Source organism: Papaver somniferum, chromosome 8, assembly GCF_003573695.1.
Source record: "Papaver somniferum cultivar HN1 chromosome 8, ASM357369v1, whole genome shotgun sequence".
Classification (NCBI taxonomy): domain Eukaryota; kingdom Viridiplantae; phylum Streptophyta; class Magnoliopsida; order Ranunculales; family Papaveraceae; genus Papaver; species Papaver somniferum.
Genome location: NC_039365.1, coordinates 758548 through 830636, shown reverse-complemented (window position 1 = coordinate 830636; position 72089 = coordinate 758548). Strand labels below are relative to the sequence as shown.

General features: G+C 34.4%; 4 protein-coding genes and 2 long non-coding RNA genes across 8 annotated transcripts; 5 read left to right on the top strand and 1 right to left on the bottom strand.

Annotated features, from left to right (window-relative positions):
* Positions 1-2088: 2088 nt before the first annotated feature.
* Positions 2089-4047, top strand: LOC113301436. Its single transcript, XR_003336316.1, has 3 exons — positions 2089-2167; positions 2325-2414; positions 2492-4047. It is a non-coding gene; the product is annotated as an uncharacterized LOC113301436 (long non-coding RNA).
* A 10079-nt stretch (positions 4048-14126) lies between these two features.
* LOC113306873 (heavy metal-associated isoprenylated plant protein 39-like) lies at positions 14127-15519 on the top strand. Its single transcript, XM_026555798.1, has 2 exons — positions 14127-14418; positions 14892-15519. The coding sequence occupies exons 1-2, from the start codon at positions 14413-14415 to the stop codon at positions 15240-15242; spliced, it is 357 nt and encodes a 118-aa protein (XP_026411583.1). The 5' UTR covers positions 14127-14412; the 3' UTR covers positions 15243-15519.
* A 6317-nt stretch (positions 15520-21836) lies between these two features.
* LOC113304126 lies at positions 21837-22952 on the bottom strand. Its single transcript, XM_026553192.1, has one exon. The coding sequence runs from the start codon at positions 22950-22952 to the stop codon at positions 21837-21839; it is 1116 nt and encodes a 371-aa protein (XP_026408977.1).
* Positions 22953-23257: 305 nt separating this feature from the next.
* LOC113304205 lies at positions 23258-40827 on the top strand. 3 transcript variants are annotated; one of them, XR_003338078.1, is made up of 4 exons: positions 23258-23268; positions 24214-24215; positions 40211-40386; positions 40792-40827. It is a non-coding gene; the product is annotated as an uncharacterized LOC113304205 (long non-coding RNA). The 3 variants fall into 3 exon arrangements; XR_003338079.1 differs by lacking the exon at positions 24214-24215 and having other exon boundaries at positions 40259-40386; XR_003338080.1 differs by lacking the exon at positions 24214-24215 and having other exon boundaries at positions 40255-40386.
* LOC113304203 (heavy metal-associated isoprenylated plant protein 39-like) lies at positions 25449-26109 on the top strand. Its single transcript, XM_026553261.1, has one exon. It carries the CDS (start codon positions 25659-25661, stop codon positions 26022-26024), a length of 366 nt encoding a protein of 121 aa, XP_026409046.1. The 5' UTR covers positions 25449-25658; the 3' UTR covers positions 26025-26109.
* Positions 40828-46832: 6005 nt separating the features above from the next.
* Positions 46833-48378, top strand: LOC113304202. Its single transcript, XM_026553260.1, has 3 exons — positions 46833-46974; positions 47089-47179; positions 47295-48378. The coding sequence occupies exons 1-3, from the start codon at positions 46969-46971 to the stop codon at positions 48197-48199; spliced, it is 1002 nt and encodes a 333-aa protein (XP_026409045.1). The 5' UTR covers positions 46833-46968; the 3' UTR covers positions 48200-48378.
* Positions 48379-72089: the final 23711 nt, after the last annotated feature.

The following is a 72089-nucleotide window of genomic DNA, read 5'->3' as shown; positions in this document are numbered from 1 at the left end:
TCACACGGTATATATTCCGAGAGAGTATGTTAGGTGTGATGGTGGTAAAAGTATGTCAGATTGGTGATGGCTTTGAGAATCGCTTAAAGGATTAAGCCTGTTAATCACAGTGGAGATATCTGATGGTTTGTTTCAGATACACGGTGATCATGACATGTGAAGGAGTTTGATATTAAAGCTAATTCTTTCTTTCTTGTTTAGAGTTCAATATTGTTAGCTTACTGGTTAGGTGATGGTTTTCTTGGTGACCAACGGTGGAGTCTATGCAAATGATTCGTTGATAGTGATTAAAGATTTTAACGGTGTTTGTGAAACATGATCAATTTCACTAGTATTCCTCATGTAGAAGATGGTTTGAAGACTTCAATCAAATTCATCGTATTAATTTTGGTTGAAGAGATGGTTCTATGAAGATGGAAGTTCGGTGTGAGCTTCAAAGGTAATTCTATGGATATACGGAGATGGTGAACAACTCTCGTGGAATATGAAGGTGATTTTCTTTGATCATGCTTGATAGCATGATCTGAGGTGGAGATTATTAGAAAAAGAAGTCGATTTCCTATTTTGGTCCATTTACACCTTGAGATGGGTTTCCTAATCTAGGCTTGATAAAGTTTAGGAAAGAGTTTGGTTTCTTAATATATAAGAGGCTAATGCTTGGTGGTCAAGTGTGTGTTCTCTATATATATAACAATTATAGATATCCAACCTAGAAGAGTGTTAAATCTTTGTGCTTAGGATTTTGGGCACTTTGGTAGGGAGGGTCGTGTGCTACCGTGAAGATCAATATCGGTGTGAGAGAAAAACTTGTAGAGAAAGGATTTTGGTGTTCTAGTGATTAGAGTGGGGATTTTTCCTAAACCTAGTTTTTAGTGTTTCAGTGTTTCCATGTTTCTCCTCTGTTACTAACAGCTCTGAAGACATGTAGAAGAGAAGACATGAGGTTGGTTTGAGGAATGGTTAGAGAATTGGTTTTTATGATTTCTTCAATGGTGTACTCGGGTATGTCTTGTTAACTCTTTGGATCTTGTACTGGGTTGCGGAAAGAGCATGTAATGGTCTTTCATGTTAATGGAAGTTGTTTGGTAGTGTTGGCGGTGGATGTATCCTGTAACGTATATCTTGTGTTATGGTTTGTGTGCTTGTTTATCTTCTCTCTCTTTATTATTTCTCCTTATTTGGTTCAAATCCCCAATTTCCCTTTGTTATCCTGTATCCCGATGTGCTTGGGGTGCCATTTTCCCAACAAAAACTATGACATATTTTATTTCAATCACAAATAAAACAACAAAACAAGACATCTTTTTCATCTCCATCATCGACACTGCCATAAGAACGAATTTCTTTCCAATTCGTAGCTCCTCTAAGGAAGCCATCCCTAGGGTGCATTTTTTTATCATCTTCTTTCTTTTTCTGCTTTTCTTTCCTTTTTCTTTTTGCCTCGGCCTCTTTCATCAATCTGGTCGCACTTACTTCTGGATAAAGCTCTTCTAGATCTTTCTTTACCTGTTCTTTCTTTTTCTTCACCTCTTCTTTCGTTTTTCTATCTGCCTCAGTTGCCTCGGCTGGCCTCGTTTATCAGTCTCGTCGCACTTCTTCTTTACCTGGTTCCGACACTTTTTGGATCCACTCTCCAACATAACCAACAACATTCCAAATTATTTTTTTTTTGGATCAACATCTCCGATCATTGGTGCCATCGTGTAAATAACTTTAGTTATTGAATGAAGTTTCAGAGAACAACTTGAGTGTGTGGAAAAACAAGAGAGAAATGTAGATATCAGAGAGAGCTCGAGTGGTTGAAGGTAAGTAGAGCTCGAGAGGCTTTAAATAAGTAAAAGAAAGAGTCACCTCATAATTAATAATCATAGTAACTTGGAGTCTTCTAATAACCCAGATTAGGAGTTTTCATAACGACCCTTTAAATTATGCACCATACGCGTCTCAACAGTTTATAAAATTATGAAATGGTTAATTCTTAGAAACCAAGTCCAAATTAAAAAAATATAACTTTGTTGACTACACTTTCTTTTTGCTCATATAAAGTTCCTTCATTGTATTCAATATCTGCTCACCTTCAACTAGCTAGTTCATCCATCTTTCTCTAAAATTTCCTCTGGTTCCTCTATCGTACTCGATTTGGTTTCTCTAAAATTTCCTAATGCAGGTAAAAATTAAGTATCTGGTTTTTTACGTGGGTTTGCTTGTCATTTGCCTGGGTTTTTCATACTTTGTCTCATCTTGGTGTGCAAATGATCACTGCTGGTAATTTTTTATTCAAATTTATTATCACGATTCTAATTTGCTTAGATTTTTGTTAATAGAAACTGGTTGTCTTTCTGGCGTTGAATCTAAGCGATGATGAATGCAAAAAAAGAGTCATTGAAGCTGCTTCTCTTTCTGCGCGTTATTAGGTAACTTTTCATAATCCCCCAATTATTTTCTATATCCTAAGCTTGATTACTGAAAAATGTTCTAAATTTGCTTATAGAGGGTCTTGACATAACGGTGGACTCGGAAAAACTCTGATTAACAATAACCGGAAAAGTTGTTAATCATGAATAGGCAGATTAAACTTGGTTTGTACTGCAGCAGTAGTTTCATTTGAGCCAGGACCGGAACCAGCTGAAGCAAGGAAAAACCCTACAGATCATGTAGTTGACCTATATCAGGCTTATGGTCAACCGGCAGCGAACATGGTGGGTAATCTTTGTAGGACTTTAGGTCCACCGGCAGCGAACATGGCAGGTAATCTTTGTAAGACTTATGGTCCACCGGCAGCGAACAGGGCGATCCAGTTAGGACAGATTTGCTATTCAACAGTTGTTCGAGACAAGAAACCAATACCTAAACACGAAGGATTACGTACAAAAGTTAATAAGCACCATCGCGAAAATCCAGATAAAGCGAAATGGTTCACGTGCCCACAAGGAGCAGCAAGAATATTTGAGCCAGAAAATAATAAAAGGGTGTTTCAGCTTCCAGTTTTTTTTTTGGTTAATTAGCTTGAATTTGAATTATTGGATTTATAAAACCTAAAAATACTGTTTAAATAATTGTAACTGACAAGCGTACCCTCTCTATTCATTCTATTTCTTTTTGTTCTTTTATTGGCTTATTGCTACTCTCTCCTTGTGCACGCCCCCTTTCAATGGATATGATGGTGATACAAAGAAGAAGAAAGAAGAAACGATTCCGAACCAACACAAAGAAAACTCTTCATTGGAGAAAAAATTGAAGTAAATGATTGATTGATTGATTTTCTTGGGGAAAAGTTTGATTCAAAACAGTAATTTTCAATTCTAGGGTTGGATAGAACAACATCAGCAGATTAATGGGACGATTTATGTCGACAAGGAAGCTGCTCTAGCTCTTGAATTAGCGATTGAGAAATGAATTTGGGAAGTGGAATCAAAGTCTGTAAGATTGCTAGAATGGATTCAATTTAGGTAGGGATCGTTAATGGATTTAATTAATTAAGAAATGGGGTTCCTTGTTATGGATCTAGTCTGGATTTAATTAAGAAATGAAGAAGGTGCAAGGCTGAATTGATTCAAAGTAGGGTTTGATGTTTGAGAAATTGTCTCCATAACTAACTGTAGAGAGAAGATGAGTTTGAAGTGATTTATATTTCTCAATTAAGAAAAACACAGCAAATTATTGATTTGTAAGTATGACTTTTTTTTTAGTTTTGGTGAATGCGATCATAATGAGACAGGTGAATCAAAGATGGCTAAGGAGGTCAAATTCATGGAGACAAAGTTGCATGGTAAGAAGCTGAAGGACCCATTTGTTACCACTGCACGAGATGAGGAAAAATCTAACCAACAACTGCTACTGCGTGAAGCTGCCGTATCTCTAATTCATGTAAATTTTGAAGGAATTAATTATTTTTTGTTTCTGGATTGCAGGGCACAAAAGATAACCCCCATGTTCCTGGATTGAAACCAGAGTCTCGTATATCTCAAGTAGCAGTACAGGCAACGATGGAAATCAACAATCAAAGAGTCGTCCTTTGGGTGCGTTTAGGTCAAAAAAAAAAAAAAAGCAACATAAAGATTGCTCACATTAGTTTGGTATTGGTGATTGTTTGAGATCTTGGATTAAGAATTTTAGTTTGTGGATGATAAATTGTAGGTGATCACTATGTTAAACCTAGATTTAACCACGAAAGACACAAGATGCAAGTGAGTGCATAATGTATATTTTGACAGAAAAATAAGTTTTAGTCTAGATGTACCTGTTGGTTAAACTTCAACATAGAAGTCACTAACAAGCTGGTTAGGACAAGATTAGAAAATTGATGTAATCCTAAGGGAATTAGAAGTCATCTAGTTCTAAGAAAAGGAAAGACATGTAATAAGGTAATAGGACTAGGAAAAGGAATTCATAGTTCTATATATATATGACCACCAAAGTTGTGGTTGATCATATGAGCAAGATTAGAGCTTGTGTTTAGTTTTGAGAGATTTTCTAAACATCAATAAAGAGAGTTGTCTTTATATAAACTAAGTTTCATCTTGCAGTTGCCATTAATTGGTATCAAAGCTTGTTTCTGAGCCATGGAAAACGAAACCACCATTGTGGGTGCAAAACAGTTCACGCCACCATCAATACAAGTTCCAATCCTCAACGCCACAAACTACACAGTATGGGCCATGAGAATGAAGGTACTGATGAAAATCTACAAAGTTTGGGAAACAATTGATCCTGGTACATTGGACCCAGACAAAAACAATGTTGCCATTGGATTACTCTTTCAAGCAATACCAGAATGTTTTGTTCTACAAGTTGGTGAACATGAAACTTCAAAGAAAATTTGGGATGCAATAAAGGCACGTAATCTCAGAGCTGATCGAGTTAAAGAAGCTCGTCTGCAAATCTTAATGTCTGAATTTGAAAGAATAAAGATGAAAGACACTGATACCATTGATATATTTGCAGGAAAGCTATCATAGATAGCCTCAAAAGCTGCGTTACTTGGACAATCCATTGATGAAGATAAACTGGTAAAGAAGTTTCTCAATAGTTTACCAAGATCCAAGTATATTCATATCATAGCTTCTCTCGAACAAGTCTTAGATTTAAAGAAGACTAGCTATGAAGATATAATTAGAATATTGAAAGCATATCAAGAGAGAATCCTTGATGAAGAAAACAATGGAGAAACTCAAGGAAAACTCTTGTACACAAACTCTTACCAACAAAACGCTGCGACAAGAGGAAGAGGTCGTGGAAGAGGTGGTAGAGTAAACAGAGGCCGAGGAAGGGGAGGAAGGTTTAACTCACAAGATAGAACAACAAGTCAGAATGATCAAAACCAAGGGAAAGAAAAGAAGGATAGATCAAACATTATTTGTTACAGATGTGATAAACCAGGAAACTTCTCCTTTGTATGCCCTGAAAGAATACAAAAGATAGAAGAAGCAAACAAGAATGAAACAAGGGAAGCAGATACAGCTCTTTTCATGCACAAAGTTGTATTCTTAAACCAAGGGAAACTAATACCAAAGAACTACGAATCAAATGATGGAGAAGAAGGAATCTGGTATTTAGATAATGGAGCCAGCAATCACATGACTGGTAAGAGACACTACTTTTTTGAACTCAATGAGAAAATCAAAGGACAAGTGAAGTTTGGGGATGGATCTTCTGTATAAATTGAAGGGAAAGGACCAATTCTATTCAGAGCAAGACTGGAGAACAGAATCTTGTCACAAACATCTACTTCATCCCAAACTTACAAAGCAACATTCTATGTTTAGGACAAGCTACAGAAGTTGGATGTGATGTTAGAATGCGACAAGATTATATAACAGTTCATGACCCAAGTGGAAGACTTTTAGTTAGAGTCCCACGCTCACAGAACAGACTCTACAAGATAAGTCTCATGATTGGAAGGCCATTGTGTCTGAATATGAGACTGGAAGATCAGACAAGGAAGTGGCACGCAAGGTTAGGACACACAACCTTTAGAACTTTAAAGGTAATGTCTCAAAACAAGATGGTTCGAGGACTACCACAAATAAATGATGAAGCAAAAATCTGTGAATCATGTTTAGTTGGGAAACAAACTCGTCAAGCCATTAGAGCTTCTTCATGCTGATTTATGTGGTCCTATTACACCACAAACCCTTGCAAATAACAAATACATATTTTTTATTATATATGACTTCTCAAGATATATGTGGTCTATTCTTATGGAAGAAAAGAGTGAAGCATTTGACAGATTCAAAGCTTTCAGAAATCTGATAGAAAAAGAGTTAAAAGAGGAGGTCAAAATGCTTAGAACTGATAGAGGAGGAGAGTTCACTTCCTTAGAGTTCAACAAGTTCTGTGAGTCAAATGGAATCAAAAGGAAACTCACAGCACCATATACACCACAACAAAACGGAGTGGTTGAGAGGAGAAACAGGACTCTAATGGAGATGACAAGAAGTTCTTTAAAGGATATGCAGGTACCTAATTATCTATGGGGAGAATCTGTACGACACTCCACATACCTAATAAACAGGATACCTACGAAAGCTCTGAAAGACATGACTCCATATGAAAGTTTGCGAAAGAGAAAACCAAACATAGATCATTTAAGAGTGTTTGGTTGCAAAGCATACGCAAAAGTTGATTCTGCAACTCTTAAGAAATTGGATGATCGATCTCAGACTCTTGTGAATTTAGGAATTGAGCCTGGATCCAAAGCTTACAGATTATTCAATCCAACAACGAAAAGAGTAATAGTGAGTCGAGATGTGGTATTCGATGAAAAAGCAAATTGGAACTGGAAAGAAACTAATGATGGACCAAGTAGGGATCCAGGAAAGTTTCACATGAGATGGGGTCAAGTAATTGATGAAGGCAAAGGACCCATAATCATCAATACCAATGGAAACAATGATGTTAATCAAGAAGAAGAAGAGAATAATGAAAACACTGAGAATAACGAAGAAGTAGAAGAAGAAGAAGAAGAGGAGATCGATGAAATAACTCAACCCATTCCACTGCGAAAATCAACAAGACAGATACAAAAGCCACAGTATCTGGAGGATTATGTTCTTCAAGCTGCAGAAGAATGTGAGATTATGCTATTTTCTGTTAATGATGAACCAAAGAATTTTCAGGAAGCAAAGGTCTCGACTAAATGGATACAAGCATGTAGAGAAGAAATTATTTCAATCAACAGAAACAAGACTTGGTTTCTAGTTGATAAGCCAGGCGGGGTAAAAGTGATTGGTCTTAAGTGGATCTTCAAAATAAAACGGAATGCTGATGGTACTGTCAATAAATACGAAGCAAGGCTTGTAGCTAAAGGATATGTACAAGAATCAGGCATAGATTTTGATGAAGTTTTTGCACCAGTTGTTAGAATTGATACAATACGCTTATTAATTGCAGAGGCATCATCAAACTCATGGGAAATTCACCACTTAGACGTTAAGACAACATTCTTACATGGTGAATTGCGAGAAGATGTGTATGTTGAACAACCAGAAGGTTTTGTAGTAAAAAGACAAGAGCATAAGGTTTATAAGTTATCAAAAGCTCTATATGGTCTAAGACAAGCTCCTCGAGCTTGGAATACAAAGTTAGATCAAATCTTAAGAGAAATCAGATTTGTTAAGTGCTCTAAAGAAACATCAGTATACATAAGAGAAGAAAAGGGAACGCTTCTTGTGATTGCAGTCTATGTAGATGATCTATTTTTGACTGGCAACTCCCTTAAGGTGATCAATGATTTCAAGATAGAAATGTCATCAAAGTTTGAGATGTCAGACCTCGGAAAACTCACTTATTATCTTGGCATAAAAGTCCATCAAGGAGTAGATGGGATTCAGATTAAACAAGAAACTTATGCAAGGAGAATTCTTAAAGAAGCAGGACTTGAAACTTGTAATACAACTAAGATACCAACGGAATTTGGACTTAAAGTTTCAAAGGCACAAGAAGAAGCAGAGATTGATTCAACGAGTTATAGAAGAAATGTTGGATGCCTAAGATACTTATTACACACAAGACCATATTTGGCTTTCTCTGTGGGAGTAGCAAGCCGTTATATGCAGAGTCCACACAAGTCTCATGGTGATGTAATAAAGCAGATATTGAGATATCTAAGAGGAACAATCAGCTGTGGAATGAAGTATGGTCGAGGAGGATCAAGAGGAATTGTTGGGTATAGTGACAACAGTCATAATATTGACCAAGATGATGGAAAAGGTACAATTGGTCATATATTTTATCTAGGTGAAGCACCTATTACATGGTGTTCACAGAAGCAAGACACTGTAGCCCTCTCATCCTGTGAAGCTGAGTTTATGGCTGCAACAGAATCATCTAAACAATCAATATGACTTCAAGAACTGTTGGGTGAAATCAAAGGAAGAGAACCTGAAAATTTTCTCATCAAGATTGATAATAAGTCTGCAATTGCACTCACTAAAAATCCAGTGTTTCATGGGAAGACGAAACACATTCACAAAAGGTATCATTTCATACGAGAATGTATCGAGAAGGAGATCATCAACGTTGAACACATACCAGGAACTGAGCAGAAAGCAGATATATTGACAAAGACATTAGCTCGGATCAAGTTTGAAGAAATGAGACAATTGATTGGAGTACAAGATATGTCACGGGTAAGGTTGAAGCTTAACAGGGACAATGTTGGTTAAACTTCAACATAGAAGTCACTAACAAGCTGGTTAGGACAAGATTAGGAAATTGATGTAATCCTAAGGGAATTAGAAGTCATCTAGTTCTAAGAAAAGGAAAGACATGTAATAAGGTAATAGGACTAGGAAAAGGAATTCATAGTTCTATATATATATATAATCACCAAAGTTGTGGTTGATCATATGAGCAAGATTAGAGCTTGTGTTTAGTTTTGAGAGATTTTCTAAACATCAATAAAGAGAGTTGTCTTTGTATAAGCTAAGTTTCATCTTGCAGTTGCCATTAGTACCTGAGTGCATAATGTATTCTTTTTTTTTTGTTCCTCATATTTTTATTTTTGGTCGATGTTTTAATGGTGAATATAATGGTAATGGTGCTGGATTTATTTTTTTGAGATCATGAACTAATGATTTTTGTTGTGTTACGGGTGATTAGTAGGAAAAACCCTAGATTTATCCATGAAGTACATAAGATGCACCTGGGTGCATAAAGCATATTCTTATAGAAATTAATTTTTGGTCAGGCTGCACCTAGGTGCATAATGTATATAATTATAGGAAATAAATTTTGACCAAGTTGCACCTGCGTGCATAATGCATATTTTTATAGGAAATAACTTTTGGCCAGATTGCACCTGGGTGCATAGTGTATTATCGGTTGGGTTTAAGTTTTTTTTTTCGAATTTCATATCAACAATGGATCTTGTTTTGTACAGATTTTCGAGCCCTTTCTCGCGATTAGTTTTAATTAGAAAGGGAGAAAATAATTAGGAAAGAGAAAAAGATAAGATAAAGAATAAAGTTTAATATAAAAGGTATATATGACTAATATTTTTTATGTCTTTTTCACCCAGACCTACATTTTACAAGTCCATTACTTTCATATTTTATGGGCTTGATCATATGACCCATTTTCCGCTTCCGCTTCCAACCTATGTGTGCAACCAGATGTTAGAGACTGGTTCCAGCAGTACTGTCGGTGGAGGTACCACTACAACCGCCGGCACCAGTACCGGAACCAACCGAGGTACCAATACAACCTCCAGCAACAGTACAGGGACAATTAGAGGAACCAGTAGAGATACCATTACCGGAACTCGTACGGTGAAAAAGAAAAAAAAAAAAGAAGATCGGCTATCAAAATGAAACCTAAAACCAATTGATGAGAAAGATTTATCTTCTCTTTTGGTTAGTAAGGCCGTAAGGGAATGAAGATGCTACTATTATGCAAGTACTTGCACCTCCGTAAAATTATTTATTTTATGCAACACCTTTGTACGGACTATGATTAAAGTACTTGGCGCCTTCTTATATGTGCAGAAGACCCTACATTTATCTTGCTTTTTTTCTTTAATAAACTTAAATTCGTCAAAAACAAGTTAATTATCCCTGCGAAATTGGGGTATACCCAAATTAATTGGGATATACTCATTTTATTCCTATCTAAATTAGTGTGTTAAGGGGTGTCTAAAAGGTGTTAATAGACCAAATTCCCCATACTAAAAAACCATGCCGACCAAAACATATAAAAAAAAAACAAAATATTTCTTCTACACTCTAACTATACATGTGAAATAATAAAAAATAAAAAAAATGAAGAATCAAAACGAACCAAAGGTCGGCAGGGTATTTTTTGTCGACCTTGCCGACCAAAATATAGTCGGAAGCTTCCTAGGTTGAATATCGTGCCGACTTTTCATCTTTGAAATTAGCGTTTTAGAGGGTCGGCATAGTATTCATCCTTGTACCTTTCCGACTATAGTTTAGTCAGTAAGGTTATGAAATTAAAACCTTGCCGACTAATTATGCATTTGTAACACCTTTCTGTGTATGTCAAAAATCCTATAGTCGGCAAGGTATATTTTGTCGACCTTGCCGACTATAAGGTAGCCGACAAGGTAAAATATCAATAAGATGCCGACTAGCGAAACATTTACAACAGTCTCCTGTGTGTCAAAAATAATAAAGTCGGCATCTTCTTCATTCACCGACCTTGCCGGACGGATATGGTCGGCATGTTATTCATCCGTAGACCTTGCCGGCCAGATATAGTCGGCATGGTCTTCATTCGTCGACCTTGCCGACTTTTCATAGTTTCAGAACTGAAAGTGTTGATTTTTTCTTTAATTTTGAGTATGATTTCACACATCAGCTTTGCAATCCCCTTTTTAGAAGTGCTTGGCTAGTATGTTTTCATTTCCGTTGCAAAATTTTTTTTTCTCAAAACTAATTTTTTTTCAACAAAATCTTCCCACATGAATTCAATCAAAAATAAAATTTGATAACTTAAATTCATAAGTTTTAATCTACTTAATTAACCTAATCAGAATTTTTAGTGTTAATTAAACAAGAACATATTAACCATTTAGAAAATATTTGGTTAAGGGGCTTTTTTTTATTTCAAAATGACCTTATTTCGTCTCATTTGGTATACCCCAATTAATATGGATATACCCTAATCTAGCCAGGTTAATTATTGATCGAGTATATATCATCAATTAAAATAAAAGTACACACTGAACTAGTGCAAAACCTAGTATAAGAGTGGTTACACCGGAAACATCACTTCATAAAAGTATGCAAAGAAGCAATAAATCAGAAAGTAATGGTTTGTGAGATCATTGTCCAATCATTTTGATAATTTATTCTGATAATTCTAATATTGTTAATGGAAAACGTAATGATGATTTAAAAACTAGTAATCTGGCTTATTAGAAGATTCGAGTTTATTGCTCCATCCGTTTCACTATTAGTTGGCTTATTTGTCTCATTAATAGTTGATTTCATATCATTTGATACTCATGTTTATATTTTTTATGTAGATGTTTTAAAATGCTTTTCAATAATATAAAATTTATGATTATCCATGATATAATTTGAGAGATAAATCATTTCTAAATATACTACTAAATCAATTAATAATGGGACAAAGATAGTATGATTTCCTACATGTCCTCAAAATCATGAATTATGAGGAAGTTCCTTCTACGAAAGAAACCAAACCAAAAGTAGAAAATCACCACAAATTTTCAAAAGTTCATCTTTAGCCTTTAGGTTGCACACACTTTCTTATAAATTTTTAGTCCTAATCCATGGCCATGGCACCTTAATTTACTAATTCTTCGAAGCTCCTAGCATGATAGTCGATCCCTAACATATACTGCACCCTAAACAAGTAACTTATTACAGGGGCGGCATGATTTATTAGAGGGGCGGCAGTGTGATAGTAATGTCTCTCTAGTTGGTTAGGGGATATCTTATAGGGGGTGTAAATTAATTAGATTACCCTCTCCATTTTTTAACCTAAATCAAAGCTAAATTGAAAATTTGTTTTCTTTCTTCTTCTCTTCTCCTCCTCCCATCAACCGTAACTTCCATTAAAACTCAAAATTTCATCGTCTTTGATTAATCGACGATTTGAAAATTAATCAAGTGTAGTGTAATGACTTATATGAGGTATGTTTTGAAAACCCAGTTACGATTTGGTTTATTTTGTACGATTTAAGTTTAATTTCTATCAAAAATTAGGGTTTTAGATGAAAATTGAAATTGAAATTTCTGGGCTTATGTGAGTTACGGTTGATTTTAACTCAATTACGAACCGTAACTGGATATTTTGATGTTGTTACGGTTGGTAATAGTTCAATTACCAACCGTATGTTTTTATATCTGGGAATTTTCTTTAGTCACGGTTGGTAACTATTTTAGTTACGAACCGTAACTCAGCTACGGTTGGTATCGAGAATTTGGTTACCAACCGTAACTCAGTTACGGTTGGTATCGAGCATTTAGTTACCAACCGTAACTGGTTTTACGATTGGGTTTTCTTCAAATTTAACCAGTTACGGTTGGTAGTTCATTTTTTACGAACCGTAACTTCGATTTTACGGTTGGTTATGAGCAAAATTCCAACCGTAATTAGCTCTGAAAATGTTAAAAAAATTGAATTTTTTTCGTACTTTAGATAACTTTGAACAACAAAAAGCTAGTTGAGACTAATTTAGATGTATACCCGGTCATTTTCAGGTCATGGTTCTTCATTTTGTTGGTTAATTTCTTCAATTAATTGAGATTGACCTTCTCCTCTAAAGTTTTTTTTTTAACTCTAAAAATCTGATTTTGGTTTTGATTTTGAGTTAATACAAGTGAAATTAATCATTAACACTAAACTTGATTATCATCACCAAACTAGGTTATCAATTATGAGAATTAATATGTCATTTTCAGTATTTTTTTTATAAAGCACACCTTGAATGATCATATAATGACCTTTTTTGTTCTATTAGAATGCCGCACCTCTAATAAACCATGTCGCCCCCTTATAACGGGTTACCTAAACAACCGTGAGATGAATTTCGACATAGCATCCTAAATAATTGTCAGATTAAGTTTTATTTTCTTTTATCATTGTATCATATATGAGCATGCATGAGCACAACTTTGATATAAGTGATGATAGATTGGCGGCAGGATCAATTTTGTGGTCTATCTCGATTGAGAGAGTCACTGTGAGTGTCCATCGCTTCCCAGACCATGGATAAAAATGGGGTGCCTTTGTGTATAGATCCCGCTCACCAAGTGAGCCGGTGCAGACCGCCGGATATAAAACAACACCGAGTGAGTAAGTATTATCTTAATGAGATCATCAAGTCACATGAATTTACGGAAACGAGGTTATCAATATTTTACTTAGAAAATTAACTAGTTCATCAATCATCAAGTTGGATTTACACGACGATAACTACTAGAACTAAAAAATAAGATGGCGGCTCAGTTACTGGAAAAGTTATTGTTCATGTGGCTCAGGTGGGATTGCTTCTTTTCCACAGAAAAATAAGATGAGTTTAGTGTGGCTGTTAATATTGCTCACGTAATTTTAGTAATTTCTAAAGCTTAAAACTTAATCAAATGCGCGTGGAGAAAGGACCACCAACATGCACTAACATTAGACAGGACAGGAGTAGTTCAATAAACAAATAAATGACCTTGACTCGAGGCTTATCTGCATGTTACGGTGTAAGTATTGGCGTATGAGTTGTGTGTGAACACGATTTGTTAGTCCTAATTAGACGCCCAACACCCTAAGGCTAGGGTCTAGATCCTAGAACAAGGAATAACAAAAAAGGAACACCAGTGACCAACTATTTCGGTATTACGCGGTTAATCAAATGTTTATGAACATTCTAGAAATGACTATACATTTTTTGTTTTGTTTTTCTGCTTCATTTTTGGAGTTTGAATGATCTTTTGGAAGTTCAAAATTGTTGTTGCTTCTTGTTTTCTATCGTTTGTCTCCGTTGAATTTCACGGTGTAAAGGTGGTTGGTTGATAGAATTATTTGAAAATTCAAATGGCATCTCTCTTTCAATTCGGGTACAGTCCGAGAATAATATTGGTTGGTCTGAGGTCAAGTATAGAGATGACGCGAGTACACTATTGGAGTCCACAAAAAGAAAAATGTAGTCCAAGTCAGAGACTCGTCTTGAATGAATCTCCTCCTGCATTGTCCACCCACTTGATAATTGATATACGACTGTTCCTTCTTCGAAACAGTACTTTAATCAAACTTCACTGGTGCACTTTACAAATCTGTATATAAACTCCGTTCGATCTATTTCATTTGACATCATTCAATCCAACCTCCTTCGCCTTTTTCATTACAATTATCTCTTGAGTTGCTCTCTTTTTACAGTCCACACTACTTTATCAATACTACTAAACAAAAGTTTTAGTGTACTTATCAGTAATGCAGGTAAGGATATACTCTAATTTACTTATCAATCATTTCATTTCATTTCATTTAATTGGATCCGAATTTTGCTGGGTTTCGTTGGCCTACTTTTGTTTGTGTTTCGCCTTAGCGAATTTGCAAAGTTTTTATGTTTTGTAGAACTGATTCTTGATGGTCAGTGTGTCTTGGGTAGTCTTTTTAGTCGCCCAGTTTGTATCGCCCAGGCGTCTCTCATCTTTTTTCTTTTTTATTTTAACAGTCAAAAAAAAAAAAATATTGCTGGGTTTCTTCTAAATGTAAATATTCTTAGTGACTAGCTGCTCATTTGAATTTTGATGAATTATGATTTACTTTTGAAGAACTTGAAAACATGATTCTTCATAGGTTTTTATTTATTAAGTTCTCAGAATCTCAGCTCTTCATGGTGAATCGGTGATCCATTTCCCCCGTACTTACAGAAAAGCTAATTGGGCTCTGTTTTCTCTTTGTAACAGAAAATTATAGTTTCCCTGGATCTACACGACGACCGATCCAAACAGAAGGCCAGGAAATCAGTTTCTGGACTTTCAGGGGTGAATTCAGTATCAACAGATATGAAAGACAAGAAGTTAACAGTAATTGGAGATGTTGATGCAATACTCATTGTGAGTAAACTAACAAGACACGGTCATACAACAATTGTTTCAGTTGGGCCAGCCAAAGAACCAGAGAAGAAGAAAGAGGAACCAGCGAAAACTCCTACAATAGTTGATCCTTCTTATGCTTATAGACACTATAATCCTCAAATGAACACACATTATTACCCGATTGTTGATGAAAATCCTAATGCTTGTGTTATTTGTTAACTTTTTTTTCTTCTTGATAGGTTAATTGTAGTTCCTAAATTGGTTTGATTGATGATTTAAACTTTTGGGTACACATCAAAAATACATGGGCTTTGGTTTTCAAGGATTCTCACCAGATTCTTCGATAAAATCTTTACGGTGTATAGAAATGAACCGACCAATATGCAGTTGGTTTGGAGAATATTGCCATCGGTAGTTTCATGATGTTCATTATCTACCGGTTGTGATAGCAGTCTCAAATATAATTTTTTCAAAACTTACAAAACTCTTAATTTATTTATTGTAAGAATCGGTAGTTTCCTGATATTCATTATGGATTATGCTAGTTGCCCAAAATATCATTTTTCAAAACTGATAAAATTCGAATTTTTGTGTTTTCACAATTGGTAGAACCTGATGTTCTTTATCTACTGATTGTGATATTAACTCCAAATACAAACAAAAATATATTTTGCTGAACTTATAAAACTTCGAATTTTTTTACTTTCAGAATTGGTAGTTTGAGAAATTCGATATCCACCGATTATGTCTGAATTTGGGTACATAAATTGAAAATACGAAACATAATTGTTAGATAAGTATCAACAATTATTCTTGAGGTGTGAAAAACAAAAATATGCAACTACCGATCTGGACCTGTTACCAAAAAACTCTTGATTTGTTTTTTGGCCAAACTCCATTGAAGTGATAAAAACTCAAAAATTGGTAGAATCTGAACTTGTTGGTGCACTTTGAGATTGGAAGATATTTATATTATCAAAAATTATATTCGAAATAGACAATTTGGTTTTAGTATCCCCATTAAAGACGATGACTTCGTTTTGGAAATAATATGAGGGAATTTTTTTTGTTTGTCTCCAATCCATAATCCTTAGAGGAGGAAGGAAAGTATTTAAAACACCCCCTCCCCCCTAGCCACTTTCATTGGATGGGTATAAAATAGTGGTCCCAAATTCTTTTTGAGTAGCTCTCAAAAGCGTTAGGTTTTTTATTGCAACAAAAAAAGGAGAACTGAACAAGTTGATTATAAATTAAGATGAAACTTGAACCAGCTAGGAGATGAAGATGAAAATTATGGTATTCATTTACGAGAGAAGTCGATGAGTTTGCTACCGCATGCTTGACACTTTTATGACAGTGTTATTTCATTTATTTGAATTCCAAATTGACGTGTTATTTTTTTATTTTTTGAAATCCAAACTCCATGAAAACTAATAAGAAAACATGATTATAAAAGACAAGTTGTACTGTTGGATGCCCTTATTTCATCCGGCATGATTGAAATTTTAGAACTCCCAAAAGATTTTGGTCCTTCGATATCCCAACGTTTAACATCAGAATTTAAGTTCATCATATCTGTTAAAAGAACTGAAAAATAGTAGTTTGACACATCCATCATTGCTCTTTATAGCAGATCCATTTTCTTGCCTCTTTAGCCACCATATCATCTGGCTGATTATTTATCGTATGATTAAACATAAACCCAAAAAAGTTCTTACATGATTCCAATATCTTCACACCTTTATTGATAATTGCTTGCTTCCTTAATTGTATCATGTTGTTTCTTCCTGACAGAATTTGTAGTGCAGGTAAGATTGTATACATTGATCTGAGAAATAGAACATATTGTTCTACTTATAGGAACAACTTGACTAAAAGATAAGACCTAAACTAGTGACTCAAAGATAAAGATAACGCTAACACTCCTAATACACCAGATAGTAAAAGATAAAAGAAGTAAAGACACACTGATACTTCTAACACTCCCTCTCAAACTGAAGTAGGGAGTAAGTACATCAGATTGCCTAAAGTGAAAACAAAAGTAAATAAAATCTTGTAAATAAAAAGTTTTCATTCTTCTAGATGCAAGTTGTATGAGAATATTAAATTTGCTCTTCATTTAAAATTAACGTAACCAAACTTCGCATGTAGAAAACTCCCTCCATATTCTTCATCTGAACTTATAATATCAAGTTTGATGTGAGCATCGGAAACGAAAAAGTGAGATTAAATTCAATACCAAAGTTGATATGAGAACTAGTACTGGACATAGAATATTAATGTTGAAAGTTGTTGGTGTTCCTAATACTCCCCCTCAAATTGATGCCCATTTCCAATACAAAGCGATCAATTCGCACATAGGAATTAAAACAAAAAATATCATTCATTCTTCCATTTCTCACTCCAGTAGTAAAAGAAAGTTGGTGTTTCTATTCAAATGGTGGGAGCTTTGTTGATAATAAATAAAATATGATGGTATTCTGTGTTGGATGACATATAAAGTGTGATGGTGTTCAGTGTTGGTTAACTGATAAAATGTAATGTTCAGTGTTGGTTAACCGATAAAATGTGGAATTTGTGTTGCTTAAAAGATAAAATGTAGTAATTTTCAGTGTTGGTTAACCGATAAAATATGGAATATGTGTTGGTTAACATATGAAATGTCTAAGTGAAGGTGAATAATGTTGAATCAAATTTGAATATAGGTATTGAAATTTTGTAAACTGTTTCAAAATGGTGTAATAAGGTTTTGAGGAAAATTGTTGAATAGTTTTCATGAGATAGTGATTAGAATCATTTAGCAAAAACTATTTCATGGAAATCAATTGAGAAGAGACTTGTTACCCTGTGGAACTAACTTCAAAGTTCAGACCTAGTAGTTCTTCAAGAATATTGTCTATCACATACATTACCATATTTGAGAATCTTGTATACAATAACTTGCAAAGAAAATGCATTCGTGTAAAATCCAAGTGTTTTTGTCCTGTAAGGTACCACACATCATTCACAAAAGACTTGAAAGCATTAGATTCAAGTGTGGATTTTCCTTGCTAGTTCCCTTTGTTGATCTTGTAATTTATTTTTGAGAAGTAATAGCAATAATAAAAGCAATCAATTCAATAAAGTAAGAAGTATTCACGCAGATCATGGGAACCAACAACAGGTGATTCAAAAGATGAACTAAGAGAACTAAATTCTTCTAGAGTAATAAAACCATCACCATATGAAACAATTAACTTAAATGCTTCAACTAATTCAAAATGAGTTTCTACTGACCACAATTCCTCTACCACACCTGATTTTGATTGAACAAGAAATAGACTGTTCACCGGAAGCACACTTGTTGGAGTACCGGAAGATGAACATTATTTTAAGTTTATTGATGATGACGATGAGGCTAATGATGAACCAATATTTGATAAATCTTGGATCATCCGTTCTTGATACTGAAGACGATTTACTCTTTGGAGATCTTTCTATGAAACTTCATATGATGGAAGAACTTTAAACGAGAAACCAATATTTGTAGCAGTCAAAAGGTGATTCAGCGGAAGCACTATGTATGAGAGGCATTATTTTAAATGATCCCTGATACAAGGTGGATTTCAAATCTGAATATGAAGTTCCAGATCTGGCAAAGTCGGTGTAAAATCAAAAAAGAAAGACTGATATTTGGAATTTGTAAGAGAATTCATAGATATGAACTTTGGTGTTGGGTAAAAGGTTTTTAGGTTAAAGAGAGGTTTAATTGTTGTTGTTGAACAACAGATTTAGTCGCCGGAAAGGAAATAACAGCGAGATATGAATTCAATTGACAGTACCGTAAAAATTGGAAACATGTTGAGATATGTGAGGATTTGATGCATAAATAAATTAGGGTTGATTTGAGATAGGTCGCAGGATCGGAGAAATGGCTAGGGTTTCTCCGTGGCTCTTGATGCTACGACGAAATTCTTAGTGAAGGTAAGATTGTATTCATTGATCTAAGAAATAGAACATATTGTCTACTTATAGGAACAACTTGACTAAAAGATAAGACCTAACCTAGTGACTCAAAGATAATAAAGATAAAGCTAACACTACTCCTAATACAACAGATAGTAAAGTAAAAGATACAAGAAGTAAAGACACACTTATACTTCTAACACTTCCTGCGCAAGATGCATAATTCTCCGACAATCTCCTTCCATTCAGAAATCTTAAAGCTTCTTCAAGGAGAGCTAGAGCTTCTGCCTCTTCAGAGTTGGCTACAGTGAAGGTCCCAGATTTAGTTGTAATAGCTTTATTTCTAATATTACGAAAAATTAGACCATAACCTAAATTGATCAGTTTACTTATCCATGATGCATTAAAATTCTTTAAAATTGGTCTGTAGGAGATGTTGTCCATCGCTATAGGTGGTTGAAGTTACAATTATAATTTCTAGCATTGAGTAGTTTCAATGTTACAGGATCTGAATAATATATCATGGAGACTAAATGTTTAACATATCTATCTGTGTATAGCTAATGGAGTTTGGAGATTATTGTTGGCTTTATTCTAGAATATTCTACTGCATCTCTCGTTCTAGATAAACCAACACTTTCTAGTTGTTACATCAATATCTATATTATGTGCGGATCCACTCTCACTTGCACCTCGAATCCAATTTAAATATAGTTTCAAGTAGTAGGAATCTGTATCCAAAATTGCGTGTTAGAGCAAGTCTTATGGTGGAATCCAAGCCATTCCAAGCGTGGGAAAACCATGGAATGTCAAGTCTAATGGCTTCCAAGTTGGGGTATTTCACAGAAAATCCAAGCATTGTTTCATGATTTCGTGGGACGGTCCGTGGAATCCATGGTAGCGCTAATCAGATTAGCGTAAAACGCTATTCAGAATAGCGCACTAGAAGACGGAAAACGCCAATCAGAATAACGCTCAACGCTAATCAGAATAGCGCCTAACGGTAATCAGAATAACACAAAACGTTATTCAGAATAGCGCTATATCCGTAGATTTAAAATGAGTCATTGAAAATCTAATGGCTTAGAAAAAAGCGCTAATCTGAATAGCGTTTTGTGATATTCTGATTAGTATTTTTTAGCGCTATTCTGATTAGCGCTCAATGCTATTAAGATTAGCATTTTTGTTGTTCCACCACTACACTTTCGCTTCCATCCACGATTCCAAATGCTGAGGTGACGTGAAAGATAGAAGATGAAACTCTTCCACCGTATAAGACTTCCTCTTACAAACAGGAATGTAAACTCTTTTCGTATTGTACTAATTTCCTTCTACGTGCCTTTAATATAATAATATTAGATTTAGTCGAGTACCTTTTTCCTTTTGCCACCTTCTTATTGTAATGGAAGTGGACAATGAGTTCATTTGATTAGCTCAAGTAATTTACTAATTCCTAATTAGAGCTTTAAACATTGATTAATCATGCAAATACGCATGGAGTAGGGACCACCAACGCATTAACATTAAGAACGGAAAATGGGTCATTTGTCCAAATATTTTTAAAACATTGTTCAAATGCAAGAGTAAACATTAGTATGGGTGAAATAGAAACTAAAAAAATAGCAAGGATGAAACTGGATTCATCCTGACTCATACTTAAAAAATAGTAAGGATGAAACTGGATGCATCCTGATGTAAATTAAAAATAAGAAAACATATTTGAAAATGGGTAGGATGAAACTGTTTACCTCCTGGCTATTTTTACATTTTTGTCCATTTAAACAATATCAAAATCTAAATGTCCTTTTCACTCAGGAATTGTTGATTTTGATCTTTTTAACCAATTTTGTGCATTAAGAAGGACTTTGGATTAGTTAAATAAATGACTCGAGGCTCTTACGTGCATGTTACGGAGTAAATTTGCTGTTATGTGTGAACATGATTAATTAGTCGTAGTTAATGATTAGCCATTAGGATCTAGAGTCTACAAAAACAAAAAAAGTAAGAAGGTGCACTGACTCACAAAAAATATCTGTGTTACGCGTTTAACTGTACTGAATATTCTAGAAACGGCTTTACATTTTCAACTAGCACACCCTGAAAATTTGATTTTTGTTAAAGGGAGAGCAAAAAGCGATCCGAGGAGAGCGAAAATCGTGGTCGACTCGGTAACTAGACCGATTCGTATGCTCAATTTTTAATTCGACTGAAATACCCTTTACATGCTTAGTCCCCACGTACTCTTAACCCAACCCAGTTGAACTCGCCAATTTTAAAAAGAGTAACTTCAACGATTTTTCGGAATCAGGTCTTCTGAATTCGCATCTTAGAGGCTATACATACTATCACGTAATTAATTGGTCATACATAATATGTTCATTCATAAAAGATTTTTTTTCTGAGGGAAATGCTATATTGAAAAGGAAAAGAAGTTGGTCTAGCCAACAGAGTGCAAAATGCAGTTAACAACTCTCAACAAACTGAGAATGTGCTTCAAAAAAAAAAGAAAAAAGAAGCTGAGAATGTAACTAGCAATAAAAACGTAGAGACCTAATTTCTGCACCAAAACAAACTGGGACGCAGACCAAAACAACTAAACACAGCAGGGTTAACCAACTCTTAACAGTTTGAAGCCCGCAACACACAGCAGATCCAGCTATCCAATGACTGCAGTACACTGCAGTTCAATGCCGTGCCTTTTACTGCAATTCCGTGACTGCATTCCATGGAAAAGAATGTAGTACAGACCTCCTTGCTCTTTCCATCAATAAAATCTTATGCACTAATCTTCATCTAAACAAACAATTTTCATTTCTTCAGTTCCACCATTTCTTCATATTTCTTAATCCTTTTCATGTATGGTTCCGATCAGTTATTGGAGAAATTGTTCTTATTCTTTTGTTTCTCCCAATAAGAAAATCTTGGAAGTGAAGGCAATGGAGAACTACGTTTCAATTTCAATCCGATGTAGTGATTGCTGTTGACGAAGCCGATAACCACCATATTTTTTCTTATCTTCGGGTTAGCATCCTTGGTAATAGGAACAAAAGTTATGCTTTGTTCTTCACTCAGATATACAACCGTTGTGGTGAAAGCCTCAGCAATAATAAAACCACTCTCTGGCATTTTCATCCACTCATTTCCATGTATGCCGTCTTTCAACTGTTTTAACAAATCGACACCCCACATTTCCTCATACATGGTCCGGTGGCATTCTATATTACCTATCATTACTTCTCGCAGATACCTACAAGGGTTGTGATGCTTTACTTTGATAGCCAACTGCTTCAACAACACATGATAACCGCTGTTTCCATCTTTTGACATCTCTTGTGTAGCAGCGATGAATTTTCGCATTATCAAAGGCAGATGAGTCAAGTACCTTGGATTAACTAAGATAATATCTTTCTTTTGTGCTGCTAGCATTTCTCGGTTCCTTTTTTCTCCCAATTTCGCCAAAATATTAACAGTTTTGTCGATATGCTCATAGAAAGATGGCTCCCGTACAGTGGATCTATCTTTAATTAGTTGCTTCTTGGACTTACGGCCCATGTATATTTCCGATACGTCTGGATCTAAGAGGGTGATAATGCCTGGAAATGCAATTGGTTGCAGCTGGGCTAGTATTCTTACTTGTTTATTTTCTGTCACTCGTTCCCACCTATTCCGAATTGCAAAGAACTCTGGTGTCTCTTCAAATGGTAGCGTAATCTGGATTGAAGACGGGGGTGAACTACTCAACTGCCTCCAAAAAGGATCAATAATATTAAGCGGTATGACCTTGCCTTCTTTCTTCAACGCGCTTAATTCGCATGCACATGGAAGACCATTAACTGTACGAGCCAAACAATTGCATATCATATTAACATCCATCGACTCCATGTCACCATTTTTAGGTATCTCATCATATACGATGTTCAAAGCTCTAATGGACACAAAATTGAGGATTTCTTGAAATAAGTTTTCTGCTCTATGATCATGCATTTGTATAGTTTTGCTTTTCTCAAACTCCGCATCAACATGAACATGTTCATTTTCATAAGAACAATGAGCACACAGAAAGCAAGTAACAAAATTACCAAGTGAGTTACCTAAGTATAATTTCAACTTGGCGTGTGCACTCTCAACTCTACTTGTTGCGACGTTGTCAAAATGTTTAATTTTTTCAGTCCAAGCCGAGACAAACTTCTCCTTGTATGGATCTAACCAAGTTTTAGTCACATACCTCACAGCATCCTTGTGTGTCGGTTCCCATGTACTGATAAATTTATTAAATTTGCTTGGTAATCCTCTTCCGATCGTGACGTAATAACATCCTTCCATGCCTCGTACCATTTTTTGAGTTCCTTCTTTTTTTTTTCGTCTTGCTTCTCCTTTTGTTTCCCTTTTTTTCTCTTTTTGGGTTATGACAGTATCAATCTTCTTCGGTTTTTCTTTGTCATCAGCAGTTGTAGGCTTGAGCTTGAAGAATTTTTGACCGTGTGCATACACATTTTTTCCTATATGCCATGCACAAAGAAGATGAGATGAATGGGGAAAACATAATCAATTGCTTTAATTAAACCAACTTCACAATCAGTGACGAAAACAGATGGAATCTCATTTCCTCTATAAAGTCGCTTAACACACTCTAAAGCACATATGTAGTTTGCTTCTTTTTCTCGACTCATAAAGGCCACCGCAACTGTGAATGTTGCTCCCGTTGAGGTATGAGACACAATGTGGAATAACGGTAATCTATACTTGTTAGTTTTATATGTGCAATCCAATAGGAGAAATTCATGAAAACACTGTGCCAACTTCACTGAAACCGGATGAGCAAAAAAGAGATCTGTTACCTTCTTTGTCATGGGATCATACTTATATTCAACTGTGTAATGGTGCTCTAGTGCTAACTTGTAGAAATGCTGCATCATTGATCTGCCTTGCATTGCACAAATTTTAAATTTGCGCCTTGCATTATAAATGGTTCTCATGGTAGAACAGTTTTTCGGGTTATCGATTTTGATATTGGTAAGAATTTCCCAAGGTCGAGAACCACTGCTTGTCAATTTTTCAACTTCTAACTTTTCTTTTTCCTCCAATCTTCCAGCATAACCATGTCCAACTAATGTGGTTGACAGTGGGTTATTGTGGTAACCACATCCAACTCTAAGTTTCCATTTCCCATACTTGTCACAACTTCCATTTAGACGAAATGGACAATTACATTTGACACTGCCGCATTTTCTCTTTTTTGTCGTAGTGGTCTTTGGCACATAGCTTTTCGCTCTGTGACTAGTGTGCTTGCCACTTCTTTCACAACACAATTGTACCCGAGATCCTTGACCATTACCTAAAGTGTCTTTCATTTGTGATGACTTACAGATAATCTGAAAATTGTGTGCTTTACCAATAGACACGCACCACGCCTGTAATTCTTCTCTAGTACCAAATCCCTCCCGTTTTAGAAAATGTTGTGTAAAATCTGGTTGTTCCGATGACACCAAAAGTTCGGGGATGGGATTAGGTTCTTCATTGCAAGGGAGAGATGTGGATTTAAAAACCTGAGCATTAAAGAAGTTCTATAAGTAAACAAAAAAAAAGAAACCAAAGCCTGAATATTTCAACTCTATATAGACGATGAATACAAAAATTAGTTCAAAACATATGTGAAAACACACACAACTCAATAGTAATGGCGTGATGATAAGTAACAGTGAAAACATATCTTCAAGTTCAGTGCATGAACGAACCAAGTTTTTTTTTCTTTTTTTCCAGAGAGACGTATATATGAGGTGGTGTTATAATGTTTTACGTACCTGGGATTCTTGGTTCCCAGTAACATCAAGTATATTTGATTCCTGGTTTCCACGATAAGTCATGACTTGATTTAGGGTTTAACGGTGTTTAGGTTTTTGGTGATAATAAGAAGAAAATTCTGATTTTATTTCCTTGAGCTTTCGTTTCTATAACTATATATTAGGTTAACTTACATAGGTTAGGTTCATAACCGCAGTTAGGTTTAAGGGCATTTGGGAAAAAAAAAAACTTAAAACTTGACTCATTATACGAATCAGCCTAGTTACCGACTCGACCACGATTTTCGCTCTCCTCGGATCGCTTTTTGCTCTCCCTTTAACAAAAATCGAAAATTTTGTTGTTACCTTTTTTAATTTTTGTATCCCTTGAATTTTCAGTGCGGAAATAGTTGAGAAAAATTACTTGCAAGTTCGTATACAGTTTTTGTTTTAGTTTTTGTTTGTCCCGTTGTCCACTTGCAATAATATCCACAGTTGATCAAGAATTATTGAAATAAGAAATAAAATTATCTTCTCACAATTGGGATAAGTCAGAGACACTATGTATGGTGGTGAGGTCAAGTATAGAGATGACGTGATGTGATGGTGGTACAATTGGAGTCAACAAAAAGAAAAATGAAAAATAATAGTCCAAGTCAGAAACTCGTCTTGAACGAGTCTCCTGCATCGTTGTCCACCCACTTGATAATTGATATACGATCTTACAAGGCTGTATATAAACTCCTTTCTGTCCATCTCATTGAGCATCCATTCATCGATCAAACCTTCACCTCACTCATTTTTCTCTTACTCTGTTTACAATTCATTCACCCTCAATTTGTTCTCTAAAACTTTATTTAGTACTACAGTATTGGTGTAAGATCTTACTTGATCAATAATTTTCAGAAGAATGATGCAGAAAATTATAGTTTCCCTCGATTTACACGATGACAGATGCAAACAGAAGGCCATGAAATCAGTTTCTGGAATTTCAGGGGTTGATTCAGTATCAATAGATATGAAAGAGAAGAAGTTGACAGTAATTGGAGATGTTGATGCAATCCTCATTGTAAGCAAACTAAGAAGACACTGCCATACAACAATTGTTTCAATTGGGTCGGCAAAAGAACCAGAAAAGAAGAAAGAAGAACCAAAGAAAGAGGCTATTAGTCCAATAGTTGATCTTGCTTATGCTTACAGAGGCTATAATCCTCATATGAATACACATTATTACCACAGTGTAGAAGAAAATCGTAATGCTTGTGTTATTTGTTGATTTCGTTTTTATTCCTTAGTTAGTTAATAGGTTAATTGTAGTTCCTAAATTGGTTTAATTGCTGATTTAATTAAAATCTTGGGATTACATCAAATATACATTGGCATCGGTTTTCAAGAACCTCCCTGAGATGTTTGAATATCATCTTTACAGTGTAAAGTTCGATAAAACTCACATCAGATGACCGGCTTCTACATCGTTCTCAGAGCATCTCCATTAGAAGGTGCAAAATATCCTAATTGCATCGTTTATTGGGGCTGGGATGGGAAATTTGGGGTTTTATAGGGTCACGAAAATGTAATAGTAAATGAAGTTATCCCTTATCATATTATTTTTCTAATGTCTATTATACCCTTAGCTAAATTTCACTATTCATAAAAGAAAAAAACAGAAAAAAAATCTTAAATCTGTAATCTATTTCTATGATTTCATTGACAAATCATGATGAAGATGATGATCAGGATTTCATCATGATGAAGATCATAAAAAAAAAACACTAAATTTATTATCTTCTCCCATCCTCCTCTTCTCATTCATAAATTATGATGAAGAAGATGAACATAATTTCATCATGATGAGGATCATGATCATAAAGAAAACCAGAAACTATTATATTTTCCTTCTTCGTCTCATTCAAAGATCATAATATATAAGATGGTTATCATAAAAGAAAAAACTAAAAACACCCACCATTATTTTTTGTTTTGAATGGTTAAAAAATACAATTCGATGAATTTCTGATAAAAAAAAGAGTTTCTGAAGATGTTTGTGGCTGGGAGTTTTTAGATTCCCAACCATGAATCAAGATTCTGACTGGGATAGTTTGTCGACCCAACCGAGAGTCCATGTTTCGGCTTGGTTTCCCCAACCGAAAGATTTTTCGATTTTTTTTTTGGTTATCAGAACCAGTTACGGCTAGGTTTTCCCAGCCGTAACTGCACTTACGTAAATAACAAATACGTCTTGGAACACCATCAGTTCCCAATCGTTTTTTGGTTTTACGGTTGGGTCGACAAACTATCACATCCGTACTCTTGATTCACAGTTGGCAATCTAGGAAATTCCAGCCGTAAACATCTTCATAAATTGTTTTCTTTTTTACCCGAAATTCATCGAATTGGGTTTTTTAACCATTCAAAACCAAATAAATGGTGATTTTTCTTAGTTTTTCTTTCTATGATGATCATCATATTTATCATGATCTTTGATTTATAAGGAGAAGGAGAAGAAAACTGTTTTGGATTTTCTTTATGATCATTATCCTCGTCATGATGAAATTATGCTCATCATCTTCATCATAATAATTTATGAATGAGAAGGGAAGGATGGGAGAGAAGATGATAGATTTAGTTTTTTTTTATGAACTTCATCAGGATGATATCATGATCATCATCTTCATCATGAATTGTCAATCAGAAAAGAAGGGGAAGGAGAAGATAGTTGATTTGATTTTTTTCTAGTGAATAGTTTGATTTTGGTTTAGTTATGTGTAAGGATAAATTGGATTGTGTTCCCCCTATCCATAGTTTGGTTTCTATTATCATTTTAATCCCCCAAAAGTCAGCCCGCTACTACCCAAAAAAAAAGACTTCTTTTAATTTAATTATTTTATTTATGGGGTCCACACATAGAGATTTTTTTTTTGAAGCATAATAATAATAAAAGAAGTTAGATTATAATTTTTCTTGGGTATGTGGTACCCACAGAATCATAAAATAGAATTTGACTTCCATCTGCTGCATGATTGGCTAGCCCGTCTGCGGCTTGATTGCCTTCCCTGTAGTTGTGTTAAATAACAGCCTGTGGGATTTGTCGAAATCTGACTTTCATTTCCTCTATCATTCCTGATATGTGCCAAATTGGTGGGGCAGAGGAGGTGATAAATCGTAGAAGGTTTTCTGAATCAGTTTCAAAGTGAACTCTTGGCCATTGTCTTTCCACTGCTGTTCTTGATGCCAATAGCAGATCCCAGGTTTCCGCAGTTAAGTAAGTCGTGATTCCTAGGAGTTGAGCTAGAGCCATTAAAGTTCGTTCTTCAGAATCTCTGCATATGAATCCTGCTCCCGTAAATCCTGGGTGACCTCTGGCTGCTCCATCTGTGTTAATTTTAATCCAATTGATATGCGGGATGGATCATCCTACCAATGTTGTTGGTATCCTTTTCTCTCTCGTTGGGTGGTTAAATAATGGTGCAACTCCTGGTACGACTGGTGGTGAAGAGTGTAATGCTCCATAGGATTCTAGTTGCAGTCTTTGTACCCATGCTAGGATTTCTTCCGAAGTTGTTTGCTTTTGTTGGTATATTAGGTTAATCCTTGCTAGACATAAGGTCCAGAATAGAAAACAAAAAGAGGATATTATAGAAGTTGACGCCGGTTGTTGCAGAATTTGTGAAATGGTTGTCTGAGGCGTAATGGTGAAGGTTGGGTGGGGATGGTTGGAGTTTGATGTAATGGATAGTTGTGTGAGTAATGTGTTCCAGGAGGTAGTTGCCGTTGGACAGTGAATTAGTAGGTAACTTCTAGTTCTGGTTTTGTGTTGCATCTGGGAAAAATGTTTGAGTTGGTCAAATGGATGTGATGTAAGAGTGAGAAGGTTGATAATCCTTCATTAATGGCTTTCCACAAGAAAAGCCGAATTTTTGGTGGACATTGTAAAGTCCATAAGAATTTGGTGGGTGGTAGAGGAGTGTGAGTTGGTTAATTTTGGGTTGGACATTTGTATCCCGATGAGGTAGTGTATTTTCCAGATTTAGAGCGTGGCCAGATAATTTTGTCCTGAGGGCTATTTTGGGGAAGGTAAATGTTTATGATTTTTTGGGTTATGGAATTGGGTAGGGAGTTTAATTTTTCATGATTCCAGGAGTGGGAGATTGGGTCGATGATATCTGATACCATTAGGATTGGGTGGTGTTGTGATGGGTTTAGGTTTGTTGAGTGCGGAATCCAATTTGCTTCTATGGGAGTTGATAATCCGTTTCCAATACGTTGGAAAATCAAGTGTTGTATGGTAGGGACAATTGCTGCCAGTTGTCTCCATTGAGGACTGTAGGAGGGAATTGAGTTAATACCCTGAAGAATTGGTTGTTGATTGAAATCTTTTTCACTGAAGAGGCTTCCGCAAATAGAGTTAGGTTGTTCATGCAAATTCCAGATTCTCTTCATGAGAAGTGCCTTATTATGATCACTGCTCTTCTTTATTCCTAATCCTTCTTCGGATGTTAGTTTTGTTACTTTATCTCATCCTATAGAGTAAATATATGACCTTATATCTAAAATACCATCTCCAACAGAAGGTGCAAAATATCCTAATTGCATCGTATTATTGGGACTGGGATGGGAAATTTTGGGCTTTATAGGGTCATGAAAATGAAATAGTAAATGAAGTTATCCCTTATTACATTATATTCCTAATGCCTATTATACCCTTAGCTAAATTTCACTATTCATAAAAAAAATAAAATAAAATAAAATCCTAAATCTATAATCTATTTTTATGATCTCATTGACAAATCATGATGAAGATGATGATCAGGATTTCATCATGATGAAGATCATAAAAAAAAACCAAATCTATTATCTTCTCCCATCCTCCTATTCTCATTCATAAATTATGATGAAGAAGATGAACATAATTTCGTCATGATTATGATCATGATCATAAAGAAAACCAAAAACTATTTTTTTCTCCTTCTTCTTCTCATTCAAAGATCATAATAAATAAGATGATTATCATATAATAAAAACTAAGAAAATCCACCATTATTTTTGTTTTGAATGGTTAAAAAATACAATTCGATGAATTTCTGGTAAAATAAAGAGTTTCTGAAGATATTTACGGCTGGGAGTTCTTAGATTCCCAACCACGAATAAAGATTCTGACTGGGATAGTTTGCCGACCCAACCGAGAGTCTATCTTTCGGCTTGGTTTTGCCAACCGAAAGATTTTTTGATTTTTTTTTTGGTTTTCAGAACCAGTTATGGTTATGTTTTCTCATCCATAACTGTACTTACGGCTGGGAAAACCTAGCCGTAACTGATTCTGAAAACCAAAAAAAAAAATTTGAAAAAATCTTTCGGCTGTGAGTTCTTTATATCCCGACCGTAAGTAACAAATACGTCTCAGAACACCATCAGTTCCCAACCGTTTTTGGGTTCTACGTTTGGGTCGACAAACTATCCCAGCCGTAATCTTGATTCATAGTTGGCAATCTAGGAAATTCCAGCCGTAAACATCTTCAGAAACTATTTTCTTTTTTACCCGAAATTCATCGAATTGGGTTTTTTAACCATTCAAAACAAAATAAATGGTGGGTTTTCTTAGTTTTTCTTTCTATGATGATCATCATCTTTATCATGATCTTTGAATTAGAAGGAGAATGAGAAGAAAGCAGTTTTGGATTTTCTTTATGATCATCATCCTCATCATGATGAAATTATGCTCATCATCTTCATCATAATAATTTTTGAATGAGAAGAGAAGGATGAGAGAAGATGATAGATTTAGTTTTTTTTATGATCTTCATCAGGATGAAATCATGATCATCATATTCATCATGATTTGTCCATCAGAAAAGAAGGGGAAGGAGAAGATAATTGATTTTATTTTTTTCTAGTGAATAGTTTGATTTTGGTTTAGTTATGTGTAAGGATAAATTGGATTGTGTTCCCCATATCCATAGTTTGGTTTCTATTATCATTTTAAAAATAATTCATCTCAATTGGCGTTATTTCCATTGATTGGATAAAGTCCAAGGAGAATATCGCGCAACCTTTGACGAAAGGTTCATCCAATGAGATTGTTAGAAACACATCGAAGGGGATGGGGCTTAAGCTCATAAATTAAACTTGCCATGAAGGATACTCAACCTTACTGACTGGAGATCCCAAGATCAAGGTTTCGAATGAGACAACTAATTTGTGGTGGGTAAAGGTAAACACTATCAGAGAATTTTATTCTCTGTCCCTTCCTTATGGTGTAGACGTGATAGTGTGACTGCATGTGAAGGATGACTTTTAAGAAGTCTTAATGAGTTTTATAGTTTCAATTTAAGATTGAAGTGGGGTGTAGCAGTAACACTCTTTATGGAAACTCACCTATCTGAATGAGGAAGTGGGCCGCTTCCTATGAGAATATGAGCTTTGATTCTCTAGAGCATTCTGAGAAACAGGATATGTCCAGGGCCAAATTGGAAAAAACGGCACGAGCTTGGCAGCAATCTTGGAGATATCACTCGTGGTTGTTATCGCGAATTACATCAAATGCTAGCGGTTCAAGACATAGTTCACTGTCTCTAGCAAGTAATTCTGGTAATATCTCACTAAGCAAAGGTTCAAGACCTCATGGACACCTCTGCCTAAAATGGTATTTCCTGCGCTTTTTATGTGATTTTCGTTTTGATGGTTTTGGTATTACTGGAACTTAGGACCTAAAGGTCACTAAGGGTTCACTAGTTCATGCTTTTTCACTTTGGTGAAAGATACCTATAGTCTCACCATGTGAGAACTAAAGATGAAAGCTCTCAATATCATTATGATTTACGTAATCCATAGTATAATCCTGGGGTCAAAACACTTTTGTGTGAGGGAGAGGACGTCGAAATGACTAGTATGATTTCAACACTTGCACGATCAGTTTGTTTGGATCGTGAGGTTGGGATGTTGATTTACCAAGATCTATCTGTGTTTTCATGTTTTATTGAGTTTTCATTCATGTGGGATTGTTGGAAAACGATTAATGAAAAAATAATTTTTTTAAAGTTTTAATAAAAAATTATAATTTATTGTTTTCTTTTGTGAATGAAACTTTTTAGTCTCACATTGTTGAGTTTCCAATTTTTAGTAGTTTTAAGAAACTATATAAACTTATTAGTCCCACATTGTGGAGTTTCCACTTCTTAAATTGTTTTATTCCATTATATAAAGAAATTCACTACTTTTGTAAAATCTTTGGGAAAGGGGTTGCTCTATATTTTAGAGGGACCCCTAAGGAAAAATATTTTATAGCGTTTCTTAAGAGTTCGCGATTTTCCTTAACGGTTTTTTCGGAGTTGCCAAGCTCAAGTTGAGCATCTACTACATATGCTAGTAGTAGGTGTAGTAGAGTGTTTTATTCTGGAGATATCCGTCCTGTGAGGGCTATAGCATCACTCTTGAGTGTAGTCGGGCACTAATGTCTTAAGGGCAACGTGTTGAAAACGTGACTCACTCTGTTTTTCCAAAGTTTTGCCTTGTTGTTGTTGTGGAGATATGAGAAGCTCGTTCGTTTCGTCAATCGATCAATTCCATTATAAAGGAGATAAGTATCAATAACTTTTGCTTATTTGATTTTTTCTTTATTTTAATTATTGCACCCAACACAACCTCCGCTGCCAGTATATTAACCAGTAGAGGTACTAGTAGAATCCCTGGTAACAGTAGAGATACCAAAACCATTACTGAGATCTTACGCCAGGAAAAGAAGAAAAAAGAAAAGTAGTTAAGTGATCGCACCACTTAAAAGAGATTAATTGTAAACAATCAAAGTTATCAAAGAATAAGGTTGGGGGAACAAGGTGGTTTAGAAAATGGAACCTAACACAAATCAATTGAAAAAAAAAAAAAGAGGCCAAATACTTTAACACAATGTAACACCTTTGTAGTTGTACCTACTTGTATGATTAAAGTATTTGGCCCTTTTTTATGCGTGTAATTTGCGGCCAATAGTATATTATTCATCTTTCAATCTTTTAATAAATTCCATTTCTTTCAATTTTTTTATCTTTTAATAAATGTCTATTTCATTAAAACTAATCGTCAAAATATAAATACTTGGTTACATCCTCAATTGAAAAAAAAGAGTTACACGGGAAAACTCTTGATTAAATTTTTTTGCACGTCCTTATATATGCTGACGAGAAAAGAGTCGTTACCCCGAAAACATCACTCACTCTATGTCGTTGTTGGACGTGCGACGCATATATATAATTAAAGGATGTCTAAATAAAAACTCTTGATTGCATTTTGTATTTTATTTAAGATTTGCTGAACATTTTGTAAAAAAAAAATCCAAAAATCGAAATCAGAAGAATGTGTACAAAAATATGGCATATTTTATTTCAATCACAGATAAAATAACAAAACAAGACATCAAAATCACAAGGATGAGTACCAAATACAGAAAACAACGACATATTTTATTTCAATCACAAAGAAAATAATAAAACAAAACATTTTTTTCATCTCCATCGTGGACTAATAATGCCACAAGATCGAATTTCTTTCTTTGATTCCTCCTAATTCTTCTTCTTCCAGAATTGCCATCTCCAGGGTGCATTTTTCTTGCTATCATTTTCTTTCTTTTTCTGCTCTTCTTTCTTTTTTCTATCTACCTCATCTGCCTCGGCCTGGTTTATCCATCCCGTCACATTTGCTCCTGGAAACAGCTCTTTTGCATTTTTCTTCAGCTGTTATTTCCTTTTTCTATCTGCTTCGTTTGCCTCAGCCTGGTTCACCCATCCCGACACATTTGCTCCGGGAAAAAGCTCTTTTGCATTTTTCTTCAGATATTCTTTCTTTTTCGCTGTACTAGTGGAAGCTCCTGTTGGTTCCGGCACTCTTTGGGGAAAAAGATACCCTCCAACGTAACCAACAACATTCCCAGTTAATTTTTTTGGATCAACATCTCCGATCAATGCTGCCATCCTGTAAATACAATTTCACTATCACTCTCTGACACAATAAAACAACCTAGACTATTGAATGAGTTTCATAGGACAATTTGAGACTGTGTGATGAAACGAGAGAGAAATATAGATATCACAGAGATCTCGAGTAGTTGAAGGTGAGTAGAGCTCGAGAAGCTTTAAATAAGGAAAACAAAGACCCACATCATAATTAATAATCATAGTAAACTGGAGTTTTCTAATAAACCAGATTAGGAGTTTTCATATAGACCCTTCAAATAAAGCATCATGCGCGTCTTAACATTATATAAATTGATAAGAGAAGAAGAATAATGAAGAAACAAGAAGAATAGAAATAGAGTTTATCTTCTCGATCCAGTCTAGATAAGACCAAAGGAAGTTTATGGAACGCCCATTGAATTGATAAGGGAAGTCCCAGACTGTCAAATGGCAAAAAGACTATTTTGCGCTTCTCATTATACCGATGATTCCTTTTTCTTCTGGTATCCGAATGACATGTTCGAGTAGTCTATTCTGTATAATTTTTCGAGATCTATTCAACGATGCTAATTTCGTATCTAGGTCGTTGTTAGATTAATTCCTATTAATTAACCTTCGTGTTAATCTAATCGATTCATTAGCGGCTAAATCGTGTCTTGACTAGTCTAATAGCATTGACGAGCTTGAGGGTCCTTACAGGCTTGACACTTGGTTGGTTAGCACTACAACGTCAAATACCCGTATATTTTCTAAAGAACTAAGTTCTACCTGGATTTTGTAGGAGAAATATGCTATTTATTGAATTAACCAACAAGAAGCATGGTTCGGTCTCATCGTGCTTTATTTCCTTGAGCAACTATATATAAAAATAATCATGAATATGCTCGCACGATCTTTCCATTGATTCGTGTGTATTCTCATTATCCTTTAGGATTTCATTGTTCTCTGGAATCATTAAACTTTGGAGCGTCCTCCAGTATTGATTCATGGACATAGTCAGAGACAATCAAATGAGATGATTTCATTAGTGATACAAATTAGGTTTTTCCTTACTCATCTACTTCCTTTCTAGGTGAGCATTGATCGAACCTGGTGGTATTTCCATCTTAATTTATGGAGCCACGGCCTCAACCACACTTCCACTAAGTATAGTTGCAACACCTTAGTCTATGGTGTATATACCTTATTGAGGATTTGTAACTTGACAGGTAGGTTTGCAGTTGGTATATGTGACCTCATCACTTTAGCGACATCAGTGTACATTCTGAAAATCGATTATTCTTTGTCACTTCACATTTACATTTGTGGAGTACGAGAATTAATATGAGACAAAGTGAGAAAACACCAAGACAATTCATGTCGTTCCCTTATAAAATACTTTTTCTTATCTCCTCCTAACGACGGGAAGACTGTCTCATTTAAGTGATATCCCGCAAATCTAGCGTTAAGAGATCTCCTGCCAAAAGTTTTAAAATGCGGATAATTGTTGGGAACTCATTTCCAACATAACTACTTAACAGTTTTTAAGACCCATCATAATAAGATGTGGATTCTCAATGGCACATAAATAGTGCAACCAAAAATGCATAAAAACACGATTGTCAGGATTAAATCCAGTAACCAACTGGTACGCAGAAAAGGTTGACTAATATTGGATTCCAAAACGAATTAAGTAAAGATACGTGTAATACTGCATATCCCCAAAGCAATAAAAGGTAGGTTGGTACGCATAACCTATTCCTTAGGCGCCATCTGTAATCTTTGATGGTAGCCTCTGTGAGACCATTGGGTATAAGATGCTATATATTGAACCTATTAAACATGCAATATTCATCAAGTCCTTTTGATGTAAATTCTCTAGCATTAATAAGGGTGGTGAGCCTTTGCATTTGTATTGTCTAATATGTGCTAGGAGTTTTTAAATGCAAATTTCTTGGGAACCATAACTAGTCCAAAATGTCAAAACATTCCCCAGAGCCATAAGTCACTTTAATGGTTCGCATTCTGCATGAATATTTTTCTAAATTTCACCTTGTTATCTTTGTAATATGGATTGTTTACCATTTGCATCTTAGGATCGTCTTGATCCTGTTTTACTGAAGACTTTGTAAAAATGAGTGATATGCTTTCTTACCTAAAAGCATAATGGGAAGGGGGGTTGTGCATCTAGTAATTTAGAAAACACTTATTGAGAGATATGCCGTCAGTTTGCATTCTGTCAATCTTTTTCTCATTTTCGTTCACTCAAATAAAGTGATATTTGTAAGAGTTCTTTCAAAACAATCATCATGTCACAACCAAAGTTTCTTTATGGTTATTCCCAAAGCCTGTACGAGTCAGTTTCCAACATTTCATCATTGGAGTCAATATGAATTCAATAATCCAACTATTAAAGTGAATTATATTGCACTAGATTGACTCATTATTTTATCTAAAATATATTTCCTTCCAAATATATTAGAGACTATAAAATATGTAATCAATTACATTCTCATCATTTTGATGTTCCAAATGATATCCATTTGCACGGGTTACTTTGGAATTTAACAAGGTGTGATTATCTCTTGGTACATCTACAGATTTTGGGACGTCTTTGTTCTATCTTGAAAAAAAAATGACCAGTGATGCGCTCGATAAGATAGTTAATTGTCCAGGTTAAGTTCTTGTTTCCATTAAAGTTGATGTGAAAATTGGTTGTTACTATGATACACGTACACATTACATTGTATATACCAACACCTATGACCATATGCATTTCAAACTCTTTTATTTAGGATGGAAGCTAAAATTACATTTTTAGCTTCATCCCATGATATATATGTCCCTTTTATCATGCTTTATATGAGTCATTACGTCCAACCCTTATTACTTCGGGGTTCTTTCCATTTTCAATTTTTAGATTAATTCGAGAAATTTCTTTATCTCAATCTCACTACACATTTCAACCACTTACTTTAGGTTGAATATATTACTAAAGATAGTTATCTTGTTGTCATAATTCAACATATACTGGTTCGTTAGTATGATGGATGAAGTAGAGAAATGAAACTTTTCGGACTCATATATCATCTTCAGTGAGTTCTTCCACAAAATTTGGAATACATGTGATTTTATTTGCAATGTATTTTTTAAAAATACCGACTCTTTAATAGTCGAGCAAGTGGATTAGATCATACTAAACATTCAAATTTGGGAAAAATATATCAAATATGCAATAATGGTGTTCAAGTACTTCTAAACCCAAAATACATACATTTGAATCAAGTTGGTACAACCAATTATACAAAAGACATCATTCGACTACATCCAATATCATGTTCAAAAGAACCAAATAACATCAAGACCAAAATTCTTAATGATCGAGATCAACACTCATAATTTAAATTAACCGTTTATGGGCTTATCTTAAGAAAAAAAACAGAACTAAACATATTCTTAAAATAAACAAATATGCGCAACAAATATTTAATATTAAACCCACATTAACATTAGTTACATACCTGTAGCCGAGCTCCAGTTCTCGCTATACAGTACATATACAAAAACCAAGCTTTGGTCCCCCTGTACATGTCCAAAACCGGAAATCCCTTGATCAAGCACGTCCCAAGCCAAAAAACGAACAGAACAGGACAGGGACATCAACTGGAACAGGGACCGGGATTGGTTGGACCGGGCTAGGTTGGACCAGACCTGGTTGGTTGGACCTGCTGGTTGGACCGGCTGATTGGACCGGCTGATTGGACCGACCTCATTTCTTCTTCCAGCGGACGGGAGATTTGGGAGATTCAACCGCCGCAGAAAAATAAAAAAAATTCACGTACAGCAAGAGAATAAGATTAGAATCAATTTTCACGGCAATATATGATTCACATATTATACGTCATCATCATATGAATGAATATATTATTAACAAAATATATATATAATCATGGATCATGGTATAATACATAATAGATTCAAAACACAATTTTCACTTTTGCTGATTTGAACAAAATAGATCATGGAAATTGATTTGAACAAAATAGATCATGGAAAAAAAAATCCTTATTTAATAAATCATGGAAATGAAAAAAAAAGGAAAAAATAGATCCAATTTAACTGATTTGATTCCATCAATTTTGATATTAGCTCGACCATAATTCAGTATAAACACAACGGGATCAAATCAATTCCTAGGGAGTTGAATAAAAAAAATTCAACTTATCTGATTTGGTGATGACGATTCCATTGATTCCATCATAGTGTATTTGATAGCAACAAAAAAAAAATCAAAATCCATCGCCGCAGGGTTAGAGCTCGTGCGTGATAACGTGTTGCAGTGGATTATGGAGAAGAAGATGAAGAGACAGAGAAGGAGAAGGATTTCTTATTAATATGACTAACCCCATTACATATCTATAGTATCCTTTATATACAATAGGAATAGAACCCTAGCTATTATATTGGACTGCACATCCGTGGGCTAAAGCCTTACAACAATAAGCTAATATCTTAGTTGGTGTGCAAGAAAATAAGTAAGATCAAAATAAAAAGGGTTCCAGTTAGTGTAATAACAATGTAACTGATCCTTGCCTTTAACCAAATCAAGTGTGTTTGCTTTGTAGAGAACGGAGGCGGAGCCAAAATTCCTAAGTTTCGGGTCCTAAATTTTGCTTTCTGGTGCAAATATTTTTTTTATGAGGTACAGGAAAACAAAATTAGGAATGTATAGAAAAACAAAATTAGGCATGTAAATAGACTTACACCTATAACGATCCCAAAATATCCGGGACATAAAAATAAATTACCTTGTTATTGATTGCATCCAAGATGGATGACGTATATTGACATGCGTGCGTTTGCATTGATGCATTAATCGAGTTAACTAAATTCGACATCAATTTTCTAGTTAACTCTTTTGTTCTTGTTAGGAGATCAATTATTATTCGGGCGGCAAATATATCATCTTTTTGTAACAAATATTCAATTAAACATGCCTGGACAGGTTAGGCCTTATGGGCAATCTTAACCTACTTGAATATCCAGAACTGGAACCAATATGTAATGGACTATGGATCCTCTAATTATGGTCGTCATGGGCCAATATTATCTGTAATTTGAGAGAAACCTCTTTTTCTATATAAAAAAATAAAATAAAAAAAGGTACATTTTGTCATATTTTTGGGACTTATAGCTATGAATCATGATTATTTTCCAGTCTTTGTAATTTCTGGAATGCTATATGGCCTAAGTAATGAATATATGATTACATATTTTCGTAACTTGATTGTGAAACTTTCATGACTTATAATATCTACATCCCTAATCACCACGACCATTGTACAGTAGAACCTCCATATAAAAATACCCTGCAAAGAAATAAACTTCGTATAAGAATAAAAAATAATGGTCCCAGCTTGGCTTAATCAAAAATACAAACCCACCAGGAAATTCCTTAAGATAACGACTTCTAATAATAAAATTAGAACTTTCAATGTTCTTATTGATTTCCACAGTATCCTTTCCCAGCTAAGTGTGTAACTCGCGTGGTATTTCACGGTTGATGGATGCTTTTTTCCTTTGTATAAGTAACAATATGGATATTTAGTTGTATTATTGTTCTTCATGGCCCTGCACGGTGGAAAAACAAAACAACCGAGCATTTATTGAGGACGTACTTTGAGTACATGAAATGGGATTCTATAATTTTGTGTACGACATCCACTCTCTTAGAATCCCATCAACAGATCAGGAGATTGCTTAGCGTGCTAAGAAGATGCTTGCAGTTTTGGAGAGCAACATTCCTCTTGACTAATCCAAATTGTGGGTTTGAACTCGTAAGTATGTTGTGGTTATGCTAGCCCTAACCAACACGGTGAAAGATGCCAAGAAGCCTTGCCAGTGCTAAATGAGATGTAATATCTGTCCCAATCTCAAGGCTATTTTCGTCATTTAACAAATGGGTATTTTTGTAATTTATGTATGAGAGTATTTTGATATTTTTTTATATTATGGTCGCCCACAGCTAATTTAGGTGACACAACAAATTTATATCTTACTTGCTAGTGGTATATTTACATTGTGATTAGTTATTACAAAATGAAAATTAAATCTAAAATAGACACTTGTCCGCATAGCATTGGTTTTTTTTAAGGTTATTATAACGTTTTTAAATTAATGGCCTTCTTTTTTTTAGACTTTTAGTGGAATGTAAACTTTTAAGGTTAGACTCGCATGATCAGTGGAACGAACAAAGCGAAATTTGGAAGAAAAATCAAAAACAGAATTTTTTTGTACTTGATACGTGTCACTATTTGATAGGGCATGCATAAAATCTCTTGCTGTAAATTTTGGTTGCATTTCTTGTAAACTGTGGCTTTTGGTTGACTTAGGAAACTTTGACCGAGTTGTTGCTAACGGAATTAGCCTAGAAATGTATATTTAGTGCCAAGTGTCATAACATCATTAGTTGATAATTATTTAGGGTTTGAATGAAATTAGGCTATATATTAAGAGGAGTTCCTTTAGTCGGTGAAGGGAGAAGATGGTTTCTTCCGTATGATGTTTAGGTTGCGGTGAAAGAAAAAGAAAGAAAAAATACAACAGGCTATTCGATACTTTCTGGCATATCACATCAATCATTTAGGATGATTTGGGATTTTATAGCACCCGTTGGTATGGAGATTTTGGATCCATATTTGTTTTGGAGTGCGACTTGAGGTAGGCGCAACACAATCAAAAACCTTCTTTTTATTTAAGTTTCTTTTAATTATTTTTATTTTGTAAGTTTCGATTCATATATGAATGATAATCGATGTTGTGTGTATGATTATGTATGTTGGGCTGCGGTCCATAGATTGTGATTCTTAAAAACAACTATGATGGGATACGAGATATCCTTGGGAACGGTTTTGTTCCCTAAACCCACGTGGGGCTCCCTAGGGCGAGCGGATTTGATGTGATTGATTTGATTGTTCTTATGGATGTGGTGTTTCCATGTATTTGTGATGCTATTAACCATGCTAGTTGTTTTAAAAAGAATTGAAAATGTTTGATAAAATGTTTTGTTGCTTCTTTTCCTACTGGGTGTCACAACTCACGTCGTTTAATGACAAAAAATTCCAGATTTTATGGCACCACAAGGAGTTAATGGCGGAAAATCGTAGAGATCGGTTTTGGTGCTATTATTAGTAGTTTGCATAGGATTTATGATTGGGATTAGGGCTGCACAAGACCCACCCACGATACCCAAACCCACCCGTACCCGCTAAATCCGTGGGTTTTTAATCCATACCCGCCCGTTGTGGGTGCGGGGTTGGTTATGAAAAAAAAAACCCGCTGTCTGTGGGTGCGAGGTTGGTTTAAGCTAATACCCGCCCATACCCGCCCAAAAAACCCGCAGATTATATACCATTAGATAAAACTAATCCTAGTCGTCCATTATGAAACCCTAATACTAGTAGATAGGATAACTGATAACCCTCATTCACTTTCTACACTCTTCTCTCTGTTCGGCCTCTCCTCTTCTTCCTCCTCAGTTCTTCTTCTTCACCTACGAACGACAATTACCAGAAATCTTCACCAGAAATCGACAACAACAACTTCGAATCTTCACCAGAAATCGACAACAATCGAAAAATCAACAGATTCAACACTTAATCTTCATCTGTGAACTTCCTAGATATGAATATTTTGGGGGTTTTGGTTTTTTTTTCTCACTTAATCAAGGAGAATAGAAGTTACTCTAAATACTTGAATATAAAGCGGGTTTAAACCCGTTTAAACCCATACCCGCCCAACCCGTAGCGGGCGGGTAACAAAACCCGCCCGCTGTTTGTGGGTGCGGGGTTGGTTATGAAAAAAAAAACCCGCAGTCTGTGGGTGCGAGGTTGGTTTTAGCTTATACCCGCCCATACCCGCCCATGTGCAGCCCTAATTGGGATTGTAATAAAATATCATCAACTCTTTTAGATGATTTAATTAGTTATTTATTAGGTATTAAAGCTTTAAAGATTATTGGTTAATGTATAACCAAAGAAAACAATGTTTTGTTTAGACTACTCTTTTTGATTGAATAATGGAAATTTCTGGATCATGTCAGTTTGACTGTCTATCATAATTATTATATAATACGTTTTTGTCTCATTTTTTTATGTACATGTAAAAATCTCTCAACATGTACATATAAAAATTTCATAATTTTCTGAGTTCCAGAAGTATTTTTAAATCAATTGTTTTCACTGTACAAGGATCAGACATTTTCTGTCAGATTCAATTTTACTGAAGTTGTCTATTTTTTTTAAATATTCTATGTCATGTTTTAGCCTTTTAGAGTCTACTGAAAACTCAAAGATGGTTCTTTTATGTTTTCATAATGATCGACCAAAGAAAATTTGAAGTTGTGAGTGAATTGATATGATTTTTCTAAAACGAATCGTCTCTATTGTGCGTTTCTGCAGTACTGTTCAACTACTCGTTTGACAATGGTCAAAAGGTATTTAAGATAAACTAAAAATCCTAGAAATTTTATTACTGGATAGGCGATAAGTTAGGATTCAGAATATATAATTATAATAATTTATGGATTCGTATTGGACTCGGTAAAATTATTTGAGTGACCTGGCGTCAGTTTCTGTTTTATGAATCTTTCTTAAAAACGTAATTATTTTGGATTTAATCTGGAACTTTTAACGGTGAAATTAATTTTTCTGATAAAGTATATTTCTTTAGGGTTCATGTAAATTAAAAATCACGTCAAATTAACGGTTAGATGTTCCGAAAAGAATTTTTATGTATCCGCTGCAACAGAATTTCTGAATTAAACATAAATAAAGATTAAACAAAGAATTAGTCGTTTGGACTTGGGCCAAGTTTGGAAGTCAGGGCCTGATATTTAAGGTAGCATTTTGGATTTTGGGTTTTGGATTTGGGTTGAAATCCAAGCCCGAAATTTGGGTTGTTACATGAGAGATGATGTTTCACTAAGACAATACTACTATAGATCTATTCTTGTTTAAGGAGAGAAAAGAAAAATTATCCTTTGTGATTACAATATTATTGAAATACATATTTCGAGCAGTATAATTCACTGGTTTGTTTTCTTTTTTTTCCTTTGCTAGAGATTGGAGTTCACATATATATAAAATACACAAACGAAGTATGATAAAAATAGAACCTTCAAAAAAAATATGTAGGGGGGAGATACATAGACCATATTGATTCCAACCTCGATCTCGATTTTAGGCTACCACATTTAAAACAGGGGGGAGATACACGTATAAAGCAACTTCAATGCAATATGTATACTCAAAGAAACATGCATGTATTGCTCAGAGTGCTTTATATAGCAAAGACCAAATCCAAAAACTCTATTATTATTTATCTTTTTTGGTAACAATGTCGTTCAATATCTTAAAATCATTATTTTATATTTTGGTAATAATATTGTTTAATATTTTAAAATCCTTAAAATATATGTATTTTCAACGATTTGAGAGAGCCACCATATCAAAACAATGTATTCATCATAAATTATTATTTTCTTAGAGGATTAACAATAAAAGTAATTAATAAATATGATTTTGCGTTCTGTATAGCGAAACATAAAATCCAAAAAACCATATTAATACTAAACTACTTAAAACCGAATCCAAAAACCTCTATAGCGGGTATTTTTATTTTTGGTAATAATGTCATTTAATATTTTAAAATTCATAAATTTATGTGAAAAAATGAATGTGATTGATTTTGTGATTGATGCATGATTGATTTAGTTTTTTGATTTTTACGAATGTGATAATTACTTTAGGTAACGAAAAATTCATTTTCCATTAAAAAAAATCCCGTGGGGTCAGGAAATATTTTTCCTATTTTGTATTATGCCACGTCAAATAAATTTCCTTTAAAATATTTGGTGGGGCAAGAATCAACAAATCTCCGCTGAATGAGAGCGCTCGTAAAAATTTTATTTTAATATAGAGAATTTGAAGGGTTTTTTCTTAGAAAATAACATTTCAGATTTTCTAGAACTATTTCCATGTTATAACCTTTTTCCAACAAAAATATCATAAAACAATTGCATGATAAAAAGTATTATATCATTCAAATTTGTTATTCTGGAATTAATAAAAATTAAAAATTCTAATTGATTTTGTTAAACAAAATGAACTAAGAAAAAAAAAGTAGAAAAACTTTGTAGCAAATAATCTAAAACCATTATGCCCGCTATAACAATTAGATAGAATTTAAATTATAAGTTTATTTGCCTTCTTGAAAGATCAAAATTACCTAGAGGAAACATCAAATATAGCGGATTTCCTAAAAGAAGTATGAATTTTAAAATTATTAAGCTCGGGCTTATTTTCCCGTAACAAAGAGAAAGATATGGTACCTCGGATTTAACGAGAAATTCTGAAGAAAACTTTCTGTATATAAAATTATTGAACTCTAATTATAAGTGCTCCTGGGATCTGGAATATCGTATATAATTACTTCACAAAAGAAATAAAGTTGTGTATATATTATTGAACATAAACATGTACTATAACTAAAAAAAGTCACCTCATCCGTACTTTTCCCATGGAAAAGTGCCCTTTGTTGTTTCTCCTGCCTTAAACGCTCAAAAATCCAAAGTTCGGTGTGATCACTTAGCGTGGTATTAGGTATATCTTTTGCACCATCACCTTAAGTGATACCCTTTTGTTCATGTTTATTCTATGAAATACCCGTCGCCCACAAAGTACTTATGAGCTTGCAGACACAACTTTACATCATTCTCATTAGCGGGACCTTCATCGGAACAGACCAGGCTAGCCAACTATTATAACAAAAAGTCAAAAGTCTCCATAAAAACTGATTCAAGCTTTTATAAGTTGTTCAAATTTTGTTTAAGAAAAATAAAACTTAGGGGAAAAAAATGGGGACTACTACCCACTTAATTCTCCACCAAGGATATCGAGTACTTGAACAACTATTGAAAAAATTGAGTTCGGAAATATACACATCCAAATCCTCATTTATCTAATAAAAATGCAAATTTTGATATTGAATCTGTCTACATATTACTCAATTGAAAACTGCAAGAAAATAAAAATTAAAAAACGAAAACCCGAACTGTGCTGATATTATTTTCTTACCGAAGCTGCAAACACAAAAAATCAGACGTGTAAAAAAACTACAATAAAAATATCAAAATCAAACCAAAAAAAGTAGTAATGGTCGTCTGCATTTGTAAGAATATTAATGGAAAAAACATTGATATTACATTTTGATATGATTAACGTGATCAACAGTAAACTATTCACCATTTGATCATATCTATATTTGCAGAATAAGTTTGTATATACCTTGATATTTCTTGGTATATGGTACAGCAACGACAACGGTGCATGATCGAGGGAATCGAGGGTACCTGCAAAATGATCAATGAAAATAGATTGAGAAACCTAAATCACGATAAAGAAAAACTGAAAGAGAGAAGCAACGTGTAAAATAGGATTTAATATTTTCTCCAATGCATTATATAGTGAGACTCCCAACTCTCTCAAATTCCATAAATAAAATAAAAAGTTGGAAATAATATTAGTTCGATATCTAACCAACCCTTCTATAAAAAAGAAAATAAACGTCTAAAAATAGAAATGCTCTTTATATTTAAACATTTCCATAAAATAAAGATTTTGTTTTTATAGAGACACCAATAGCCATAATTTCCATAAAATAAAAGTTTTCTTTTAGAATAAATATGAATATCAAAAGATTTTGTTATAATGGAGTATTGAATATCCATATTTATTCTTTTGATATGTTATTGCCAAAAATAAATAGAAAACAGTAAGCGTGTCTTGCATGGAAAATAAAAAAAGTAATTAAATTTTTTTCATTTTTGGAATGAATAATATTAAGAAAATTCATATTGAAACTCGCTTTCCTATTCTATCCAAGATTTTGGGTTTTTCTTTATTTATTTTTCTTGCTCATGAATAATGTTTATGGTTTCGCCTAATCTTTTGTCTCTTTTAATAGTTTATATTTTACATATTTGACAGGATTTGTCAATTTTTATGTGGAGGAAGAAGTATACTTTACGATCAACAAGTATTTTATCTTAAATTTTAATCATTGTTCATCTAAATTTGTTGGATAATTATTCATTTTCATCTCCATCGCAATTGTAAAATTGTAACGAAAATTTATTTGATTATTAGGAGTTTGGATGTTGTAGTAAGGATTAGTTTAATTTTAAGTATGTAATCGGACATTGGACATTTTTGTTTTAATTTATGATTGATTTAATTCTATGATGAAACAAAGTCATGATGCATAATCTAATTCAATATTAATAGTTTAATCTTGATGAATAGTATAAATCGTTAATTTATTTTTATTATCTATTTGTGTGTTTTTATGTTAGGATCTAATTATATATTTTTAAACGATGTTTTTTTGAATTTTTTGGTAATTTATAAGATTTAGTTGTTTTAGAAATATTTCTCTTCAATATATTGCATGATAAAAGGTATTTTCTTAGATTTTTTACCTAAATGTTATAAATTACCAAAATAATCGAAATGGTGGGGTCAGAATCAACCAGAAGCACCGATTAACCACGTTGCTCGAAAAAATTTTATTTTTATATGGAGAATTGTTAGATTTCCTTTTTCAGCTAGATTTAGTTTCCTAACATAGTCGCGTTTTTGAATTCCAAATTCCTTTTCACGGTTTCAATTCCAAATTTAATTTGGTTTCTTTTTCTTTTCCCTATTTTTTAAACGAATTATATGTTGCCAAGTGCCCTCACCAAATCGCTCATTTCACAAAACTCAAAAAGAAATTGTTTGGACGAATACGAAGCGAGAGTTTCCTCACCATTTAACGTGAGAGTTTTATTTATCTAGGCCTTTAAGTCTTTAGATTTGTTGATTAGGATTGGTTATAATCATAGTAAACTGAGTCTTCTATAATCATAGTAAACTCGAGTCTTCTAATAAGCCTGATTAGGAGTTTTCGTAGCCTTTGAATTATGCATCGCACGCGTCTTAATAGCTTTATAAATTATCCTTTGAATTATGCATCGCACGCGTCTTAATAGCTTTATAAATTATTATTAGGAGACCAACTATGCACTAATAAAAATAATAAAATCTAGACAAATTTCTTGACTGAACTTTCTCTTCAAGCTTATATAAAGCTCCTCCATTGTTTTGATCATCATCATCCATAAGTTTCTAAAACTTCTTGTTGTTCCTCTGTCGCACTCGGATATGTTTTCTTAAACTTAAATCAATTTTCAGAAGACGAACAATGCAGGTATATTATATACTGTCTGGTTATTTAATGGATTGGATTTGTTTGTCATTTTCTTATCACACAAGTGATCAGATATTAACACGATTCTAACTTATTTAAAATTTTTGTAAATAGAAAGTGGTAATAAGATTATTGGATTTGGATCTAAACGATGAAGGCTGCAAACAAAGATCCATTGAAGCTGTTTCTTCTCAATTTTTCACAGGTACTTTCATTGTCCCCTTATATTTATATTATCGTATTGTTATCCTCATGCTTAAATACAAATTTTCAAAAGATGATTCCAATTAGTTCTTTTCTTTTTTTTCTTTTTATTTTAGGGGAAGTTACAATATCAACGGATGCGGAGGAAAACACATTAATAGTTATCGGAAAAAGAGTTGTTCCACAAGTAATTGTAGACAGATTGGGACAATATGTTTGTCAAGCAGAAGTAGTTTCAGTTGAGACAGTAGAAGAAGCAAAACCGAAGAAATTTCAATTTGCTGATCTAATTGATAAGACTCCTCGTTCAGCGGCAGCGGAAAGGGTGAGAAAGTTAGGAGATGCCATTCACCAATCAAAAAAAACTGAACCCAAACTCGACCCACGGTTCAAAACTAAAGAATGGCCTGAATTCAAACCAGTAGGATTGGGTCAATATAGAAAAGTCGACAAACAAGGAGGATTTGCTCAAAACTTCAACCCACCAGGAGGATTACCAGCAGGATTTGTCGACCAAAAACACGGAGGATTTGCTAAAAACTTCAACCCACCAGGATTACCAGCAGGATTTGTTGAACACAAAAACGGAGGATTTGCTAAAAACTTCAACCCACCAGGATTACCAGCAGGGTTTGCTGACAAGAAACACGGAGGATTTGCTCAATTAGCTGAACGACACAAACTACACAAAGCACCAGAATCTGGTCAATATGGATTCGTTGACGAACATAAAAATCCATATGTCGGATTATATAGAGATACCAGTACCAGTGCAGCAACCAGCAAAGGTTGGAGTACAATCTCCGGTGCCAGTACAGGTTCTAGTACCAGTGCAAGAATCAGTAGAAGTTCCAGTTCATTCTCCGCTGCCAGTACAGGTACCAGTAGCGGTTCCAGTACAACCTCCGCTGCCAGTATATTAACCAGTAGAGGTACTAGTAGAATCCCTGGTAACAGTAGAGATACCGAAACCACTACTGAGATCTTACGCCAGGAAAAGAAGAAAAAAGAAAAGAAGTAGTTAAGTGATCGCACCACTTAAAAGAGATTAATTGTAAACAATCAAAGTTATCAAAGAATAAGGTTGGGGGGAACAAGGTGGTTTAGAAAATGGAACCTAACACCAATTGATAAGAAATATGTATCTTCTCTTTTGTTTTGGTTAGTAAGATAAGGAAATGAGGATGAAAATTATGCTAATATTACTATGCAAAGTGCATGCACCTTCCTAATTTGATTTACACAAATCAATTGAAAAAAAAAAAGAGGCCAAATACTTTAACACAATGTAACACCTTTGCAAGTTGTACCTACTTGTATGATTAAAGTATGGGAAAATTGGGAAACTGCCCCAATTTGGACTGCAATCTTGGAAAACTGCCCCAACGTTAAAAAAAGTTGGAAAACTGCCCCACTGTTAGAAATCTCAGTTAACTCCGCGTGTGCGAGTTCTCACGTGCCAAAAAAGACAAAAATACCATGACTCCGCGTGTGCGGAGAAATCTCAGTTAACTCCGCGTGTGCGAGTTAACTCCCCTTATTATTAGATAAATAAATTTCTTCACTCCATGACTTTCTTTTTGCTCGCAAAACGTTCCTCCGTTATATCCATTATCTACTTAAAGTATCTGGTTATTCTAAGGGTAAGATTTCCCAAGGCTTATAAGCTTCGTAATATGGGGATCTAGGTGACTTGTGACAATTTTAACACCCTCTCAAGTTTCATAATACATGTCATTTCTTTGACGTGTGATGCATAAATAATTAAAAGATGTTTAATCTGACTTGTTACATGAGTGTTTTAACACTCGTTCACTGTCAAATTAGGTGAGAGACTGAGTGAAAAAGTGTTCCGCAATGATGGGAACTAAATTAAGGGACTACCGGCTGATGTTTGGAGAGAAAAATTTTCTGCAAACGGCTAAACTTATCCCTCCCGTACTTTTTAATAAGAATAAGTAATTGTGGATCCCGTTTCCAAAAGTTTTAAATTAATAAAACTCTAAAATTAGCCTTGAGAGGCAAATCTTTAGATGGTCAAAGTACTTTTTCTCAAACGGCCGCTGAAAATAGTCAACTGTCGCACACTCATTCATTCCAATTAGTGTATATACTACAAAAAAAATTTCCCTATTAGGAACAGAATTTACTTGTTACAGAACGTTGTCGTAAAAGGCTTTTATCTTATGTGCATGTTACAATGTAAGTGTGTTACTGAATGATGTGTAAAAATGATTAATTATTCGTAATTAGATTATTAGACGCCCAAATCCTCTATGATTAGTGTCACATGCCCATTTAATGGACTAAATTTTTTTATGGAACATGACCGGCAATAATTGTGGTTTTGTGAACCAACTTCACCCACAATTACTCAGCCTTGTATACTTGCATCGAAGTATGCATCTGCCTTCACTCAAATGACTTTGCATAACAGAAGTCTTTCTTCTTTATTTCTAACTCTTCATTCCCTCATAAGCATAAGAGGTTTGCCATGCATAAATGTACTCAAAAAACTTCACAAGATCAGCAACACAATGAACACAAAGAATACTGCAACAAACCCATTTTATTGCACTAAAGGTAGATTACAAAACTGGTACATCACATGGACAAAAAAAGGCCATTCACCTTCTTGGTGAATGCCTAAAACACTCTCTACATTAGTGGTTTTTTTTCCGATTGAACAACACTAAACTTATCGATCCCTAAGATATTTACACAAGCTAATGATCAGGCCAAAACTCTGTGCAACTGCTTGCACTTCAGTGGAACAGCCATGTGTCCCATAAGTGGTTTCTATAACCGCCAACTTCAACTGCCACCTTTTGTGTTGTCACGCCAATTGGTGCCACACCTGTTCTTGGTGGTTATGACACACTCCACATAGCTATAAACTTGCTTTATAACTGTTCTAATTTGTCTCGCGACATTGGCATGCTTGTGAAGTTCGTAACCAACTCTTAACCTTCACTTGAGCCGTATTGCACCACTGTTGTGCTTTACTGAATTATGCCTTGATCCAATGCACAGCCATCTTGGCCCTGCATGCTCATTGCTCTAATCTAATTAATGGACAATCCTTGTTCTATAATCATCAAGGCCAACACCTTAATCCCATTCCGGTTATCTGGCGCCATATGCTTCACTTAGCCAATCTGCTTGGCAATAGTAATGCCACTTTTGCATTACTATCTTGTTTGCACTGTCCAAGCTTTTTCCAGCCTTGAACTAATGTTATAGACCAACTCATGACCTATTATACCTTCTTGCATCATCTTTGAGTTTTGGCCAACTCAATTCCACGGATATGCCTTAACACCAACATCGCATGTTGTGTGTTGCATCTTGCAAGTTTGGATTTGTCTTGCCTTTCCATCAATGAAGCTTCATTATGTCATCCAATAAGCTTTATTACTTAGCCAAATGTATTTACAGTGTACCGCTACCTTTGCACTTCACCGACCCTACATGGTTATGCCATTGTTGGGACTTGACATATTATACAGTATCGCGAAATCATTGTCGGACAATGACTTGGCCTGCAACTCTGTAACGCGCAATCATTTTGCACCACTTGCCAGAACATTCAAAGACCTCCCCCACCTAATCCGTTCAACGTCCTCGTTGAACACAACAAAGTATACTCGATATACTTGTTCTATGGCCTTGTACACTTCTGAGCCTCTCTCAGAAATCAGCAAACTTGTTTAGCCTTTTTTGTAATACCCAATATTTTTCTCTCCGGGTTTAGGCTTCTAGTTATGGCCCATTTAGTATACGATGAATATAGAGCCCAATATACACATATTTATAATCAAATAGTTAGCCCATAAAATCTTTATTCTGACATTTAAAAATAATGTTGAATTTTTATGTTTTGTTAATAGAATGAAAATATATTAAATAGTTAGAATATGTTTATCATTAGAATAATATATTTATGGGACATGAAAAGGTGGAATGAAATAATTGTGGTGGAATACTTAATTATTTGATTTGATATTTAATAGGCACATGATGACTAATTATATTATGGAATGAATTATTTATGAAATTAATAAATGAAAGGATTTTGATTTGTTTTATGAAATAAGAAGAAAGAAAATAGAAAGTTTCATTTGTAATATTAATTAAGAAACCTTAAGCAAGATATTTAAAATAGCTATTAATAGTGCATGCACTTGTAATCTAGTGGAAGTAGATATCCGTCAAGAAAATGCATGGAGTCTAATGAAATTTTTTTTGTACATTTAATAGAGATAATACTTGAGAAATTAATGAATACTAATTAAATATATTAATTAATTTATATGTGATGAAAATTGAAAAGTATTTCAAGCTTGCTAGAAGCTTCTTCTTATTTGAATTAAATTATGACAAAGACTATTCAATGTGGGATTATAATAGCATTTTGGAATTTAAACGTAAGTTAGGTTTGAAAGATAAAAAATGTTCACTTTAATATATAATTAATAATTAATTAAATAATATAAATTAAACAATGATATTAAATTATGGATTAAATAGTGTGTGTATATGTATGCCTAGCTAGAAAGAATAAGTAAAGAGCCAACTTTCTCTCATCTTGTTTTCTATCATTCTTCTTCTTCTTCTATTTGTTCTTTGTTTCCCTATATAAATTAGAGCAATAAACTCTTTCATACATAGTTTCTATTTTTCTTATGTGAATTGTTTGGAGAACAATATTTAGAAGAAATACGTTCTTATATGGATTGATTTATTGGCTTCATTGGAGTATAAATTTTGAGATGTAAATTATAAAAAAGGTAGGTTTACTAACCCATTTCTTTAAATATTTGTTTGTGATTTCTTTGATTGGAAATGGTGGCTTCTTCTTTTATTCTATTTTGTAATTTCTTTGATTGAAACTAATAGCGGCTTCTTCTTTTCTATTTTGAATCAAGTTGAGTAATTATGTATAATTGTTGTTTTTATAATATGAATGTTCCTAAAATGGGGATGCAAAGATTATTTAAGTTAATTAAAAATAATAATAATAATTTACATAAGGAGTTCATGTTTTACCGTTAGATGGAACATGTTTCATGCTAACGGCGGATAATGTTCCCCGTGATTTAAATGGGTAATGATCTACTTGTGTTTCCTGACCATCAATGGTGGTTGTTCGTGCCGGATAACGAAAATGAAACGGGTAATGATCCCTGAATGCAATGGGTATGATCCCCATATGATCTTTGTTTCTGACCATTGATGGGGGTTGTTCGTTCCGAGAAACGATAGGTGGGTGTACGAGGTTTTTGTACCGTAAACTCAGAAACTAAAATGAATTGATTAATAACTCAAAATTAACTCAGGTGTCGTGAAATGATAACCAAAATCGTGGAATGCATTTCTTGTGTAATTAATTGCGATGTTTGTATATTTTTAGAGGATGGGAAAGTATGCCTATTGAGCCGTCAGATCACCCTAATTGACATTTTTTTGCAGATTTGGAATTTTGAAGTGGAAAGAAATTATCTATCTTGTTGATTGTGTTGTATTTATTTTATTTGTTTGAAATGTAATTTGAATTTAAAATTGAAATGTTGTTAATGTGTTATTATAATTAATTAAATTCATGTATAAAAATAATTCTTTATGCTAAGTGAAATAATTATATAGAAATAAAATATTTGTCTCTTTCCGACCCTAATGCTTGAAGTTCGGATCTCCATGTGGGTTTGACCCTGGTCCAGAACTCGGGGTGTTACAAGTTGGTATCTGAGCTCTAGGCTGTAGATCTTGAATGGGACCGTAAATAAATTATTTGATATGTTGATGTGATAATAATCATGCTTGTTTGATTTGATTGGTATACTGCTTGCTTATATGTATTAGTCGTATTCTAGCTTTTGCGTAATTCATGGATTATGAATTGTGTGCTTGATTGAATTGTTTTTTTTTTTTTTTGGAATTTTGAGATTATAGGTATATCCTAAATTTTGGGACGAAATTTCTGTTAAAGGTGGTAGAATGTAATACCCGGTATTTTTGTTTACCATTTCGGGTCGGGTTAGACCTTTTAGCTTGTCATTTAAGTTGTTGTTCCTTGGCCTTGGCCTAGGTGGGTTGCTTGAACTAGAAAAGACTATAAATTGAGGTGGAAATAGATTCACCTAATAATTTATTAAATAAATAAAAATGAATAGAAAATTAGAAGAAAACTGATATAAATAAAGAAAATAATAAAATATTAATTATTATTAGTAGTATATAAGTTTGTATTGGATTTTTGGAGAGAGATTTAGAGAATAGAAAACCAAAAGGCTTGAGATATTTGGAGGAGAAAGATACGGAGAGGAAGAAGATGAATTGGAGTTAGGGTTTTTGAGGAGAAATTTTAATAAGAAAAATCAGTGGAGGATAAATGGAATTGAGGTAGAATGTGAAACCCTTTCTCTTTTGATGTTTCTTTGGATGTTTATTTTATATGGTTTTGTCTTGTTGTGTTTTAGTAATTTAATCACACAAATATATATCTCCTAATGATGATCAGGCTTTTGAAATTTTTAGATAACATGATTAGATAACTATGGTTAAATTTTGAGAATAATACACCACAAATTCACCGTTGAATGTATGTTTGAATTTGGATGATAGTTTCTGAAATTCTGGGCAGTTCCGCTTTTCTGTGTTTTTTATATCCTTAGGAAGTCTTAATGATGTTAAAACGATTTGAGTCCTTAACAAAACTTGCATATTTGTGATTTATATATCAGTGTGCTTTGGATTGAGTCAGTTTGATATTTCTATGAATTTATCATGAATTTTTTGGTAATGACATGTAATCTGCCCAGTTTTTAGGATGTCCTTGTAATTTCGACAACTTTTGTTTGAACCGTTGGTTTTCTGTGAAATTTGGAAATGTGGTTGATTATAGAGATATGTATGCTCTGTAAACGTTTCAGGAAGATCAGATGAATAATCACCCAAATATGTATGATGCAAAATTGATGCAGTTAGCTTGTTTGTAGAAATGCTTGAAATGTAAGTCTTAACTGAAATGTTGTTAAAGATGTTTAGTAAATTCATAAGAATCAACTGATGTGTATAAAGATTTAATTATGTTTAGCATAAAAATAAACTTTTAAGTTTATTTCCGACCCATGGTTGCTTGTGTTGTGTGTAAAAACGATTTATAAAAGTAAATGAGTTCACGTTTTTTCGTTAGATGGAATATCGTTTCATGATAACGGCAGGTAATGATACCCGAGAGTTAAATGGGTAATGACCCCATGGGAACTTGTGTTTCCCGACCATCGAAGGCGAATGTCCGTGCCGGTAAACGATATGTGGTGTACGAACCAAGGTTTTCGTACTGTGAATGAAACGGTAATGATCCCCGAGAGCAAATGGGTATGATCCCCATAGGAACTTTTGTTCCTGACCATCAATGGAGGTTGTCCGTGCCGATAAACGATAGGTGGGTGTACGAACCAAGGTTTTCGTACCGTGAACTCATGGTTTGAGGTGACTTATAAATATGTGAATAATGTGCTCGGAATCTATATTAAATGAGTTGTTGGAAATATAATCGGTGTTATGAACTAATTTGTGAAATTCAAATGAATGAATTGTTGAAAACAATATTGTTATTGTGAATTGATAAGTTGAATCCTAAATGGATGATTTGATAAATGATTTGCTGATAATACTGTAAATGTTTTGAACTCATGGATTGTTGGTGACAATATTAATTTGTGTGTTGAAATCTTTATTGAATGATTAGTGGAAACCTTATAGGTTTTATGAACTCAAGCATTTAAATACGAATTGAAGTATTTGTAGGAAATAATAATATGTTATGAATTCGTGTGTGAAATATAATTGGATGAGTTGCTGAAAATAATATTGGTGCTATGAACTCATATGTTGAAATGTTATCAGATAAATTGTTGACAATTATTTTGGTATTATAAACTCAAAGTTTGATGATGAGATGTGCCAAATTAATTGTCGAACTCAAGTGTGATCTTACCGAATGGATGATTAGTGGACTCATGGTTTGTCTGTGATTATATTAATACGTGAATAGACGTGTTATTAACTTGTTGATAATTATTTTGGTATTGTAATCTCATGGTTTGTTGGTGATAATATTGATATGTAAATCATGTTTTGAAACTTAAAAGGATGAATTGTTGGAAACATTATTGATGATGATAATTTGTGTGTTGAATCCTAAATGGATGATTTGTTGACAATAATATTGGTATTGTGAACTCTTGATTTAACAAATAAATTGGATGATTCGTTGATGCATTATAGTGAAGTCTTATTTGAAATCTTAATTAAACGATTCGTTAGAAACAATAGTGGTATTTAAATTCACGGTTGAAAAAATGAATTAGATGATTTAGTGAAAATGGTATTTGTGAGGTAATGTTGTTGGTTGATTATATTCATTGAAGTTGCACTGAACTTCTTATCGTATGTTATTCCTTGATAAAATGATTTTTGTTTCCGCATCTTTAGAGAATAGAGGTGCATTCTATGGAGATGTCATCTCACCCCAATTGATATCCTTGCAGATTTATCAGAGTGGCGCAGCGAAAGCTATGAATGAGTAGCTTAATGATCGAATTGTTTTATTTTACTGCTTGAAATGTAAATCTTAACTGAAATGTTGTTAAAGATGTTTAGTAAATTCATATGAATCAACTCATGTATATAAAGATTTAATTATGTATAGCATAAAAATAAATTTTTAAGCTTCTTTCCGACCTGTAACGCTTCGAGTTCGGATCCCCATATGGGTTTGACCCTGGTCCGGAACTCGGGGTGTTACAAGTTGGTATTAGAGATCTAGGATTTAGATCTTGAATGAGACCATGAAAAAAATGTTATGTGAATTGCTACACATGATTGTCTGTTATGATTGTTCTTGTTGTTTGCTTAATTTTATGCGCATTGATCTTTTTGATTTGTCGGAATTCGTGTGATAGTTACTTGGGTGCTAAAATGGATATTGATTTGTGAATTTATTTTTTACATGATTTTGATAGTCTAAGCATGTTTTAAATTTTGAGGACAAAATTTCTTTTAAGGGGGTAATAGTGTAATATCCAGTATTTTTCTCTCCGGGTTTAGGCTTCTGGTTATGGCTCATTTGGTATATGATGAATATAGAGCCCAATAATATACACATTTATAATCAACTATTAAGCCCATAAAATATTTATTGTGACATTTAAAAGTAATGTTGACTTTTTATGTTTTGTTAATAGAATGAAAATATATTAAATAGTTAGAATTGTTGTAGGGCTTTAGCCCATGGATGTGCAACCCAATATAATAGCTAGGGTTCTATTCCTATTGTATATAAAGAATACTATAGATATGTAATGGGGTTAGTCATATCAATAAGAAATCCTTCTCCTTATATGTCTCTTTATCTTCTTCTCCATAATCCGCTGCAACACGTTATCACGCACGAGCTCTAACCCTGTGGCGATGGATTTTAAATGATTTTTTTGGTTGCTATCAAATACACTACGGTGGAATCAATGGAATCGTCATCGCAAAATCAGATAAGTTGAATGTTTTTATTCAATTCCCTAGGAATTGATTTGATCCCATTGTGTTTATACTGATTTTACAAATCAATTGTGGGTTTAATGATTTTTTTTTTTTTGATTTGTCTTGTATCAAATACCATTTTGATTTGTCTCATATCAAATTCCATAACTATTACTTTTTTCTTATATAAGCATGTTATGTGGATCCAGTTTCACCTATATATATATTTTTTTTTCTATTTGAATCAATTGGTTGAGAATCAACCTAAATACCCCATATACCAGCATCAATCGAATGATTTAATTTTATATTATATTCTTATGTTTTTGTGGCTATGATTAATTGGAAATTGGGTCTGATTTTTCCTGCACGGAAATACAACATACAAAGGATTTCTCTTTCAGTTTTCTAATATTGTATTCATATGTGGCGATGTGATTGATTAATATATAATCTCTGTGTTGTGAGAATTAATCCGAGGAGGAAGGAATCCGCGAAGAAGAAGGAAAGGATACCGTATGTATGGGAATGAAGATCTGGTGCAAAGCCTTCCCGGTTCGATCTGACTTGTCCCAACCCGGTTCGGTCCGACTTTCCCTAACCGAACAGATCCGACCCGACCCGGTTCATATGAACCTATTCATCCTGGTCCAACCAAACCCAGCTTTGGTCCTGGTTTTCTGTTCCAGTTTTTCTTTTTTTCATGGCTTCCTGTTCTTGCCCTAGTTTTGGGACGTGTGCGGCCAAATTTGTTCCGGTTCTGTCTATATACGAGGGAACCAAATTTTGAGGTATGTAACTATAATGCGAGTTTTTATATGTTTGACTTATTTATTCGCTAGGCTTATTTATTTATTTTTAGAATATGACTAGTTTTGTTTATTTGTGTCTTAAAATAAGTCAACAACATATAAACGGTCAATTTAAATTATTTTTATTGATCTCAATCATTAAGAATTTTGGTCTTAATGCTATTTGTTCTATTGAATATGGTATTGGCTATAGTTGAATGACGTTTTTTGTTCAATTGGTTGTACCAACTCAATTCAAATATATTTATTTGGGGTTTAAAAATACTTGAACACCATTAATGCATACATGATTTTTCTTCCCGAAATTTGAATGATCCGTGGAATGTAATCTACTTGCTCGACTATTAATATGTTTGTAGTTTCAAAAGATACATTCAAATAAGATCACATGTATTCCAATTTTTGTGGAAGAACTAACAAAAAATGATATGGGTCAGAAAATTTTCATTTATCTACTTCATCTATAATACTAACGAACCGGTATATGTTGAAGTATGAAAATAAGAGAATTAATTATTTTTAGTAATACATTCAACCTAAAGTAAGTGGTTGACATGTGTAGTGAGATTCTCCTGGCCTATTGAGATAAAGAATTTTCTCAAATAAAGTTAAATGTAGCAAAATTGAAAATGGAAAGTACCCCGAAGTAATAAGGGTTAGACGTAATGACTCGTATAAAGGACATATATATCATGAGACAAAAATGTATATTTTTCCCCAGTAGTGACATCAAAGTACAAGTTTCTGCTGAATAAGGGATGAATCTAAGATGTAATTCTAGCTCCCATCATAAATGAAAGAGTTGGAAATGCACCTAGTCATAGGTGTTGATATATACAATGTAATGGGTGTATCAAAGTAGCGACCAAATTTCACATCAACTTTAATGGCAACATAACTTTGCCTAGCCAATTGACTATTTGATTAAACTAGATAAAATGTCTATGCTTATGGAATGCAAAGTACATCATTCCCACGAGACATAAATTCTCTAAAGCACTTGGGATATATCTGGATGAAATGTAACATATATTCATTCTAAAATAATTGAGTTGAATCCACTTATTAAATCTCTCAAGACTCAATGTCTAAGCTCTGTATGTACTAAAGGATAATCACATTTTGTTAAGTGCAAAGGATGTTCATGCGTGAACTATTACCTACCTTTTTGGAAACTTACAGTGAGAATGGAGTTAGTGTACAAGACAATGAACTAGTAGAATGTGAAGTTACGACATCTATCACAACCAGTGATTTCCAAAGTTAATAGATTTGCACTACCTCTTCCTATTATGCTTTAAAGTAAGAAAGAACGTCACTCATCTTACAAAGTCTTTCTTTAGTAAAACACGATTGAGATCATCTTGCTTTACTTAGATGCAAATGAAAGATAACTCATTCTTCAGAGAAATAAAGTGTTGTTAGTGAACATATATCCATGCAGAATGCGGACCATTCAAGTGATTTATGGATCTGATGGATGATTCGACGAGTTGAATCAATTATTTTTCACAATAAACGATGCGTTTAATTTTTGTAAAAAGTCCTAGCACATAATACACAATGCAAAGTGCAAAGTTTCACCACCCTTGTTAATGCTAGAAAATTTACATCCAAAGGAATTGATGAATATTATATGTTTAATAAGATAAATATAGAGAATCTTATACCCAATGGTCTCGTGGTGGCTACCATTAAAGGTTACAGATGGTGTCTAAGGCATGGTTTTGCGTATAAACCTACGTTTAACTTCTTGGGGAATATGCAATATTAACGCATCTTTACTTAATTCGTTTTTTAACCCAATATTAGTCAACCTTTTCTGCGTACCAGTTGGTAACTGGATTTAAGCCTGACATTCGTGTTCTTACGCATTATTGGTTGCACTATATATGTGCCATTACGACTCCACATCATACTATGATGGATTTTCAAAACTATTAAGTAGTTACGTTGGAAATGAGTTCCCAACAAATTATCCGCATTTTAAAACCTTTGGCAGGAGATCTCTTACTGCTAGATTTGCAGGTTATCACTTTAATGAGACAGTCTTCCCGTTGTTAGGGGGAGATAAGAAAAAGTATTTTCTAAAGGAATGACATGAATTGTCGTGGTGTGTTCCCACTGTGTCTCATATTGATTCTTGTACTCCACAAATGTAAATGTTAAGTGACAAAGAATAATCAATTTTCAGAATGTACACCGATGTCGCTAAAGTGACAAGCTCACACATACCAGCTCCAAATATTTCTACAAGGTTAGAAATCCTCAGTATGGGGTACACCATAGACTAAGGTGTTGCAACTACACTTGGTGGAAGTGTAGTTGAGGCCTTGGATCCATAAAGAAAGATGGAGAGACCACCAGGTTCGATCAATGTTCACCTAGAAATGAAGTAGATGAGTAAGGCACAACCTAATTTGTATCGTTAATGAAATCATCTCATTTGATTGTCTCTGACTATGTCCATGAATCAATACTGGAGGACGCTCCGAAGTTTTAAATGATTCTAGAGAACAATGAAATCCTGACGGATTATGAGAATGCACATGAGTCAATGGAAGGATCATGAGTGCACAGTGATGATATAATCCATAAATAGTTGCTCCAGAAGTATGACACAATGAGATCGAACCATGCTTTATTTTGATTAATTTCAAATAAATAACATGTTTGGCCTACACAATCCAGGTAGAACTTAATTCTTTGGCAAATACACGAGTATTTGGTGTGGTAGTGCTAACCAAACAAGTGTAAAGCCTATTGGACATACCTAATTAATTTGTCATAAAGCATAATGAGAATAAAGTAGTCTTAAAATACAAAGACTCGCCTTGTGGCTCGAGGTTTATCACAAAGCCCTGGAATTGTTCTCTTGTAATGAACGTTATAGAGTTCCGCTACTTAGTTAGCTTGCTAATTTCAAAAGGACTTGAAATGCAGCATATGTATGTGGTTGTTACGTATCTCTGAAAGAATCAAGAGATATAAGATATTTACGAAAGTACTTGATAGACTTTTGTTACCCAAATCAAATGACTCTAAACCACAGAGTGCGTTTACAGTTAGATAGAACGCTCACTTATAGATTCAAGAAATCAGACGGGTATGGTGTACCCGTCTAAGTAGCTATTTGATTTGGAGGGGATAGACAAGTAAGTTATTTTTCCTTGCGTATTCATAAGAAAGTTCCTGATTTGGAATTGTTGTTATTTATGTTGATGGTACATACATGATGTGTACTCTTGATGTAATAAGAGACCTTAAAAGCTATTTAAAATCCGAATTTGAGATGAAAAATCTAGGGAAAGCTCGATCGAATACGGAGCTTGTGGTATATTATTCCACCAGTTTGAATATGTCTAAAGTTTTCAGACAATTTAACAAAGACATGCATCCTGATAGCACTCCCATGATTAGTCGAGGTTCAAATGTAAGTAAGTAACCATTTAGTCCAAAGGAATATGACGAAGATGTGTTGGTAGATGAAATTCTCATATCTAAGTACAATAGACGCATTGTTGTACTTAGTAAAATAATGTACTCGATTAAATTTTACATCCTCAGGGAACTTGTTAGCTAGATATAGCTCCGCGCCAACGCAACGTCACTGGAATGGTATAGTGAATGAAATCATGTACGTAAAAGTAACCATTGACATAAATTTGTTTTATCCCTACAAAGATATTAAAAGGAATACTAATGGAAGTGCAATCCAAAAGTTTGTTGATTATTAAGGAAAACTAATCTCATCTCCAACGAAAGTAATCAAACGGATATATGGTAGGTTATTTTCTAAGTCATTACCAATATTCAGTTTCGAAAAATATATGACTAAAGGAACTGTCTGGAACAACTCTGAAAGTAATCAGGGGGAGATGCCGACATCAGGGGGAGGATCCAAGGATATGATGTCGACAAGAAATTGAATCTGTGTTGTACTCTTTTTTCCATTCGATCGAGAATAGTTTTTCCCAAAGGGTTTTGTTACTCGACAAGGTTTTTAGCGAGATAACACTAAAAACATCAAGTATGCTGAACGTTGAAGACATAAAGATCGCGTTGATATTACTGAAAATATCTGAATCGAAGAAATGAAACGCGATATTCTATTAAGCAACGTGACTTACAGAATCAACAACATGGTTTTATAAACATTCAAGTCACCAAAGTAAAGTGTGATGAACTCCTTTTGACTGCATTGGACTAATGAAATTTTTTTGATATCAGGGGGAGCATCTAATGGTGTGTTTAACTCTTTTCCTTCACCGAGGTTACTTTTCCCACAAGGTTTTGTTGCTCGGAAAGGTTTTTAATGAGACAACAACAAACACCGGGAAGTAATTTCCCAACTAAGGCTATTGTCTTTCCCACAAGGATTTTCTTCCTTAGGAGTTGTGAAGCAACTAGTCAACTTCAACGGAACAAAGTGATCATCTGCAACAGATCACCTTTACTTGCATCTGTCACATTGTACTCTTTTAACTTCGTCAAGGTTTTATCCCACTAGGTTTTCCTTGTCAAGGTTTTAATGGAGCAACGTATACGCATCCAACTATGTTATAAGTTTACTTAGTGTTGTACTCTTTTTATTTGGTTCAGGTTTTGTCCCTCTGGGTTAGCCTGACGAAGTTTTAACGAGACAACTAACTTAGACTCCACAACTTTTGAATATCGTATTACATGTGATGAACTACATGTAAAATACGAGGCAACTTGTGAAGAGTTGTACCAAGGTTTTGTCCCATTAGGTTTTTCCTTGTCAAAGTTTTAATGGAGCAATTGTCCTAGATACAAAAGTCATCAAGGAGAGAACTACATTTGAAGACCTACATCTTAAGCATTGTATGTGAAGTACTGCCTATGGAGTTTAATTGGACCGCACAAGGAGGAGTGTTGTAGGGCTTTACCCCAAGGATGTGCAGCCCAATATAATATCTAGGATTATAATCCTATTGTATATAAAGGATATTATAGATATGTAATGGGGTTAGTCATATCAATAAGAAATCCTTCTTCTTCTCTGTCTCTTTATCTTCTTCTCCATAATCCACTGCAACAAGAATATATTTATCATTAGAATAATGTATTTATGGGACATGAAAAGATAGAATGAAAGAATTGTGGTGAAATGCTTAATTATTTGATTTGATATTTAAATAGGCACATGATAACTAATTATATTATGAAATGAATTATTTATGAAATTAATAAATGAAATGATTTTGATTTGTTTTAGGAAATAAGAAGAAAGAAAATAGAAAGTTTCATTTGAAATATTAATTAAGAAACTTTAAGAAAGACATCTAAAATAGCTATTATTAGTGCATTCACTTGTAATCTAGTGGAAGTAGATATCCGTCAAGAAAATGCATGGAGTCTTATGAAATTTTTTTGTACATTTAATAGAGATAATACTTGAGAAATTAATGAATAATAATTATATATTAATTAATTTATATGTGATGAAAATTGGAAAGTCTTTCAAGCTTGCTAGAAGCTTCTTCTTATTTGAATTAAATTATGCATGTAATAAAGAGTATTCAATGTGGGATTATAATAGATTTTGGAATTTAAACGTAAGGTAGGTTTGAAAGATAAAAAATGTTCACTTTAGTATATAATTAATAATTAAATTAAATATTATTAATTAAATAATGATATTAAATTATGGATTAAATAGCCAACTTTCTCACATCTTGTTTTCTCTCCTTCTTCTTCTTCTTTGTTACCCTATATAAATTAGAGCAATGAACTCTTTCATACATAGTTTCTAATTTTCTTATGTGAATTATTTGAAGAATAATATTTAGGCTGGTTTATGGAATGGAAGAAATATGTTCTAATATGGATTGATTTATGTGAAAACTACAGACAGACCCATTTTTCATATTTTCACCACTGTGAAACCCACGCCTAGAAATCTGAAGGCGCGCACCCATTTTTTGGGAAAAATTTTTCGATAAATTCATATTTTTTAGAATTAGTTTTTCGCTTATTCTTCTTCCTTCGTCTTCATTTTTTTATTTTGATTTCCTTTATGGGGTTTCTGTGTTAAATTGATCCGATAACTTGAAATCCGGGAGATTAAAAAAGAACTGGATTGAGAATTTTGGGCTCGAGTTGTTATTTTATTAAACTACAACTGCCATTAATGGGTTTTCTGTGTTAAATTGATTTGATAACTTGAATGCCGGGAGATTAAAGAAGAACTGGATTGATGAGATACTGAGAAGTTTGGGTTCGAGTTGTCCCTGATTATGATCGAATTTGTAAGAAATTTGGGTTCTATTTTGTAACAGAGAAGCTAAGTTTTTGTGGATGTTTGTGAAGAAATTAAATGAAGAACTTGTGTTGATTCAATGGGATTTGAGTTGATTAGGGTGCTGATTGTCATGGGTACACTACACCAAATTCAGGGATTAGTAACTAGAAGTCGCAACAGCTTAGCCCCTGTTGTGAATTTCAGTTACAAAAGTTTTGTAACAGTTCATGGCAGTTACAAAACTCGCAACTGTTTGAATCTGTTACGATTCGCAACTAAATTACGTTATGCGCATGTGATTTGTGAGTGTGGATGCACACACATTTACGCTGACTCGATTTCAGCCCATTCAGATGTGAAACTGACTCGGGTTTAGCTTATTATTATCATCGAACTCTATTCCTATATTTCTCATCTCTCTCGTTCTCATCTCTCATTCTCTTATGTTATGTATGAAATTCGAAGATCAGAGATCTCAAATCCCAAATCAAGCCAACCTATTTATTTTTCGCCTTAGGGTTTTGAGGTTTACATACAAAATTTGTTTTAAGGTTCAATCTGTCTTATGTAGTCTCCAAAAACTCTCAAGAGTAGCAACACAAAGAATAAGAAGAAAAGCCCTAAACTTCTCATTTCCTCGTAAGTATATTAAAGTGTCTCGCTTGATTTCATCCCTATTTTCGATTTTTTATTCTTGGTTTGATTGAATCTGATTTGTGTGAAATCCCTAAATTTCTAGGCTTCTTTATTTGAGAGACCGTGAAGAGGAATGACGCTTTCCTCTTCGAAGATTTTGGAAATGGAAATCAAATGGTTCAGTTCAGTAAAGAACCTAACAATCTATACAACGTTAACACCTTCAAACACTTTGGTATGAAAAACAACATCTGGTCCTGTACTTTTGAGTTCTGATTTGGGTTTTGTTTCGATTATGTTGTTTAGATTTTAGGGTTTTTGTTAACAATTTGTAGATGCTGGTGGTAATTTGGTGTATTGTAGGGTTAGCTACTACAAATACTATTTCATTTCTAGCTGTTAGAGCGTTGCTCGGTCGATCTCGCATGCGTTGTTATCTCAAGCATGTTTGTCAATGTTAGTGATCAAAACTATAAGTATTGACTTCTAGTCTATTATAGCTAAGTCTCGGACTAGGATAGAAAGTGTAGGTTAGCTCAAGGACTTCATGGATATTCATCATACAAGAAGAAGAACTACTCAAGGAACCGGTGGAACTCTCGACAAAAAGGTATGTGAAGACTTGAACTTATCTATCACTCAAAAGTCTATCTACTCTATCTCCTACTCTTTGAGACAAGAAGTCGTATGCTATATATATAGACTTGAATTATATACATTTGGTATTTCGAGCCGAGTATACCTCGCCTATCTATATCTCGAAATATGTGTTGGTAAGCTTTTCGCTTTGATCAAGTTTATCTTTACCTAGTGATGAAAGTCATGATATGTTTCGATCACTTTGAAAATTGCTTTGACGAGAAATGGTGTAAAAACTGTATAACGTCCTCTAAGAATGTTTCAGTGATTGAAATGATAGTTTAGATTACATAACCAATAATGGACATAAGCATTGTTTTGGAAACACATTTATGTATAAGTCCTATTCCTTGAACCAAAGTTTGCGAACTTTGTTGATCAAGAGAAACCGGAAGAATGGCTTGTTGCCAAGTCCGCGAACTTCTGAACATCTCATACCGAGAAATTTTGATGGAGTTGAAAAACTAGTTGCGTTAGTACCAGTCCACGAACCCCGTCCGCGAACCGACAGAAGGTCTTTTGCCGAGATTTTCTGTTGGAGTTTGTAAACTTTGTCTGGTTGCCTAAGTCTGCGAACCTAGTCTGCGAACTTAAGAAGGTTATATATCTGAAGATTATTTCTGAACTTAAACTTAAAAATACTAAGGAATACAGTTTGCAAACCGTGGCTATAAAAGTTCATGAACCGATTCAAGTGAATCAAATAATCTTTGCTTCAATTGTGTCTTGTGTAGTACATAAGATTTCCTTGCAATTGAACAACTGTATAACTAGTTCATTTGAAGTCATTTGAACTAGTAATGGTGAAGAAGAACATGGTTGGTATGAAATGCTCATATGGCTAACCTCTTGGTTAACTATTGTTGAACCAACAAGTGCATATGTTTGGGTACAGTTAACAAACCTAGAAGCGTGGATTTTCAAGTGTGTGTAACAAGCTAAATTTTCGATCTAACGGTTGAGAAATATTAGCTTGAACCTAAATCAGGTTTTCATCTAACGGGGAATATTGAATGCTTTGTTACTAAGCTAACATTGATTGCAAACCCTGATTTGAAAGACTATATAAAGGAGACACCTAGTATTGTGCAAAACTAATCCCTACACCTTATGTGTGATACTAGTTTGCATAATAGAGTCGATTCTCCTTTAACCTCTGGTTTTCTTCTTCTAAAACCAGGTTAACGACTTAAAGACTTCATTTGGATTGTGAAGCCAGACCGATATACTTTTATCGTAGTTGTGTGATCTGATCTTGTATCTTCTATAGTCCGAGTACAATCAGATTGATTGGCTTGAGATTGATATCTCCGATAGGCAAGATATAAAAAGTAATCACAAACGTCTTCGTCTCATCGTCTGTGATTCTGCAACATCTTGTTTCGCTATCATACAATTAAGATTGTTGTGAGGTGATTGATAACTCTAGGCTGTTCTTCGGGAATATAAGACCTGGTTATCAATTGGTTCCTGTTCACCTTGATTATTATCAAAAGACGGAACAAAACCTTTAGGGTTTATCTGTGGGAGACAGATTGATCCTTTGGTAGACTTGTCTGTGTGAGACAGATTTGTTTATTGTCAAAGCCTGCGATTTCGAACCGTAGCAACTCTTAGTTGTGGGTGAGATCAGCTAAGGGAATCAAGTGCGCAATATCCTGCTGGAATCAGAGGCGTAGGAGCATAACTGTACCTTGGATCAGTGGGAGATTGATTGGGGTTCAACCACAGTCCAGTACGAACTTAGCTTGGAGTAGGCTGGTGTCTGTAGCGGCTTAATACAGTGTCTGTTCAATCTGGACTATGTCTTGGGGTTTTTCTGAATTTGCGGTTTCCTCGTTAACAAAATTTATGGTGTCTGTTTTATTTCAATTTCCGCATTATATTGTTTTATCTTTATAATTGAAATAATACAGTTTGTGTGTTAGATCGTCAATTAGAGTAATCCAACCTTTGGTTGTTGATTGTCATTGATTAATTCTTGGATATTGGTCTTTGGTACCATCCAAGTTATTCCTTGTGTTTGATTTAAGACTCGCAGATTTCTATTAGTTTGAGTAAATCAAAACAAGAGAGAGATATTAACTCCTCGATATACTTTGCTCTAGATTGAGTCTAACTGTCTAGTTGATTCTCTAGCAAAGTATATTGGAGTTAGTCCATACAGATTGCTAAGCGACATATTGGGTGGTGTTGTTAGACCCCCGCTTTTTCAATTGGTATCAGAGTGGGAAAACACGTTCAAGATCTTACAAGTCTGTGTTTGTAGCGATCTGACTCTATGGATAGAGGTGTTATCTCTATTAACGTACCACTAGTCTTCGATGGCTCTAATTACTTATGGTGGAAAATTGCTATGGGAGCTTTTCTTCAAGCACGTGATTTTCAATCATGGGTATATGTTGTTAATGGCTATGTTGCTCCCGTTGTGGCAGATGGAGATGTAAATGTTCCCAAGAATATTGGTGAATACAGTCCTACCGAGATACTTGCTGCAAAGCAAAATTCCGACGGTTTGAATGCAAGCATACATGCCATTACCCCAAATCTTCAGCACCATGTGTCAAATGGCACAAGGTCTAAATATGCTTGGGATATCTTAGAAACCGTATTTGAAGGTAACTCCAGTGAAAAGGAAGTTAGACTTCAAAATCTTAATTCCGATTGGGAGAACCTTCGTATGGCAGATGAAGATACATTTGATGAGTTTAATCACAGAGTGTCAAATTGTTAATGCTTCTTTTGCATTGGGTAAGACTATTCCTGAAAAGGACATTGTGATGAAAATTCTCAGATCGCTGCCCTCTAGATACGAGTCTAAGAAGCATGCCATCGTTGAGGGAAATAACCTTGATAATATTTCCAGAAATACATTGGTTGGAAAGCTAAATATCTTTGATCATGAGCAAACATCCAAAATTGGAAACGATGTTGCCTTTAAAGCACAGAAGAACACTAAATTACTTGATAAAGGTAAAAGTGTTTACGTCTCTGAGGATGATTTTTCGGATGAAGTGTTAGAGCATTGATAGGTCGAACTCGCATACGTTGCTATCTCAAGCATGTTTGTCAATGTTAGTGACCAAAACTATAAGTCTTGATTTCTAGTCTATTATAGCTAAGTCTCGAACTAGGATACAAAGTGTAGTTGAGCTCAAGGACTTCATGGCGATTCATCATACAAGAATAAGAACTACTCAAGGAACCGGTGGAACTTCTCGACAAAAAGGTATGTGAAGACTTGAACTTATCTGTGACTCAAAAGTCTATCTACTCTATCTCCTACTTTTTGAGACAAGAAGTCGTATGCTATATATATAGACTTAGATTATACACATTTGATATTTCGAGCCGAGTATACCTCTCCTATCTATATCTCGAAATATGTGTTGGTAAGCTTTTCGCTTCGATCAATTTTATCTTTACCTAGTGAAGAAAGTCATGATATGTTTCAATCACTTTGAAAATTGCTTTGACGAGAAATGGTTTGTGAATAACAACTATATAACGTCCACTAAGAATGTTTCAATGATTGAAATGAGAGTTTAGATTACATAACCAATGATGGACATAAACATTTTTGTGGAAACACATTTATGTATAAGTCCTATTCCATGAACCAAAGTTTGCGAACTTTGTTGATCAAGAGAAACCGGAAGAATGGCTTGTTGCCAAGTCCGTGAACTCAGTCCGCGAACTTCCGAACTTCTCATCCCGAGAAATTCTACTGGAGTTGACAAACTAGCTGCTTCCGCGAACCGGCGGAAGGTCTTTGCCGAGATTTTCTACTGGAGTTTGTAAACTCTACCGGTTGCTTAAGTCCGCTAACCTAGTACGCGAACTCGAGAAAGGTTATATATATAAAGATGATTTATGAACTTAAACTTAAAAAGACTAAGGAATGCAGTATGCAAACCATGGCTATAAAAGTTCATGAACCGATTCAAGTGAATCAAATCATCTTTGCTTCAATTGTGTCTTGTGTAGTACATGAGATTTCCTTGCAATTGAACAACTCTCTAACTAGTTCATTTGAAGTCATTTGAACTAGTTATGGTGAAGAAGAACATGGTTGATATAAAATGCTCATATGTATAACCTTTTGGTTAACTATTATTGAACCAACAAGTGCATATGTTTGGGTACGATTAACAAACCTAGAAGTGTGCATTGTCAAGTGTGTGTAACAAGCTAAGTTTTCGATCTAACGGTCGAGAAATATTAGATTGAATCTAAATCAGGTTTTCATCTAACGGTGGATCTGGTCTGCTTTGTGACGAATGCAAAACCCTGATTTGAAAGACTATATAAAGGAGACGTCTATTATTGTGCTAAACTAATCCCCACACCTTACGTGTGATACTAGTTTGCATACTAGAGTCGATTCCCCTTTACCCTATGGTTTTCTTTTCTCAAACCGGGTTAACGACTTAAAGACTTCATTGGGATTGTGAAGCCAGACCGATACTACTTTTATCGTAGTTGTGTGATCTGATCTTGCATACTCTATTGTACGAGTACAATCAGATTGATTGGCTTGAGATTGATATCTCCGATAGGCAAGATATAAAAAGTAATCACAAACGTCTTCGTCTCATCGTTTGTGATTCCGCAACATCTTGTTTCGCTACCATACAATTAAGATTGTTGTGAGGTGATTGATTAATCTAGGGTGTTCTTCGGGAATATAAGACCGGATTATCAATTGGTTCCTGTTCACCTTGATTATTATCAGAAAACGGAACAAAACCTTTAGGGTTTATCTGTGGGAGACATATTGTTCCTTTGATAGACTTGTCTGTGTGAGAAAAATTTGTTTATTGTCAAAGCCTGCGATTTTGGATCTTAGCAACTCTTAGTTGTGGGTGAGATCAGCTAAGGGAATCAAGTGCGCAGTATCCTGCTGGTATCAGTGGCGTATGAGCATAACTGTACCTTGGATCAGTGGGAGATTGATTGGGGTTCAACTACAGTCCAGTCTGAAGATTGCTCGGAGTAGGCTAGTGTCTGTAGCGGCTTAATACTGTGTTTGTTCAATCTGGACTAGGTCCGGGGGTTTTTCTGCATTTTCGGTTTCCTCGTTAACTAAATTTCTGGTGTCTGTGTTACTTCAATTTCCACATTATATTGTTTTATATTTATAATTGAAATAATACAGGTTGTGCATTAGATCATCAATTAGAGTAATCCAACCTTTGGTTGTTGATTGTCATTGATTGATCCTTGGATATTGGTCTTTGGTACCATCCAAGTTATTCCTTGTGCTTGATTAAATACTTGCTGATTTCTATTGGATAGAGTAAATCAAAAAAAGAGAGAGATATAAACTCATTGATATAATTTTAATTGTTTGAGTCTTGTTGATTCTCTTAAAAGTATATTCGAGTTAGTCCATACAGATTGCTAAGCGAAATATTGGGTGGTGATGTTTGACCCCCGCTTTTTCATGAAGATCTTGACAAATCAGTCTCCTTGATTACAAGAAAGTTTAGGGATCTTCTATGTAAGAGAAATAAACGGTTTTCAAGAGATAAACCTAGGTCATCAGATAAACCCCACAATCGCATTCCTCCTAAAAACAGCGATGCTGACGAGGCTGATGACGAGGATATGCCATAGTGATTTAAGTGTAATGTGTTTGGTCATTTTGCAAACGAGTGCCCAAACCGTAGAAAATACACTGGGAACAAAGGTCTTGCCGTAACACTTGATAAGATGTCTGAGATCTATGATTCTGAGGAAGACAGGAAATCAAGTGCCGGTCTTATTTGTGAAAACATTGATTTTGATAATTGTAGAAATACATATATCAACCTTAATGGTTTCGGTGAAGAAGAGAATCCAATCAAGCTGGAAGTATCAATTGACCCATCCTTTGGAAACTCTGGTTGTAATGTTTCAGGATCTACTATGTGTCTAGCTGCATTCACACCACAGATGCCTGAACACTATCCAAATTTGATGTGCTCGTTTTGTTCTCAGAAGGGTCACGAACTATCAAGATGTTAAAAGTACAAACATCAAGTTAGGCACGCCAACAAACTTCAACTAAGAGCAAATCGATTGGCAAGGAAGCTTAAACTTGCTCAGAGGACTGCTGAGGTATGTAGGATTTTATCTTCGACTAAGAAGTTGGTTTCCAAAGACAAAATAAGACCGTTAGAGAAGAAGGTGTGGTCAAATTGCGTTGATAGACATAAGTCTGAGGATTCCTCTCTAGAGGAAAATGGTGGACAAATTTTTGTTCACCACAACACAAATTGATTGTGTTGTTTGGAAAATCTTGTCTCATGTGCCTGATCAAAAGAGATAAGACTGTGTACCGCTCAGGCTGTAGGAAAAGTTTTTTTTTTTTGGTTTGTTTTTCCTATCTATTAAATAAATTAAAAGGTTATTAACGAGAATTCTACTCTTTATAGGGTTTAGAGTTGGGCGTCCACGAACCTGTTTAAAGGTTGCGAACCCTACATTCTTATTTCCTCTCTGATATCTTTTATATCTTAAGACTGCTTGATGAGATTATGAATTCCACTCACAAAAACCAGTTTTTTATAAATGTTCCCTAAGCATCATGTCTTTGGATGGAAAAGATGTCAATATGATTGTTAATCCATTAATCAAGGAAAAAGAAAAATCTCCAGTAACTCCTTCCTTGAAAAGAAAAAGGAGGAATACAAGAAAGCCAAGGGCTGTCCCTTCTAACTCTCAGAAGTTTTCCGATGTTCTTGATAAGTTGAAGGAAGTAAGAAAGGAGTTTAGTGAAATAAAGGCTTGCGTTTTAAGATCTTTGGAAATTCAGAAGGCCCTGGTTCGACATCATCAGCCAAGACGGTTCGTTGGTATTGACTCATTCCTCCATGAACCTTATATTCCAATGGTTGTTGACAACAAGGAGTTCGGGAATTATAAGGAATTTCTCAAAGATATTGTTTCCTAGTATGTCTTCGTTTTGGTTTATTTGGAAGAATAACTAGTTCCTGGAATAGCAATGATTGTGACTACACATAGCTATTATT

Coding starts and splice junctions, on each gene's coding strand:
- LOC113304126 (XM_026553192.1), bottom strand. CDS start 22,952: ATGCATGATCATAGAGCAGAAAACTTATTTCAAGAAATCCTCAATTTT.
- LOC113304203 (XM_026553261.1), top strand. CDS start 25,659: ATGATGCAGAAAATTATAGTTTCCCTCGATTTACACGATGACAGATGC.
- LOC113304202 (XM_026553260.1), top strand. Junction 47,180..47,294: donor TTCTTCTCAATTTTTCACAG/GTACTTTCATTG, acceptor TTTTTATTTTAG/GGGAAGTTACAATATCAACG.